The sequence below is a fragment of the Arvicanthis niloticus genome, chromosome 25, assembly GCF_011762505.2.
Source record: "Arvicanthis niloticus isolate mArvNil1 chromosome 25, mArvNil1.pat.X, whole genome shotgun sequence".
Classification (NCBI taxonomy): Eukaryota; Metazoa; Chordata; class Mammalia; order Rodentia; family Muridae; genus Arvicanthis; species Arvicanthis niloticus.
In genome coordinates, this window is record NC_133433.1 from 20071598 (window position 1) to 20143686 (window position 72089).

A 72089-nucleotide genomic window follows, 5' to 3' on the forward strand; every position below is an offset into this window, starting at 1 on the left:
CTCGAAGATTGTGGCTGAACTACCAGTGTTCCTGCAACTTGCAGTTAAATCACAGGTTCGGGATTTTAACTCACACATATTTGTAATTAAGAAAAAATGCGGCAGGTGGAGACTGTTGCATGGTTAGCTGCGGAGGGTTGATGCTGTGGAGGGTTGATGCTGTGGAGGGTTGATGCTGCGGAGGGTTGATACTGCAGAGGGTTGATGAGGATATGGAACTTGAGGGCACAGCAGCCTGGCTCCAGCTGCCATTCCAGGAAATGCACATAGAACTATCATAGATTTGGAGGACTGTTTTTATACTGTTCCTTTACATTCTGGTGACTGTGGGAGGTTAGCATTTAGTGAGATTGCTTGTAATTCTGGAGAATCCATGAAGTGATATCACTGGAAAGTTTTGCCTCAAGAAGTGGCTAATAGCCTTACATTATGTAAGAAATTCTGTTGCTGCTTTGGTACAAGAAGTTAGGAATTTGAATCTTTCAGTGTATATTATTCATTATATGGATATTTTGTTAGCTGATCCCTCCGAAGGAGTTTTACTACAACCCTTTGCTCTCATACAATGAGCTTTAACATCTTGGGGAGTGCTTGTTGCTCCAGAAAAGATTCAAAGGCAGTATCTTTTTCAATATTTGGGACCTCGGTTATATCTGAAGCAGATTGTGGCACAGAAAATTTCAGTAAGAAAAGATAGTTAGGGCTGGAGACATGGCTCAGCAGTTAAAAGCACTGACTGCTGTTTTGGAGGTCCTGAGTTCAATTCCCAGCAACCACATGGTGGCTCACAACCATCTGTAATGGGATCTAGTGCCATCTTCTGGCTTGCAGGTGTACATGCAAAAAGAGATAGTTTGCTTTTAATGATTTTCAAAAGTTGTTAGGAGATATTAATTGGCTAAGACCTCATCTTAAGCTTACCATGGGAGAACTTAAACCTTTGTTTGATACCTTCAAGGGGGATGCAAATCCTAATTCCCCTCGACAGTTAACTGATGAGGGACAGATAGCTTTGCAGAAAGTGGAGGAAGCTATTAGTCAACAACAGACACATTATACAGACTAGTCAATTGTTGGCTGTTTGCATTATTGCTACTCATGTGCCCACAGAAGTTCTTTGGCAAAAGGAACCATTATTGTGGATTCATCTTTCTTCATCTCCAAGTAAAGTTTTAATAGCCTATTATGAAATTATTGCTGTGTTAATACAGAATTGTAGAATAGAATCAAGAAAATATTTTGGGAAAGAACCTGATGAAATATTTATTCCTTATTCCAAACAGCAGTTAAATTGGTTATTGCAAAATACTGATATTTTGACCCATTGCAAGCTTTTCAGGCAAAATTAATAATCATTATCCAAAAGACAAGTTGTTACAGTTTTTCTCTATGCATGCTTTTATATTTCCTGTAAACTTACACATGCAGCCCATAGAAAATGCACTTATTGTAATGCATTTACAGATGGCTCATCTAATGGGAAGGCAGCATATGTGATTGGATCACATGTTCATTCTCTTGAGTATCCCCCTGCTTCAGCACAAATAACTGAACTACGTGCTGTAGCCACTGTTTTTGAAATGTTGAAAAACCAAGCTTTTAATTTGTATACTGATAGCCAACATATAGCTCATGGTTTACAATTGCTTGAAATTGTTCCTTTTTTAGATATTGCTAATTCTCATTTTGCAACTACTTATGCAAATACAACTCAATTTAAGAGAACATATAGTTCCTTAACTTTGTAGGACATTTAAGAGCTCATACTGGACTGCCCAGACCCCTTAGTGAGGGCAATGCCACAGCAGATTTGTATACCAAGAAAATTTGTATATAGGCCTTACACAGGAACAGTTAGCCAAACAATCTCATTCTTTACAACAAAATAGTAATAGCTTGAGACAACATTTTGGTATTTCTAGAGAATGTGTGCACGTCAAATTGTAAAGACTTGTCCTGAATGTCGTCAGTTTCTTCCTGTACCACATAATGGTGTTAACCCTCGAGGACTCATATCTAATCAATTATGGCAAATAGATGTTACTCATATTTCTGATTTTGGAAAATTAAAATATGTACATGTGACTATTGACACCTTTTTAGGCATTCTAGTTGCAACTGCTTTAACAGGAGAAGCAACTAAAAACATAATTAGTCATTGCCTACATTGTTTTTTTTTATGCTGGTTGTTCCAAAACAGATTAAAACAGATAATAGAACTGGCTATTACAGTCAAACATTTGAGATGTTTTGTCAACAATTTAATATTACCCATATTACTGGGATTCCTTTTAATCAAGAACAATATATTAAGAAACAAGTATTGTGAAACTTTAAAACAATATCTTCATAAAATAAAAAAGGGGGAGTTATATCCCTGTACACCACAAATTTATTTAAATCATGTTCTTTTTATTTTAAAAAATTTAAAATTTGGATGCCAAGGAACTTTCTGCCTAAGTGAAATGGAAGGATCCACTTACAGGCATATGGCATGATCCTGATCAGGTATTTAATATAGGGAAAGGGGCACGTTTCTGTTTCTTCCGCAGGATGCTGCAGGAGCATGGTAGCTGCCAGAATGATTGGTGAGACATGCTGATGCTAGGACAAAGAATGATGCTGACCTGTGAGCTTGCTGAGTGCCCTGACAATGGTGACTGGGAAGCTGTATTGGACATATGTTCCCGACCCACCTTTGCTTGCCTATATCGCAGATTGGACAAGCTGCCTTGCTTCAAGCTTTTAGACCTTGTGGGACAGAGAATCAAAAAGAGAAGTTATAATGATTCTTCTACTTCCTTTAATGTGACCAGTTTTTCTGACTCATGGACTGTTCTAGAAATCAATCCAATATTGGAAATGACAGCCTTCATGTGGAAGGCTGATTCTGGACATTTTCAGAGACATATTTGGAAGTTAGCTGCAGTTCTCTATGATGTTAGCAATAGATAAAGTTGGGGCAGGATCTGGATTTCAAACAAGTGTTAATGTATGTGTTAAGGCTCTTTTAATTGTCATGTTAAAATTACTTTTGTTTCTTCTACAGTATTCAATGTAAGTTGTATTGATTGCACAATTTCTAATTGTGTTAGTGTGTTGAAACCTGGCATGTCTTTTATGGTGTTCTATCAACCAGCTTTTGTTTTATTGCCTGTATTACATAACCTTGGTATTCTGAGAAAAAGCTTGCAAGTACTGGAAGAAGTGAGTCAGGCTTTAAGCAGAAGCAAGAAGGTAGTGGGCTTGATTATTGCTGGCATAGCAGCTTTGATTACATTAATAGCTAGCCCCACTGCTTCCGAAATTGCTTTGATACAAGAAGTTAAGACAGCTACATTTGTTAATCATCTAGCAAAAAATGTTACTAATGTTCTGAGTATTCAAGAGTATTTAGATAGACGTTTGGGACAACGAATTGATGCTCTTTATAATACTATGCAAATTATTGGTGAGGAGGTTCAGGGCTTAAATGTAAGGAGACATCTCGAGTGCCATGGCAAATACCAATGGATTTGTGTTGCTTCTAAAATTTACAATGACAGCCACTATAATTGGGGAAAGGTTGGGAGACACTTGCAGGGTATTTGGCATAATTCTAACACCTCTCTAGATGTTTTAGCTTTGCACACTGAGATTGTGAATTTAAAGAATGCTGCTCCACTGAGCTTTGATCCAGCAGATACTGCTGATAAAATTATTTATGGCCTGATGTCAGTATTTCCATCTTGGTCAAGCTTCAAGAATGGCATATATAGCTTGATCATGCTAACCCTTTTGGTCCTGGGAATACTTTTATTCATGCCCATCATTTTAAAGCTTGTCTTAAAAAAGATCAACATGTTGGCAGCCAAAGTACACAGCTTGAAACTAAAAATGGACCCCCAAATTTAACAGGCTGGCAAGCCAAGGACGGACAATCTTCTGCAGCGCCTTACCAACCTAAGACATAAGTGCAATGCTTTTGATAATGCATATTCAATGATGGGTAAGGGGGTCATTCTTGTCAGAATGACCTAAGACAGACTCAGTCTTGTTAAATAAAATAAAGGGGGAAATGTGGAGAGCTTTTGGAGCTGATTGGCAGAAATCTGACATTGGCTAAGGACAAGGAAATGGGCTTTAGGCAGGAATCTGACATTGGGCCATGACAAGGAAGTACGTTCAGGCAGAAAACTAATTTTAGGCTAAAACAGAATTTCAGTCAAGAATCTAAGTCTAAGACTAGAACAAAGAAGTAGGCCTCAGGCATGAATATGACTGTGGGCTAGGACAGGGAAGTAGGCTCCCAATATTTTTATCATACTGATGTGTTGGGGACCGCTCTGCCAAATGTTGGAACCTGCACTGCCCCAAGTTTTGGGGGCTAAATTGTCCCAGCTTGTACTGCTGCTCCGGTCTGCGAGTCAGGGTTCAGCAAGAGAGAGAGTGAGGGCAGACTCGAAGAATACAGACCAGACAGAGTATGATTCTGTCCCCTTTATTCTCAGGTCTCTCTTCTTCTCTCTTTCCAAGTTTTTTGTTCCTAGTCCCTAGTTCCTAGTCTCTGGTGCCTCCAAGTTCCAAGTTTCCAGTCCCCTCTTCTGTTTGCCTCTAGCCTTTTATAAGTCTGATTTCTCAAGTCATGCCTTTAAGTCACACACACCCAAGGGAAAATCCTGGGTATCTAAAACAAGATGTTATCAGAGTGTGCTCAGCTGTTGTAGGCTGTTGTAAACAAGTCTCTTGTCAGGGTATATGGCTCAAGATGGCTGCAAGGATGATAGCTGCCTTCTGTTGGCTCCCCACACTGATGAGCCCTTAGAAACAATGATCATGAAACTGATCACGGGAGTGATTTCGGGACTTTGTTTATTGCCTTGTTTGTTCCTTGACTATTTGCAGCTATTGTATTGCTGGTTCCTCAACCTAGAACTGACCTAAATACTTGCATGTAATTAAAATGGTTTAAAAGAAAATTGAGAAAAAAATAAACCCACCTTAGCCTTCAGCCTCAGAATTGGCTGGGGTCATGCTCCAATATTGTCTAATTGTCTTTTTTCTTTTTAATCCTCACTCCTGTGCTAGAGAACCTGTTGACTGAGCTGGCTTGGCCACTTTTGTTTTTCTCCAGTTTTGGGAATCAAACCTAGACCTTGAGAATGTACTCTACAAGGACCTATATCCCTAACCCAAACATTTTCAAAGCTAATTAATCAGCTCAAGCTGATGTGGCAATTGTACATCTCCTGTCTCCACCTCCCAGCATTGGGATTGCAGGGATGTGCCCTTTTTAAGAGCAGTTCTACAGTAAATTGCACAGACAGTATAGAGAGATCCCATATTTTTTCTTTCCCGACTCCAAGTCCCCTTCTAGTAATAACTTGAAGTAACATTGTATACATATTACAACTGATCAGCCAATATCAATGCATTATAATTACTGAGTGTTGTACAGTTTTAACAAAAACATTGTTATGTATCCACTGATACAATTCCTTACAAAATAATTTGGAAGCCTTTCAACTCTATCTTCTTCCTAAGAGGTAAGTGTGTGTGTGTGTGTGTGTGTGTGTGTGTGTGTGTGTGTGTGTGTGAATGTAATCTCTCATTTCATTAAAGCCCTCATACTTAGGGCAATCACAGGACTATATGATAAAATGACTGTCTTCATAAGAAATTACCAAACCGTCTTCTAAACATCTCATTTTGCATTTTAACCCACATTAAGAGTTACTGATAAACATTTTATGTTGTCAGTGTTTTAGACTTTGTCTATTTTAATATGTATGTAGTATTATCTTCACTATCTAAACTTGCAATTATCTAATGACATATTTATTACTTTGGAAGGGTATTTATGTCTTTGACACCCAGACATATTTAGCAAGGTCTTACTTTTTTTAAATTTGTATTGCACTTATTTTATTGTATAGTGATCAGCTTGGTGTGCCATAGTGGACAGAGGTCAGAGAACAACTTGAAAGACATGATTCTCTCTTTTAGCCATGCAGATGCCAGGTCACCAGGCTCAGTGACAGGCACTTTCACCTGATGAGTGATTTCATCAGTCTTTATCTTTAAAAACATCTGGCATTCTATGTCTTAAATTGGACCATGTACACAACTTGAATTCAATGATGTGGTTGAATTCATCACATTCAGTGATGTAGAGAACATAACTAGACTTCTAAGAAAACAGATGCATTTGTGCCTGGGTCACAGTTTCTCACTATGCATAGCATACCACTTAAGTATTCCAGCCATCCTCAGACGGACTGAGTCCTTAATGCAGTGGTATTTTGCACGCCCGTTCCTTTGCTTACACCAAACTCTTTGCCTTGACCAAGACCTCTTCAAAATGGCTTTCAAGATCATTCAGATCCCCAGTAACATACATCCATACACAACACACACAGAGAGAGAGAGAGAGAGAGAGAGAGAGAGAGAGAGAGAGAGAGAGAGAGAGAGAGAGAGAGTTGGGGGAGTAAAAACTTACTCACAGGTATATAATATCCAAAGGAACAACCTACCCATGTCAACTTTCATTTCTGAGACAAAACTAAAATAAAATTCATGAGATAGTCAACTTACTACACACAGAGCAAAGCTCACTAGGCTTCACCACTTTGGCTCAAAGCGTGGTAGTGGGCACACTTAGAGCAGAAGCAGTCAGATTTATACAAATTCAAAGCTTGCCTTGTGTACATAGCCTAAACAGAGAGTTCCAGGCCGGCTAGAGCTCTACAGTAAAGACCCATTAGCTGGGCCTTTAATCCTAGCACTTGGGAAGCAGAGGCAGGCAGATCTCTGGGTTGTAGGCCAGCCTGGTATACAAAGTAAGTTCCAGAACAGTCAAGGCAACACAGAGAAACAAACCCTGTCTCAAAAGAGAAGAAGAGGAGGAGGAGGAGAAGGAGGAAGAGGAGGAGAAAGAGGAGGGAGGGAGGTCCTGTGGTAGTTTGGATGAGATTAGCCCCCCATAGGCTCATACATTTGAATACATGGTTCCCAATTAATGAAACTGAGAAGGGTTAGAGGGTGCAGCCATGTTGGAGCAGGTGTGTTGCTAGGGGAAGGTTTGAGGGAGATTTCCAAAGCCCTAACATTCCAAGTTTCCCTCTCTGCCTCAAAGTTGTGTCTCAAGACTTGAACTCTCAGCTACTCCGGTACCACCACGCCTACCTGCCTGTCAGCTGTCCTGCTCCCCACCACGATGCTCAGGGACCCACCCTCCAAAATTGTAAGCAAGCCCTCAATTAAATGCTTTCCTTTATGAGTTGCCTAGGTCATGGTGTTTCTTCATAGTGGCTAAGTTCCACAGTCCCTGTCACTTCCCTAATGGCAGTATAAGCCCTAGGCCAAAGTTTCAACACCAAGTTTTGTGAAACACTCTAGATTTAAACCTTTATCTAATAAATAAACTTGACCAATTAAGCAGAGACTTCTACACTGAAACAAAATATTGCTTAAAAATTAAATTTCATGTTTTAATTGCCCATGTTTGAAATTAAGCTCAGGATCTTACACAACATGGTAGAAAAGCACCACTGAGCTGCCTCCCAGTGAAGTATAAAATATATAATTCATATAAGTTAAAAGAAAGTTTGTGTTCACAGACTAGAGAACAATATTGTTAAGATGGCGTAACCAACCAAACTTATTTTCGGTTTCATCTCATGTTGGGAGCGACTTTTAGCAGAAAGCGGCTAGATTATCTTTGCAGCCATTTGGAACCATATAGCCTACAACAGCTGAAGCGCACTCTGATATCCCACATATTTTGTTTTGCTGTTTACTGCCCCCAGCTGCAAGGCGCACGTGGTAGCCACGCCTGCAAGGCATGCGGTTCACGTGCTGTCCACGTGCTATCCAGGCCATACAGGCTTATAAGGCGCACTGGTATCCAAGCCTGCAAGGCGCATGGTGCACGTGCTATCCACGCTATAGACGCCTGTAAGGCTTACGTTATATCAACACCTACAAGGCACGTGGTATCCACGCGCCTACAAGGCACGTGGCAAAAGCGTATAAATACCTCAGAATTCCCTTCAATAAAAGAGACTTGAGAAAAAAGACTTGAGACTTGGTAAGAGACTTGATCACACCCTGTCTTGTCTCCATTCTTTGAGTCTCCTGCCCCAAGAGCCCCTCTTTCTCTCTCTTGACCAGAGCACTTAGCCCCAAAAAGTTGAGGCAGAATACGGGTCACAACAATCTCATGAGCTACCAAAACTCTAAAGGACTGTCAAAGCACGGTGGTACATACTCAAATCTCAGCACATGGGGCAAAATGATCTTGAATTTGATGGCCACCTTAGCAAAAGCCTGCCTCAAGCAAAGAAAAACCGCAGCAATCAGGCCAAGTAAAGCCAAAACAGATGATCTTTCCTGCAGACACGAACAAGCTAAGCTGATCACCAAATCCATAAGTAATTTCAAGGAACCACAAAGGCTCAATACAATCTTGAAAACTAAGAACAAATTTGGACAACTCAAAGTAGCCGACTTCAAAACTTATCTGCATATACTGCAGTGATCAAAACTATGATGGACATGAGTTCAAATCCCAGCACCCACATGGTGGTTTATAGCCATTTACAACCCCAGCCCCAGGATATGTGATAATCTCTTCTGTTCTTCTGTTCTTCTCAGACACCAGACATGCACACAATGTACAAACATACAATACATGCAGACAAAACATCCATACATAGAAAATAAACAAATAAACACAGACATAATAAAAAATAAAACAATGATATAAGAATAGACAGAGTGTGGGGCAGTGCTGGTGCACACCTTTAATCCCAGCACTCAGGAGGGAGAGGCAGGCAGAGCTCTGTGAGTTTGAGGCCAGTATGGTCTACAAAATAAGTTCCGGGACAGTCAGGGCTATTACACAGAGAAACCCTGTCTCAAAAAGAGAAAAAAAAAAAAAAATTTGACATAGAATAGGTACTCTTATTTACAGAAAATGTTCCAAGAGTCCAAGTAGATACATCCTACACATGCAATGTGTTTTTCCATGCATATGCACACAAATATAATGTCTTTTCCATCATAACTATGTTCTTATATTACAATGCATCTCTTGCCATTGTAATAACCATGCAAAACTACCACGAAAGTTTTTGTCTTTACAGTTTGATGGCTAGAAGATTGACTCTTAACCATGTCTTAACTACTGCTCTATTGCTGTGAAGAACCATGAGCAAGTTATCTCTTATAAAAATAAATCATTTGGGGTTGGCTTGCTTACAGTTTCAAAAGGTTAGTGCATAACCATCATGGCAGGAAGCAGACTGGCATGGTGTTGGAGCAGTAGCTGAGGGCTTTATATCCTGATCCACAGGGACCGGGTAGAAAGTGAAAGACTGGGCCTGGGACAAGCTTTTGAAACCTCAAAGCTCAACCTCAGTGACACACCTCCTCCTATAAAGCCACACTTCTGAATCCTTCCCAAACTGTTCCACTAACTGAGGACCAAGCATTCAACTATAGAAACCTATTGGGGGGGGGGGGGACATTCTCAATCAAACCACCACAGCACAGATTTTAGCAACCTCAGCAAAGTTCTTCTCTCCTAACTGCACTCTCCTTTTCAATTAAAGGAAGCAACGTATGACTTAACTTTAAAATGTGCGACCTGCTGGGCGTTACTACTGGTCATAGTTAATCTTCTTGGTCAACTTGACTAGATTTAGAATCACTATGGAAATACAACTCTGGTGTGTCAATGATGGTATTTCTAGAAAGGTTTAACAGGGAGAGAAGACCCATCCTGAATGTAGGAGTCCCAGACTGAATAAGAAGTCAAGCAGAGCACTGGAATCCATCTCTCTGCCCTCTGGTTACAGACATAATGTGGCTGCTGCCATGCCCTTGCTTTCTTGTGGCTTATACACCCTTAAACTATGAGCCAAACTAAATCTTCATTTGAGCTGGATCAGTAAATAAGGGTACTTGTTACGAAGCCTGCTGACCCAATTCGTTCCCTGAGGTAATGGGAGAAGGAGAAAACCAACTCTAAAGTTCTCCTACCTCTAAACACATGCCACATAAGCTGTGGTGTTCATGTACACACACACACACACACACACACACACACACACACACACAATAAATAAATAAACAAATAAATAAATAAATAAATAAGGCTGGAGGAGTGGCTTAGAGGTTAAGAGCTCTTCCAGAGGTCCTGAGTTCACTTCCCAGCAACCACATGGTGGCTCACACCATCTGTAATGGGATCTGATGCCCTCTTCTGGTTTGCAGGCATAAGTGCAGACAGAACACTGTATATAAATAAATAAATAAATAAATAAATAAATAAATAAATCTTGATAAATAAATAAATAAATACACAAATCACACATACATAAATACATAAATAAATACATAAGTAAATAAATATCACATCAACAAGAAAAGTCACTAAAATGAGACTCCTGTGCTTTGGGATGGTTCTTGGGTTTTGTCTATAAGACTTAAATTTTGTTTGCATTTCACCTTTCAAAAGGCAAGCATAACATTCCACTTTCTAGGAAGTTGTCTCAACAGAAGCAGAGGAAGCACACTTAACACCAGAGGATACGCTTCTTGCTTCCTCCTGTGAAATAGACGCGCTCTTGTCAGTCTCCTCAATGCAGGCTTGTGTCAAACTTCCCTCCCAACTTCTACTAAGACAGTAATTCAAAGAGGTCTGAGTAAACCTTTTCCAGAAACAACAATGAAGATTCAGATCTTACTATTGGGCCTTCCCAAGTAATAACACATCAGAAAAAAATATTAAAAAAAAAAAAAAAAAAAAAAAAAAAAAACACTCTTCCTCAAATGGGCCCCACATTGGCTTACTACAATACATCTGAGCGGCTCTTTCCTGGCAGGTCAGAGAGATTCATAGCAGCATATAAAACCTAAAACCACGTCGTGTTTTAGAACTCCAGCAATGGGCCAGAGACATGAGACATGGTTAACTAAGCTGACAGCTCTTAGTCTTTCATTCTCTAGATAAAAAAAAATGTGTTGCTTCAAGCTTCTTGAGCTGTTTATTCAGCTGACATTCAAGGACAGTTTTCTTAGCTGATGGAAGGGGATGAGCTGGGCCTTCCTGGCAGCACAGCTTGTCTAGAGAGGTAACAAAGTGGGCTACCGGTTTTCTTAGACTCTGCTTTAGAAAGGCAGGATTTGTTTTTTCTTCTTCTTTTTTGTTTCATTTTGGTTTTGAGACAGAGTTTCCTAGCTGGCCTGAAATTCGTCCCGTATCCAATGACTGTGAACGACTGATCAACCGCATCAGAATGGATGGGGTTAGAGGTGAATCCGCACATCCAAATTACAAGTTACCGGAGAACCAATTCAGGGCAAACATTCAACTGATCAAGCTCTATCCCTAGCCAAAAGGCAGAGTTTTAAAGTATAGGATTATACATTAAATCAGCATCATAAGGAAATCATGTTTGATAGAAAAACAATGCTCCGCTTAAACTAAGTTACCAAGTAGAAGATAAAGGAACTGGTAGCCAACAGAGCTAGGACCTCGGACAAAGGTGGCTGGAGCTGGTGGTGCTTCGCTGAGGCTAATACTGGCCATTGATAACTGCTCTTGTCCTTTGTAAGAGTAGGAGAGAGAGAGAGAGAGAGAGAGAGAGAGAGAGAGAGAGAGAGAGAGAGAGAGAGAATGCAGACTTGGGAAAGATGGGAAAGTTTAAAACGTCAGCCTAAAACACAGAAGCAGTCCAAGCGAGGAGTTAGATGGTTTTGCTCAGTGAAGGGTCAAATGACTGGAAGCCAAAAGGCATCACCCAGGAAGTAAAAGGCGATCCCAAACAAGGAGAGAAAGCACTGGGGATATCACTTTATATGTGATAAAGATGTGCACTGCACAACATATAAAGACCCCCTACGCTTCAGCCACAGAAAGGTAACCATTCAATTACTATGTGAGCAATGGGTTAGGAAGATGACTTCGCAGTGGCTCTCAACCTCCCTAATGCCGTGTCCCTTTAATACAGCTCCTCATGTTGTGGGGACTCCAACTGCAAAATTATTTTTTTAATTATTTATTAATTATAAATAATTATTTATTATAATTATTTATAATTATATTATTATATAATTATATAATTATTTATAATTATATTATTATATAATTATATAATTATTTATAATTATTTTTAATTATTTATTATTTAATAATAATTTTTTAAATTATTATTTATTTTGTTTATGTATATAAGTACACTGTAGCTCTCTTCAGACACACCAGAAGAGGACTTTGGATCCCATTACAGATGGTTGTGAGCTACCATGTGGTTGCTGGGAATTGGACTCAGGACCTCTAGAAGATCAGTCAGTGCTCTTAACCCCTGAGCCATCTCTTCAGCCTACACAGTTATTTTTGTTGCTATTTCATAACTATAATTTTGCTTCTGTTATGAATAGTAAATATCTGTGCTTTCCAATGATCTAAAGGAATCCCTGTGAAAGGGTCATTCAATCCCCATACACACTGCAAATCTATATGCTTATCCACATAACTTTGGGCCCCAGTTAGGGTTACTATTGCTCCAATGAGACACCACAGCCAAAGAAACTTGGGAAGGAAAGGATTTACTCAGCTTACACTTCTGCAGTCTTGTTCATCATTGAAGAAGTCAGCACAGGATCTCAAGCAGGGCAAAACCTAGAGACAGGAGCTGATGCAGAGGCCATGGAAGAGTGTTGCTTCCTGGCTTGGTCCACATGGCTTGCTCAGCCTGCCTTCTTATAGAACCCAAGACCTTGAGCCTAGGGGTGGCCCCATCTACACTGGTCTGAGCCCTCCTCCATCAATCCCTAATTAAGAAAATGGCCTATGGCCGGGCGGTGGTGGCGCACGCCTTTAATCCCAGCACTTGGGAGGCAGAGGCAGGCAGATTTCTGAGTTCGAGGCCAGCCTGGTCTACAGAGTGAGTTCTAGGACAGTCAGGGCTATACAGAGAAACCCTGTCTCGAAAACCAAAAAACAAAAAACAACAAACAAACAAACAAAATCTAAATTTAACTTTGCTTCATAATGAGGTAATGGCGTCGGCAAAAGACCTCCGGATCCAATTCAGATTACAACTAGCCAAATTTATTAAAGCTGCGGGCAAAGCTGCAGTCAATCACCCAAATGAGAGGCGTGTCACCAAGAAAACCGTGAGGAACCACAATGACTTCATTTCTGAGGCATTTACAGCTACATGAGGCAAATGGCTACTAAAATGGGTGCCTAGCACAAAAGGGGATTTCCTTAGGCATCCCATTCTCCACTGGCTCGAGACCACAGGACTCAATCGCTGACTTGTGTTGAGGTACAAGTTTATACTCAACAGAGTTAACTCTTCTACTGTATGTTAGCAACCAATTTAAAATGCAAGGGCCAACATAGCCTCAAGGAGCAGTAAAAGGACAGGTTCAGCTGAGGCAGACAAAGGGTGGTCTGGTAAGCTGTGGAGCAGGAGAAAGGGGACTGCTGCCAGTTAGAGGCCTCAGGACACTCCTCTAGTCTCGCATCTGTTTTTGAGCCACATTTAATGTATCTCACATCATTCCTGAGTTGTTGGTATAAAAACAGCATTTTTTTAAAAAAATCTGGGGCAGCACAAAGACCTTCTTTCTTTAGGATAACAAATCTAGTCCCTGACACTTTTGCAAAACCAAGTCCGCTAAGGAATTCACTTGTTTTGCAAGCTGTCTCGTGGAGTCCTTGAGGTCCTGTGTGTCCTGGTCTATTCTGGCTCTCAGGGACCTGAAATTCTGAGCCTCAAGAGCTACTGCTAAGGTCTCCTAGAGGCAGCAGGGCCGGCAACCACAGCCCCTATGAAGAGAGGAAGAAAGAGTTGAAACTTCCCTTTTTTTCCGGGTGAGGATTTTATGTGGTAAGAAATGCTTTTTCACTCCTTCTCAAATATAAACATGGAGAAGGAGAGAGGAAAGGAGGGAAGGAGGGATGGAGGGGGAGGGAAAGAGGGAGAGAGAGAGAGAGAATCCATGGGGGGAGGTGCATAGACCAGTGCACAGAAACTTTCCCATCCAAGTCCAGATGTTCAGCGGTTACACATTTGGCGAGAAGCCAAATATGCAGGCTCACCCTGTCCCCAGTGGGACCAGGTTCTGTATTTGATTTACGTCTATTTGTATGAGTTAAGGAACTCAAAGATAGACTGTAGAGGAATTTGGGGAAGGCAAGAGTTGAATAAAGTAAGTACCTTCCCCTTGTAGGTCTCTCAGGCTGAGTCTAGAGTCTCGTGACTACAGTCTGTGTCTTTTGGTAGGACAGAGAGGGAGAAATAGAGATGTTGACCCCCATCCTCCACATAAAATGGGGGTTTGGGATCCAGGCAGAGCCAACAACCCTGCCCTAGACAAGCAATGGTATGGTCTATCCAGTAATAGTCTTAAGGCCTCAGTTTCAGGAATATCATTTGAAGTTGGGGTCATGTTCTGCCAAGAAGGCAGGGTTACAGGAGGGGATGGGATAGTTCAGCTTGGGTCAGAGGGCCTCTATGTTTTTATAAGGGTCTTTATGTTTGCCCTGGCAGATTCAGTCTTGCAGCCTGGGAAGATGCAATGATAACCTGTCTTCCATTTATGATGACAATGGGGTATGCATAAAATTGTAAATACCATAGGGCTGTTTCCCAACTCTTGGTCCCACATCCTGGTGGTTTGGATGATAACTTTTCCACTTGGTTATGACGTCACTGTTATCAAAGAAATCACACGGGTCAAATCAACACAAGTTTGGAGGTAGCATTTCAGAAAACACCTATTATTTTTCTGTCAGAGGTTCAAGAAAATTCCTAATCCCAGATCTCAATATTTCTACTTGGCCATATCTGGGAGTTATGGGCTAAAATTCCCAACATCAGTGTCAGCTTGAGTACAAAGTACAGATAAACTACTTCTGAACAGGTCCACTTCCCCCATATCCTAATAACTTTTCTCTCCCACTACCTCAGCTGGGTGGTGGCTAGAGGAGAGGTTGAACCCTCATTAAAAGTAGGTTGCAAAAAATGTATGCGTACAGGGAGTGGTCCAAACATAGGTTCCAATTCCTATGGCCTCTTAGATGGTGACCTCTCTTTAGTGAGAGGTCCTGGGGATTGGGTCAGCACTGAATGAGCTATACACACAAACACCAGGAACTGGAAAGTTTTGCTCCATACTTTTCCTGTGACCACAGGTCCTTGGGGACTCATTGGTAAGGAGCCCTGGCCCAGTCAATTGACCCTGTAGAACTGAGAATCTGTCTTCTTTTTCCCTGCCTGCATTGTGGCCACTTGTTCTACCAATGTTCTTTATTCTCTACAGAGGACGATTGGTTGCCTAGGGTACTTTTGGTTTTTATTGGGCCTTTCTCTGAACACAGCTGCCATTATTCTGGCCAGCTTCTTGTCTTTCCTCTCTTCTGGATCTCTATTGTTAAAAGTCTGAGCTATTTCTAACAACTGTGACCTATTCGCCCCCTTGAGCCCTTACAATTTCTGTAACTTCCTGTAAATATCTGGCACCAACTGGGTGACAAAAACAACATTAACAGCCTGCTGGTTTTCATCTAGCTGGTTTACCAAGCAGGTAAACCACCCAGAGGTACCCCAGGAATACAGCAGGAAATTCTGATTTCCCTGAATTACCTCAGCTACTTTTGAGAGATTACTTGGCTTTCTAGTTGGTACTCTCATTCTGGTCAGAAGGCCCCAGAGCTAGGTGTCTAATACGCTTTACCTTCATCAGTGTTAGGATCCCAGATCAGTATAGTTGAGGGCAATATTTGCTCATCTTGTTCCTCTAATTCGACACAGTTGCCCCAGTACCCATAACAGGCTTCCTGGCTTCAGTCATGATTCAACCCTCTCCTAAGTAGAAAAAAAAAAAAAAAAATGTACCTAAAAGCTTCTTGCAATCATCCCAGGTGGGTTGATGGATACAGAAAACAGTTTCTAACAGGCTGGTGAGGGCCTAAGGTTCTCAGAGAAGGGAGGATTCTGGGTTTAACAGTTATATAAATTGCTTATTGAAAAAAAAAAAAAAACTAAAAAAGGAGGCCTGGGCCTCTGTTCCCCATTAGCTCTTTGCACCAGTGGCAGTGGGGGCCCACTAGGGGGTGCCTCTCTAAGAAGGAGAATGGCTAGAGTCTGTCAGCTGGGGTGGAGCACAATCCAGTCTGTTTCAGGTATGTGAAGGTGAAACCAGGTCAGAGTAGACTCTTCGGACTGCTGGTACATGGTCTCCTTCCAACATCACATTCTACACTGGCTGGTTGTATGCACTGTAAGATGGAGGGAAATTCTGTTCTTCTTCTTCTTCCCCTTCCCTCTTCCCCTCCTTCTCCCTTCCCCCTCCTCCTCCTCCTCTCCCCCCCTCCTCTTTCTCTTCCTCTTCCTCTTCTTTCTCTTCTTCTTCCTCTTCTTTCTCTTTCTCCTCCTCTACAGGGACCAGAACAGTGAGTTCTGGCATTTTACTTAGGTTTTTTTCTCATTCTCTGATTTGATAACTAAAACAGTGAAGTCTTATTTAAATGCACAATGTTTCCACCAAGGAGGGAGTTCAAGGAGGGAGATCCAGTGGCTGGTGTAAGGAAACTGATCAGAGTGGCCAGCATTCCCTGTGGCCATTTGAAAGATTCACTTGGCAGTTTAGGGGTTAAATAGCCCTGCATCTAGCTATCCCATATTTAGCTCACAGAGAGTGCAGTTTTCTAGATGACATCTTAAATCCATACATAGCTCACCTCATGGAACTCCTGAAGTGCTGCAGTACGCAACTCAAGAGCACCGTGGCTGCTCTCAGTCTGACTCCCATTTCTGCAACAAAACCCATAAGCACACCAGAAAACACAAATTCCCTGGAAATAAGGAAACAACGTAAAAGGACAGAAAGTTTACGGGGCCAGAAGACAAACACAGGCATGTGGTGGAAACCTTCATTTATATGTCAAAACAAAAAAGACAGGAGAATGTATCCTGCTCTGTCTCTGGAGACTGGGTCTGTGATCTTGTCTGATCTCCCCTAATGTCCAGACTCCTAGAACAACTCACCAATTGGTCCTATCTCAAGCATACTTCAGCCAACATTTCTTTTTGTTTTGTTTCCAGTTTGTAAATGTGTAGTAGTCACAGCCTGAGTAATACCCTAGGCCTCCAACTTTATAAATGTACTCACCCCATATATGGTTGCTTGCCTTTGGGCCTGTGAGTTGTGAACTTGCCTGCGTATAGGGCCTGACTCCAATAAGTGAGTCTATGATTTATGGCAGCGATGGCCTCAAACTCTCCTGGGCCTCCAATCCCACCTTGGACTCTTGTTTAGGGTGTATCCTGAAACCCCAACCCTGAGCCTGAGGTCTCCCAGAATCTCACTGGGGCCTCCAAGTGTTACAGAGTTTGAGGCCACCAGGGAAAGACCCCTAGACTCCGTTCAGATTATAATTATCCAAATTTATTAAGACTGCTTAGCAGGGCTAATGGCTCTACCCCAAATCAGAGATGTGCTACCCAGAAAAGGAAGAAGAAAGAGCTTTAAAAGGCAAAAACAAAAAACAACCACAATCACTTTCTGCAGAATTAACACCTTCAGGAGGAACTGCCTTACTCCTCTTGCACCCAGCAATAAGTGACTTTACAGAAACCAGAGCAAGCAGTCAATCACCTCACCACAGTTACACAACTCTGGGGAGTGGGCAAGAAATCAGTTTCCAGGAACTTACCTTTCAGAAATTTATGTCAGAGGTAAATAGCAACTGAAATGACTAAAACAGGAGCCTAACACAAAATGGAGTCTCATACGCCACCATAATGGTATACAACTGTGTAATGCCAACGTTTGGGAGTCTGAGGCAGGAGGATCTCAATTTCAGCCCTAGGACATATAGCCAAATCCTGCCTAATTTTTTTTCTTAAGCCATGCATGGTGTACACACCTGTAATCCCACCATTTAGGAAGCAGAGGCAGGAGGATCATGAGTTTGAGGGCCAGTCTTGGTTAGAAAGTGAGGCTCTGTTAACAAACTAAAATTCCCAGAGAAAGTCCTGTTTCCTAAGCATCATAGGAAAGACCACACACACACCTACTTCCTCTTTGTCTCCAGTTACCCTTTGCCATGATACTTATGTCCCAGTTAAATGCACCTCACTGAGCATTCTGTGCACAAACCATAATAATATTCACCTCCAAATCTTGCTCATGAGCTGACGTGAGCCTGCCATTCTCATGCCTTCCCCCAGCTAAACCTTATCCCTTCTTCATTTTCTTTCATTTTCACATGAAGCCTTCTCATACTTTGCTGGGTAATGTTACTCCACACAGCTTGCCACTAACATTGCACCAAGAATGTCACACTTAACGTACCTGTGTGTGCGCCTTTGTTCTTATCACCAGCTCCTCTGAGAGCAGAGACCACCCTGTGCACTTCTGTACTCTTAGTATGTAACACAGACCGCTATCACCCATCTTCAATTGCTGTTTAATGAATTAAACAGAAGTGAACTGATTTAACTCAGTACAACTACTCCTTTAAATTTCACACATTAGGTAAAATCAATTTTTGCTAATACTTGGTAGATAATACAGACTCCCATATTGTAAAGAAAAACTTAAAATAGTGGAGCATTACACACTATTAACTGTGCTTTTCTTTGGTTAAGAACCAATTCCATAACTGTCTGATTAGTCACGCTTTATTTAGGCTGGTAAGCCGGCTGCCTTTCCCAAAGACAGGATTTCAGAGAGCTCTGCCTTTTGAGGTCCCTTTTATAGGAAAGGGCTAGGGTTGTGATAAAACTGTCGAGATAATTGAATGTTAGCACCTGGATAGAAGAGTGGGGGACTCAGAGTTCAAGGCGGCCTGTGGGGTAGATAAATGCAAGAATACATCATGTAGGCAGGCAGTCATCTAGGAAGACACATTTTTGTAAGGCAAAAGAGCAATCGTTTTTTGCTTTTATACAAGAAAAAGGGGGCATGGGATAGGAGTTTTCTAGGGAGGGGAAATGGGGAAAGGGGATGGTATCTGAAATGTAAATAAAATATAAAATAAAAAAATGAAAAAAAAGAATCCATCCACAGCAAGTAAATAGAAAACATAACATTAGTTTACTTCTCCAGTTTTGGGAGGTTTTGGTGGAAGGTAATAAAGCCAAGGCTATGGAAACTGAAGTTTTTATTATTACTCTTCAGAAGGAATTGAAATTATGACTATTTATAATGAAGATAAAGTGACAGAGACATGGGAAAAGATGTGAACTTATTACTCTGTGCCTCCTTATCATCAAACTCAATACTTTCATCTTATGTAGGTTACTAAGCTCTACTCCTATATGTATTGTGATCATTTGTTGAAAACTTTGAAATCCAACAGCTCACTAATACCTGTTTTCTTTGTACTGTTTTTGCATCATTTAAAGTCTTAATAATTTATTACTAAATCTGATGACCTAGGTAGTTAGCAAGCATATAAATGGATTATAATAAATGAATGCAGCACCAAAAAAAAAAAAAAAAGAGCAATCGTATATCACAGATTCTGGTGTTTAGCCAGATAAAGGAGTGGGGTACATCATAGGGTCGCAAGTTCAGGTTGAAAAACATAGTTTGCAGGATACATTACACTTAGTAATCAGAAACTTATCCTTTAAGGAATGATGATTTAATAACGATGTAAAACAATGTAGCTCCTTAGCAACAATGTGGCTCCTTAGCAACAATGTAGCTCCTTAGCAACAATCTGGCTCCTTAGCAACAATGTAGCTCCTTAGCAACAATCTGGCTCCTTAGCAACAATCTGGCTCCTTAACAACAATCTGGCTCCTTAGCAACAATGTGGCCCCTCTTTTGGTTTCATAATAGGATGTTATTTATATATATATAACTTTAAACACCTTGGGGCTGCATGTCCCACAAGTTTAACCACATGTATATCTGTCCTGTCATGCTTAACACGTGAGCTTGTGGATAGTATTTCCCCTAAAGGTCTCAAGGACAGGTTTCCACAGTTGTGATTGTTCCCAAGACATCAAGTCTTGCTTATCTCTCCTTTACCAGGAAGTGCTGGACCTCAACTTAACAAACAAGAACAGAGGTGCTGGGTAGTATTCTAGTAGAAAAGGACAAAAACATTCTTCTTGTTTTCTTTCCTTTTTTTTTTTTTTTTTAATGATTTCAATTGATTCTTCTTTTTTTACTTAACTTTTTATTGATTTGATTCTTTGTGAATTTCACATCATGCACCTGATTCCCACTCATCCCCCACCCCTTCATACCAGCCCTCCACCCTTGCAACCTCCCCAATGAAGGAAAAAAAAATCTCATTGTTGAAGCTGTAGTATGTCACAGTGTGTCCCACAGTATTCCCTTTGGCTCACACTTCTTTACTTGCAAATGTTCATTGAAGTGAGTCATTGGTCTGGTTCCAGCCCTGCTTCTGCTACAGGGTCCTCACCAGGAATTCCCTAGGATATCCTATTGTTACCCTGTGTCACTGAGATCCCAAACCTTTGAATCTGCAGGACTGGCTCCTTTACATGTTCCAGCAGTTCATAGATGGGGCAGATGTTGGGTAGGCCAACTGAAAATCATGGCTCTGGGCCTGGGTGGTAGCTGAGCTGATCAACCCACCAGCCCTCCCTCACCCACACCACCAGGGTGAGCTCTCTGGAACTGCCCAGCTAGCCCACCCAACACTGAGCTGACAAGACACAGAGCCAGCTCTCCAACTCTCACACCCTTGGGGCTGGCTCACCTGCAATCCCTGCAACCAGGGCCAGCTTTACTGTAATAACCAGGCAAGACCCAGAGTCAGCTCTCCTGAGTGCTGCAGCCAATGAGGGGCAGGGCCAGCTCTCCCACATGCCAAGTAGGTGACAGAGGGCAAGAAAAAGAGCATCTCTTCCTTTCTCACACCACAACATGACAAACAAGTGGCAGGGACATCTCTCCCACTCTGAATCTTAAGGCTATCCCCATGAAAAAGCTTCCTAGGGCAAGGCTGAAGATTCACTATTAAATTCAAATGCCAGATAGTCATGTGGGGGAACATTCTCTATGTTGAGTATGCCAGGCACTATTTGGGTTAGTCAAAGAACAATGGAAAACTGGTGGTCTCTTCTGGGATAGGCTTTCTTTGAGCGTTTCTCAGCCACTTGAGTTTCCTCTTTTGAGAATTCTCTGTTTAGACTGATATCTCATTTTTAATTGTTTTGTTTTTCCTTGATAACCATTTTTTCTATTCTTTATATATTTTGGATATTATACCTCCATAGGATATGGAGTTGGTAAAAATCTTTTCCCATTCTGAAGGTTACCTCTTTGTCTGAGTGACAATGTCCTCTGCCATGCATACACTGCTCAGTTTCATGAGGTGCCATTTTTTAATTGTTATTGTTAGTCTGTGATAACAGTGTTCTGTTCAGAAAGCCTTTTCCTGTGCCAATGAGTTCAAGGATATTCCCCACTTTCTCTGTATCAAGTTCAATGTTTTTATGTTGAAGCCTTTGCTCCATTTGGAGTTGGGCTTTGTTCATCATAATTAGTATGGATCCATGTGGATTCTTCTGCATGCAGCCATCATGTTTGACCAGAACCAGTTTTTTTAGATGCTGTCTTTTTTCCACTGTATATTTCTGGCTTCTTTATCAAAAAATCAAGTGTCCACAGATAGGAGTGTGAATTTATGTTTGGGTCTTCAATTCATTTCCACTGATCAATGGGTCTGTTTTTGTGCCAGTACCATGTGGTTTTTATTACCACAACTCTGTCGTATAGCTTGAAATCACAGATAGTGGTACCTCCCACAGTTCTTTTCTCATTCAGGGTTGCTTTAGCTATCCTGGGTCTTTTGTGCTTCCATATGAAGCTGAAAATTGTCCTTTCAAGATATGTGAAGAATTGTGTTGGAATTTGGATGGAGACTGTATTGAAACTGTAGATTGATTTTGGTCGAATGGCCATTTTACTATGTTAAGCCTACTAATCCATGAGCATGGGAGATCTTTCCATCCTCTTATATCTTCTTCAACTTCTTTCTTCTAAGTTTTATCAAGTCTTTGTCATACAAGTCTTTTCTCTTCCTAGGCTAAAATCGCCCCAAGGTATTTCGTATTATTTGAGGCTACTGTGACTTCTTCCTCAGTCTGTATATAGGAGGGCTCCTGATTTTTGTGAGTTAATTATGTATCCAGCTATTTTTTTTATGTGTTTATCAGCTGTAGGAGTTCCCCGGTGGAATTTTTAGGGCCACTTATGTATACTGTTGTATCATCTGCAAATAAAGATAATTTAACTTATTCTTTTCCAATTTGTATCCCCCTGGTCTCCTTCAGTTGTCTTACTGCCCTAGCTAAGACTTTAAGTATTGTATAGAGTAAGTATGGAGAAAGTGGAAAGCCTTGTCTCTTTCCTTATTTTAATAAAATTACTTTGACTCTCTCCATTTAAGTTCCTGTTGGCTACAAGCTTGCTGTGAATTCCTTTTATTATGCTTATTATGCTTTATTATACTTAGGTATGTCCCTAATCTCTCCAGGACTTTTATCATGAAAGGGTATTGGATTTTGTCAAAAGCCTTTTCTGCATCTAATGAAATGATTATGATCATGTGGTTTTTGTCCTTCAGTTTGTTTGTATAGTGAATTACATCGACAGAGTTTTATATGTTAAATCATCCCTGCAAGTATTTTATTGAGAATTTTTGTATCATATAAATTGGAAAGGAGATATAAATTATTTTTTGTTATTTATTTATTTTTTTAATTTATTTTTTATTGGATATTTTATTTACATTTCAGATGCCATCCCCTTTCCCCATTTCCCCTCCCTAGAAAACCCCTATCCCATGCCCCCTTCTCCTTTTTGCTTTTATACAATTTTTTTTAATGTCAACCAAAGGCTTTATAAGTTTGGTAATGCTCAATATCAATCAGAAGTGTAACCTAATACCCAACCTAGATATATCAACTATCTTTGACTGGCGGAGACATGTGAACATCTGCCTCCATGTCTGGCCCCCCTCTCTCTTTCTCTCTCATCACCTAGCTCCTCCTCTCCTTCTCCTCGTCCTCTCCTCCTCCACTCCTTATTCTTCCTCTTCCTCTCCTTACTCCTCCCACCTTAGCTCCTCCTACATATCACCCTTCCTGTTAAAGTAAAACTTTTCTCTCAAAATACAGTTAGAGCATAACTATACCAATTTATGTCAATAAGGTGCAAGATAAACCTAATTACTTTTGTTTTTAATCTATGTTCATAGGGCAATTGCAACTCTCTTTCTACCTGGAGTCTTTTTATGGTTTGGGTATCAGGGCAACTGTGGCCTCACTGGACAATGTTTCTTCTCTTTCTATTTTGCAAGAGAGCTTGTGAAGAATAATGGCATCACCTCTTCTTTGAAAGTCTGGTAGAATTCTGTGCTAATGTGACCCTGGGCTAGTTTTGGTTGGACATGTGCCGGATAGCTTTATGTTAACTTTACATAAGCTTAAGTCATCAGAGAGGAGGGAACCTCAATTAAGAAAACATTTCCATAAGGGGCTGTACGCAAGCCTGTATGGTATTTTCTTAATTAGCAATTGATGGAGGAGTGCCAAGCCCATTGTGAGTGGTGTCACTCCTGGGCTGGTGGTCCTGGGATGTATAAAAAGCAAGCTTGGCCATGGGGACTAAGCCAGTAAGCAGCACCTTTCCATGCCCTCTGCATCAGCTCCTGCCTCCGGGTCCTGCCCTGTTTGTGTTTTGTGTTCCTGTCCTGACTTCCTTCAGTGAAGGACATGGATGGGGAGTGTAAGCCAATAAAACCCTTTCCTCTTCAACTTGACTTTGGTCATGGGGTTTTATCATGGCAATAGTAACCCAGACTAAGATGGGAGACTTTTAGTTGCTGCATCTACTTCACTAGGGGTTATGGGTCTGCTTAAATTGCTTATTTGAAATTGATATAACCTTGGTAGGTGATATGTATTGAGAAAATTATCCATTTCTTTTATATTTTCCAATTTAGTGGTGTACAGGTGTTTAAATTACGACACACCATGACCATTTGGCCAGGAGACATGCATCCTGAGGAAAGACTGGTGACGCAGCCAGGAAGAGACTCAAACAGCAAGTATTGGAGAAAGCAGCTAGGAGATAGCCAGTCTAGGTGCCTCTTCTGGTCTGCAGCCATACATGGAGGCAGAGCCAGTGTGTGTGTGTGTGTGTCTGTGTGTCTGTGTGTAAGAGAGAGAGAGAGAGAGAGAGAGAGAGAGAGATATCCAGGACAGTCAGGGCTGCTACACAGAGAAACCCTGTCTCAAAAAATAAAAAAGAAATAATACAGAAAAAAAGAAGCTATGAGGCAGAGGTGGTAATTCATAGGTTAAGGCAGCTTTCTCTTTATTTGTAATATATATATATATATATATATATATATATATTATTTCTTTCATTTTTAAGAGTATAATTATTTCCCCCGTCCATTTTCCTCCCTCCAAACCTTCCCACATGTCCCTCCTTGCTCTCTCTCAAATTCATGGCCTCTTTCTTCATTAACTGTTACTATATGCACATGCGTATGTGTAGGTTCGGATATATTCCTAAATGTAACCTGCGCTGTATAACGTTACTTGTATTTTAAGTGTATACTTACATGTGTGTATGTGCTCTAAGTGTGGACCTAGTGACCTCAGATCCCCCAGAACTAGCATTGTAGGCCATTGTGAGCCATCATGCCGGGGTTGGAAATGGAACAGCAGGTTTTCAATCACTGAGCCATCTCCCTAGCTGCAGGAAAGTTCATTTTCTTAGCACCCACTTTCCCATGCACGATCTATCTGTTGTGAGTTGCTCTAGGGAGAGATGACTTTCAGCGGTCCTCTTGGTTATCTTGTATAGCAAATGCTAATTCCAGATTTCATTCTTCCGACTTGTGAGGAAACAGCGTGAACTCACAGAAGAAGACACTGACATGGCCCGCATCCTGTTCTTAGCCTTCCAGGCTCCAGAATGACGAGAAATAAATTTTTATTCTTTATAACCTATCGAGTTTATGGTACTTTGATACAAAAGCTCAAACAGACCATTATGAAAATCAATACATTAAATTAAAAATTAAAAGCCGTGCCAGGCAGTGGTGGCGCACGCCTTTAATCCCAGCACCTGGGAGGCAGAGGCAGGCGGATTTCTGAGTTCGAGGCCAGCCTAGTCTACAGAGTGAGTTCCAGGATAGCCAGGGCTACACAGAGAAACCCTGTCTCGAAAAACAAAACAAACAAACAAACAAAGCCTCAAGGAAGAAAGCAGAGAGAGAATTGGCAGGGTGGTGAAGGACCTACAGATGACAATTACACTAAACGACTTGTGGAGTCAGAAGCCAGTGCTGCATAAACTGGGGAGAGGAGTTGGCAGATGAGCCACGTGCAGGAAGGCTGAGAGAACCCGAAACGGACTAAGCACGAGCATGTATCACCCCTGCCTGCACAGGGCCATAGAGAGAAGGCTGTGGAACGAGTCATCTCCCTGAGGGCTGGTTACAGGCTGTGTGAAGAAAGCACACTCGCTTCTCTACAGGACTTGCCACACAGAGGCTGCAGTCACCTATGGCCGCTTCCTCCTTGTCTCGGATTGGCCACTGCCCAAGCTACGCCCCATTACCAGCTACATCCAACAATGAAACCCTTGCTCGGATTCCTGCCCCCTTACCTCCTCACCGCTGTGATTTGGCACTCGAGTTTGGTCAGGGCCTTCTGACAAACTGCTTTTCAATAGGATGAGAAATCAGGTTCCAGAGCTAGGTGACCAGTATCTAACATTCCAGACTGATAGTGTGAAGGTTAATACTGTCACCTTGAGGGGATCTAGGAATCAAAGCTCTGGGCATATCTTTGGGGGACCGGGGTTTCTAGATTCAGTCCACTGAGCTGGAAAGATTTACTTACTCTACATGTGCGAAGTATCAGTCCGTGGGCTGGTGTCCTGGGTGGGGGTGGAGAAAAAGAAAGACAAGTTGAGCATTAGGTCTTCTCTGGGATTCCTGGCGACGGACACCATGCATTCCATGTCCCTGCTTCCGTGCCTTCCCACCCCTGGTAGACTGTGAGCCTAAATAAACCCTTCTTTCCTTAAGTTGCTTCTGTTACCCAGTGAGAACATTAATATTATTTATATTTATATTATTTTAAAACGACTATGCTACCTAGGCATGATGGCACACACCCGTAATTTCAACAGTGGGAGGGCTGATCGTGAGTTTGATGCCAGCCTGGGCTATTTGTGGAGACTCTGTATCAAGCAAAGTCCTGTATCACGAAGTTTATAGCTTAAAAATCGTTAAGACTAAACAGATATCCTTTAACAAAATACAAATAAACACAGTGTTTTGAAAAGACGGATATGAGCGATTCTTTCCTACCGGAGCTACCATCTCTGCTGGGGTCCTGTCTCCCAGTCCACTGGTTGACACTGACACGTTGCTGTGTGTCTCATTGTCAACTCCATTTCACGCACCCAGACTTTGCCTTCTACTTTTGTCCTTTTGGGATTCAAATCAAAATGCTAACATTGTCCTAAAGTTTAGAACACAATGCTTGATCCAGAAAAACAAAACAAAACAAAACTCTAAACTGAAGCTCTCTGACAGTTAAGACCTTTTCAAAGGAGAACGGTAAGGATTTGCGGCCGCTAAAGCAGCAGTCACGCCGGGAATCACCGCAGTGTACTGCCTTGATCTGGCCACTAGAGGGAAGCAAACTGTAAGACTCTATCAGCAGCGGTGACGCGGCTTCATCTTTAGATATTTGCCTTTGAAGCCCAAATATGTATCTAAACTGCATTGTAGACTCGTTTCTGTCTCTGTCTCTGTCTGTCTGCCTGTCTGTATGTGTCTTTATCTGCCCCCTCCCTCCATCTCACCCTCCTCCCTTCTCAAGTTCTATATGCCTCCTCCACACAAGAACTAGAAGCATGTTCTACCATGCCTATGATTTTTTTCCCTCCCCTCCCCTCCCCTCCCCTCCCCTCCCTCCCTCCTTCCCTCTCTCCCTCCCTCCCTCTTTCTTTCTCTTTCTTTCTTTCTTTCTTTCTTTCTTTCTTTCTTTCTTTCTTTCTTTCTTTCTCTCTTTCTCTCTTTCTCTCTTTCTCTCTTTCTTTCTTATTATTTTCTGAGTTAGGGTTTCTCTGTTATCCTGTCTAGGAACTTGCTCCTTACACCAGGCTGGCCTCAAAGCCAGAGATCTATCTGCCTACCTCTGCCTCTTGGAGTTCCAGGATTAAAGCCCTTTGCCACCATGCCTTTTTGATGTGGTTGCTGGGGTCTGAACTCAGGATCTCATGCTTGCATGGCAAACACTTTGCTGCCAGTCCAGCGGCTCAGTTTTACTTTTCTCAGATACTGTCATGTCGGAAGGCTCTCCAGGACTATTCTCTCAAGTATTCATCAGTATGACAAAACAGGTGTTCTAAACAGAGCTCTTAGGAACCCAGTAGATGCTGCAATAAAAACCCCAAGTGAACTCAGCTTTTCACATAGGTATGTTCCTTGTTTAATCTGAATAGAACATTCTTCCAGGTGCCGAAAAGCTAACATTGCTTCTGTCTTGTTGCAAGCAACATTAAAACCACAAAGGACAAAGTCCAACAGACTCCGAGCGCTGCCTACCCATTTCACAGACGCAGACCTGGGAGGATAATTTCACATGTGGGAGTCCCAGCTACTAGTGCAGACACCTGACAACTGATGGGCAACAGGAGATGTCCCAGCATTTATAACAACAACTATGTAATGACAGAGAAGCCAAAGGTTATTTTATTATGAGCATTCAAGTTCATGGGAATGTGACTCATGTCATACTGCTACTGCAGACGACTAATAGGAATGGGCCTAGAGTTAGTTAGCTCTCGGGAGAGTCCATTGTAGTGATTCCTTGGTTTTATTTCCTTTTATTTTGGGTGCTCATCACTGAGCCTGGGGCTTTTTATTATACTACTAAGTGCATGGTCTCTCTTCAAGCTAAACCTATAGCTCCTCCCCTTTAAAACAAACAAAAACAAACCCAAGTCTACTGGGTATTCCAGGCCAGCCTAGAACTTACTATGTAACCTATACTGGCCTTGAATATATGATCCCCTGCCTCTTTCTTCCAAGATCTAGGTTTACAGGCACATGCTCAGTACCCAGTCTGCTTTTATCTTTAATCGTGTCTTCCAGATTTTTTTTTATAGTGCTCAGAGCATTTCAGGTCCCAGAGAACAAATCTTTCATAGCATAATAAGAGTTTATTGACTAAGCTCCATTTTAAGTAATTTAATTTAATATAGTTACCTTCTAAGCAAAACTGTCCAAAAGCTGTCTCATCCTTCCATCCCACTGACCCACACTCACCAGGACCAAACTGGTCATCTTCATTGATTTCATTACTAGTTTTCTTTCTCAGTTTAATAATACCCTGGTACCCTGTTTTCCTTAAGGCACAGCTTTCAGTTTCATTAATTCACTCATTCATTCATTCATTAAACATTACTAAAGGCTTGCGAGTCTACCTGCTACTGTCTTAATTTGTTAGGAAACATAGACATTAGAGAAGGCTGTTCCATTGATAGCACACAGGAATACCATTATGGGAACATTCTTAGAACTAACAATCTATTATAAAATTCCAGAATCACATCTTAAACAGACATCAGAAGCAAACACCACAATAAATATCCTACATGTGATGGTATTTAGTATTTAGATCAAACGTGTAATTCATGATTGACTGGCTGGTGTACAATTGGGGGAGGGCCCAGTCCATCGTGGGTGGTGCCATCCCTGGGCTGGTCGTCCTAGATTCTGTAAGAAAGCAGGCTGAGCAAGCCATGGGGACCAGGCCAGTAAGTAGCACCCCTACATGGCCTCTGCATAGGCTCCTGCCTCCAGGTCCCTGCCCTGCTTGAGTTCCTATGCTGACTTCCTTTAATAATGGACTGTGATCTGAAAGGATTAGACAAATAAGTCCTTTGCTCCCCAACTTGCTTTTTGGTCACAGTGTTTCATCACAGCAATAGAAACCCTACCTAAGACAATGATTATGTGTATCTTATCTCTACATTTGCATAATTAAGACAATTATGTGTTTGTCGATGTATTCCTCTTTTTCCCTTCAGTCAATGAATTGGGGAGGGAATCATAAGAAAAGAGAAGGGGAGTCAGGCATGGCAGCATGAGACAGAAATTCCACAATTGGGAAACTGAGGCAGGAGGATAAAAAATTCAAGTCAGCCCAAGCTACATAGAGAGACCCTGTCTCAAAATAAATAAGTCAGGTATGGTGGTACAGTGGTGGCTAACACAAAAGAATTGTTATAGTTTAAGATCAGGCCGGATATGTGTACCAAGCCACGTTGGGCTTCATAACAAGACCCCATCTCAATAAAACAAAACAAATATTAGTCCAAAAAACTAATGAGGCAAGGGATTTGTGTTTTTTAATATATATGTGTAATTTGCTTATTATGTTTATTGATTGATTTAGCACACAGGAGAGAACAGTAATGCTGCCGGTTACACATGGAGGTCAGAGACAGCTGTCAGGAGTTTGTCATCTCTTCCCAGCATATAGACCCTGGGGATCCAATTCAGGTCATCAGGCTTAGCAGCTGGTTCTTCTACCCGCTGAGCCATCTTTACTGGCCCAAAATTTGGTGCTTATTATTTCTTCTTGTTAAGTAGTTACATAGTAACTACTGCTCCGAGGTGACTTAGAACAGATTAGTGTTAAACCCTCAAGTCTCAAATACTCACTTTGTTAATGTATATTTTCACAAATATTTCTTCCAATATTTATGTAGTTCTACATACTGAATGTACATCAGACTCCTTTATCTTTAAGCTTGTTTATGTGCTGTATGTGCACGTGTGTTCTTCCGACTCCATGAGTGTCTTCTGACTTCCATATGTGCTCTCCACTCTGCATAACTAAGGCTTATCATTTCTAGAGTAATGTATTAATTATATGTTAATGTATTTGTTGTTATATGCCAATTATATATGAATTATTCTATAAATTATATTATTGTGTTACTGTTAATATATTGATATTAATATGTATATATGTATATGTTTATGTATGTAGTTATACATATATGTATATACATATATACATGTATGTGTATATATATATGTGTGTGTATATATGCATATAAACATATGTATCCCAGTGGTGGTGTCACAGTCACACATATCTTTAATCCTAGCATTCAAGATCTCTGTGGCAGGAGGATCTCTGAGTTTGAGAGCAGCCTGGTCTACAGAGTAGATTTCAGGACAATCAAAACTACACAGAGAAACTCTTTCTCAAAAAATCAAAAATGAGAGCAAAAAATTGTGTGTGTGTGTGTGTGTGTGTGTGTGTGTGTGTGTGTAGGTGTGTGTGTGTAGGTATACGCTTATCCAAGGAGACCAGAGGCCTGGATTCCCCCTTGGAGTTGGAGATACAGGTTATTTTGAGTTGACTGATATGGTGCTGGGTACAAAACACCAGTCCTCTGCAAGATCAGTCCATATGTATTCTTAACAGCGAAACCATCTCTCCAGCCCTGGGGCTTACATCCTGTATTATCTAAATCAGTAGACTGAGACCCCTTCGAACAACTTCTTTTCTCCAACTCTCTGATGCAGATTCTTTATTCATGCATTCTCTACAATAGCCTGAAAGCATTAGGTGGCAAAATAAAACCCAAAATAATTTTGTCTTAAATGTTCTATAAAGTCCTAAACTGGATCACTGAACCTAAAACAGAAAAAGAGGAGGAGTTTCAGTGTCCAGTCAGGAGCACATAAATGAGCATTTCTGTCCATGGTGAAAGGCAAAGTATAGGTTCAGGACCCCCAAGGCCAGGTACTCAGGACAAAGGAGATGTATTCGTCCCAGAGAGACAGAAGACAGAGATAAGGGACAAAGACAGGAGATACAGGAAGAGGGAACAAGGGAGAGGGAGAAAAGGAGCTGGAAGAGGGGGAAGGAGTATTGTCCCAGGGTAGGGGACAGAAAACTGAGTCTGGTTACAGAGGAGACAGGCATGGCCCACAGGCAAATGTCGGGTTATAAAGATAAAGAGGAAACCCTGAGGTAGGATGAGGTGTGTAATTTTTTTTTGCTATTTTTATTTTTTATTGGATATTTTATTTACATTTAAGATGTTATCCCCTTTCCCCATTTCCCCCCACCCACCCAGGAACCCCCTATCCCATCCCCTCTCCTCCTGCTTCTATGAGGATGTGTCCCCACCCTTGAATTCCACCCTTGAATTCCCCCACACTGGGGCATCCAGCCTTCATGGGACCAAGGACTTCCTCTCCCACCTATGCCCAACAAGGCCATCCTCCCCTACATATACAGCTGGAGCCATGGGTCCCTCCCTGTGTGCTCCCAGGCTGGTGGTTTACACACTGGGAGCTCTGGTTGGTTGGTATTGTTGCTCCCCCCATGGGGCCTCAAACCCTTTCAGCTCCTTACTGAAAGCTGCTTCTCTCTAACTTCTCCATTGGGAACCCCATGATCAGATCAGTGGTTAGCTGTGAGCATCCACTCTGTATATGTCAGACTCTGGCAGATCTCTAAGGAGACAGCTATATCAGGCTCCTGTCAGCATGCACTTCCTGGCATCCACATCAGCATCTACTTTTGGTGACTGCACATGGGATGGATACCCAGTCAGAATGGCTAAGATCAAAAACTCAGGTGATAGCAGATGCTGGTGAGGATGTGGAGAAAGAGGAACACTCCTGTGGGAATGTTCATCCTTGCAGCCATCCTGAGCCATATACCTGGCAAGAGACTTGATTATAATGGCCTACAACACCTGAGTACACTCTGATAACATCTTGTTTTAGATACCCAGGATTTTCCCTTGGGTGTGTGAGACTTAAAGGTGTGTGACTTAAGGTCGTGACTTAGAGATCAGATTTAGAGACAAGACCTAAGGGCATGACTTAAAGGCGTGACTTAGAAGTGAGACATATAAAAGGCAAGAGGCAGACAGAAGAAATTATTATTAAGTATTAGGCACTTGGAGTAGGCACTTGAGACTCGAGGCAGGAACCAGGAATTAGACACTTGTACTTGGATGAGACTAGAACTCGAGACTAGAACTTGGAACTTGGAACTTGGAGGCACTAGGGACTAGGAACTCAAGACTTGGGACTTAGACTAGGAAGAGAGACTGAAGAATAAACATGATTGAATCACACTCTGTCTGGTCTCCATTCTTCACGTCCATCCTCACTCTCTCTCTCTCTTGCTGAACCCCAACCCTCGGACTGGAGCAACTTGGGACAGTGCGGGCTCTAACAATTTAGCCCCCAAGGCTTTTGGCAGTGCGGGTTCCAACATTGACAAAGCTGTCCGCAACATTTGTGACGCCCAACGTGGGGCAGCTCGTGCCGCAACACACTCCACCATTGTTGGTGGGATTGCAAGCTGGTACAACCACTCTGGAAATCAGTCTGGCAGTTTCTCAGAAAATTGGACATAACATTACCTGAGCTATACCATTCCTGGGCATATACCCAGAAGATGCTCCAACATATAACAAGGACATATGCTCCACTATGTTCATAGCAGCCTTATTTATAATAGCCAGAAGCAGGAAAAAAAAAAAAAAAGATGTCCTACAGGAATGGATACAGAAAATGTGGTACATTTACACAATGGAGTGTTTACTCAGCTATTAAAAACAATGAATTCGTGAAATTCTTAGGCAAATGGATGGAACTAGAAAATATCATCCTGAGTGAGGTAACCCAATCACAAAAGAACACACATGGTATGCACTCACTGATAATTGGATATTAGCCCAAAAGCTTGAAATACCCAAGATACAACTCACAAACCACATGAAGCTCATGAAGAAGGAAGACCAAAGTGTGGGTACTTCAGTCCTTCTTAGAAGGAGTAACAAAATACTCATGGGAGCAAATATGGAGACAAAGTGTGGGACAGAAACTGAAGGAGGGCCATCTGGAGAGGTGTGTAATTTTAATTTGGTATCCTAATTGGGTGAATCAGAGGAGGCTTTTGATTGCTAGACTTCAATTCTTTGATAGCTGAAACTTGGTACTCAGCCTCAGAAGGAAGTGGCCAAATAAGGGAATAGACCGCGGTGGCCAGCTTCAGGAATACAATCTAAAGGTTTTTAGCAAGGCAGACAGAACTGGAGAGAAGGGCAAGGCCTGCCAGAGCCACGTTTGCCACTCTCTTGCCATGAGATGGCCAGAGTCCCTTCCCGTGACTGCTGGAGATTAAAGTCAGGTCCTCACACTTGTAGGCCTTAGTGACTGAGCCATTTCCCTAGTCCTTGAATGTCTTACTGTAAATGTGTCATGGTGTTGTAACATGGTAACATTAGGAGATACTGGGCAAAGGGACACAGGCATCCCCGTAAGCACATCCAGCCTTTTGGCATTGCAACTTTGTTGTTTGCAAAGTGTATACAACTAAGTTACTTAAACAGACATTCTCCTGATGTAAATTTAAGTAAATTTACAGTTTTGTATTGGGTTATGTTCATAGCTGTCCTGGGGGCACATGTAATCCAGGGCTACAGGTTGGATACACCTGCATGATGCTATCAAGACAACTCTTTTTTAAATTTTTTGTCTCGTCCATCCCCCTCTAGTGTGTGGGGGTGTGTGACGAGAGTGACTAAACATCTGACTCTTCTGGCTCCACCTTCTGAGCGTTGGTATTACAGACCCGCACCACCACTGCATTTGTACAGAGCTGGTGATCATGCATGCTGGCTTCCCTACCAGCTGGCTATATCATTAGTCTTCTGTAAATCAAAGTTTACAAAATAAAAAAATGTAAGCCAGGTGCAGTGATACATATCTGTGGCTACAGCTAATAAGGAGACTGATGCAGGAGGATTATTTAAACCCAGGTATTAGCAACAAGCCTAGGTCATATAGAAAAGTCTCACTACTTACATATCTAAAAATAAAATAAAACAGGATGAACAGTGGCTCAATCTCAATCAATCAGTCAATCACTCACAAATAAAAGGCTCTGAGTGTAACAGTGTTTCACTAGCATACAAGATCCGAGCAGAGAGGAGGGACCAGTGCCAGGGAGGCTACTGTTATGCAATAGTTTCCTCTGAGACTGAAACGGTCCATTCTGCCAGAAAGCTCCTTTAACAGGAAGGTAAACAACTCAAAGTTGCTTTAGGAAGTCCCTGAAACTGACCAGATGCCCTGGGCCCCTCCTACCTTCATAAACCATAAGGGGTAAGCATACCTCTCAGACTAACAGAGCTAAATTGCAAAGAAAGATCTTAAGATCAGACCAGCCACCTGCAAGTTTAGACCTAGAGAGGCAGCTGGAAAGGACATTCCAAAGTTGCCTGCAGCCTGTGCAGGTTCCCAGCTTTGTGAGCTGTCACACATGCGGGGTGGGATTGGTCACGCAGCTGTCCCTGAGTCATTTCTGCTCCTGTAAGCAACCCTTTACCCATACCCCTGTAAGTAACTTGGATAAAGGTCATTGGTTCACCACATCGGATTTTGGTGGTGTTGGCACTTTGTTCTGTCATGGACTCCCTATTTGAGGTGAGTAGACATGTACATTTTTCTCCCCGGAGAAAGTTTTGTCACATAATGACCAGGGGGAAAAGAAATGTTTCTGAGAGTAAGACCATTTGCTGGGCCTGCAAAGGAGCCACCTAACTACCATTTGTAACTCCAGTTCTGTTTTCCAGGACTCTGCATGCACGTGGTGTGCAGAAATGCATGCAGGCAAAACATCTACCATAAAAATTAAAAAATTAAAAACCTTTTAAAAGGGAAAGAGAAGCTGTGTGGTGGTGACACACACCTTTAATCTCAGAACTCAGGAGGCAGAGGCCAGCAAATCTCTGAGTGTGAGGCAGAAATCCTGTCTCAAAAAAGGAAAGAGAAGGGAGAGAGAAGGAGGAGAAGGAGACAGAGATGGAGACAGAGATGAAGAAGAAAGGAAGGAAAGAAAGAAAGGAAGAAAGGAAGGGAGGGAGGGAGGGAGGGAGGGAGGGAGGGAGGGAGGGAGGGAGGAAGAGGCCAGGCATGCTTTCCCCCACCCCCTTTGGTAACTGGTAGTTATTATCAAAGAGAGGTGGCTCAGCGGTTAAAAGCACTGACTGCTCTTCCAGAGGTCCTGAGTTCAATTCCCAGCAACCACATAGTGGCTCCTAACCACCTGTAATGGGATCAGATGCCCTCTTCTGATGTGTCTAAAGAGAGTGATAGTGTACTCACGTAAAATAAATAAATAAATCTTAAAAAAAAAAGACTAATAAAAATAGAAAGTAAAAAATTAAAAAAAAAGAAAAATACAAATTCAAAGGTTTGTTATTGATAATTTCAAAAGGCAACTGTTCAAACTATTTTTATTGATTCAAACATCAATCTCTCAGCTGCTCAGCTTCCTGCCATTCGTCAGCACCTGGCTCTCTCAGCCACCTCTGGGGACTCAAACTTAACCACACCACCCCTGGACTGTGCACCCTCCATTTTGATCTTGGCATATAGCACACGGCCACACTCGCTGAGTCTGTCCTTTAGTAAGTTCCAGCTTTCAAAGTATTATAGTTCAGGAATCAAAAGCTCTCTTTTGGCTCACCTAATTAACCTGTGCAATCAAAATTAAAAACCTCATCCTATCACAGGGTTCCCCGTTTACCTTTATAAACTGCCTACTGCCTATGGGCCACGTCTGTCTATTCAGAGGCAGACCTTTGTCCCCCTGGGGCACATATCCTTCCCTCCTCTCTTGTTCCTTTTCCCTTCTCCCTTATCCTCTGTCTCCTGTCTTTATCTCTTATCCCTTTCTCTTTGTCCCTCTGGGAAAAATAAGCATCCTTTGCTAAGAATTTGATCGTGGAGTGTTTTGTACTGATACTGGTATTTTACAGAGCCTACGAGGCTTCCTCCAAAGTCGCACGGCTTCACCTCAATGACTGTCAACATTAGTCCATTCACTCAATGCCAGCATCCAGTGCCAGACACAGAGCAGGAAGCATACACTCCAGGTTGTTGATGCCCATGCAATCAACTGTAATTCCCATGTGCTCAAGGGCCATGCATGTAACCATGAGTTTTCCCACCTGTGCCCCAGTTCCTGAAATATCAACTCTGAGATTTAATTATATCTGAATAAATTCCTACACCATAACCTTGGGCTTATTCCCCAACTAGCTCATAACTTGATTAACTCATTTGTTCTATTTGATGAGTGCTACATGGCTGACTACCTCGTCTTAGCTTCATGTATTTGTTTCCTGAGAGTTCAGGATGAATCTCATCCCACACTGGACTCTATCCCAGAGTTCCTCTCTCCCTACTGGAACTCCCACCTCCTGGTTCTTGCCTCAGCTCATTGGCCAATCAGCTTTTTATTGACAGGTAATGCTTCCATACAGTACACAAGAGATTCTCTCTACATTTCCACCCTTAGTCCAACAAAAGATACTTTCTCTTTCAATAATAAACTATATACAATAATAACAATTATAAAAACTATCAGGTAAGATTTACATTCATAATGTCCAGTCCATATGTATTTGGTAATCTTGGAGAAAATATTCTACTGTCTGTCTTATCTTGGTGAGTTTAGAGTTCTGTACCTAAATCAATTTCTATCATAACTTGTATTACCAACCTAAAGCATCTTATATATAGTTTGTTTGCTTGTTTGTTTGTTTTCAAGACAGGGTTTCTCTGTATAGCCTTGGCTGTCCTGGAACTCACTCTGTAGACCAGGCTGGCCTCGAACTCAGAAATCCGCCTGCCTCTGCCTCCCAAGTGCTGGGATTAAAGGCGTGCGCCACCACTGCCCGGCGCATCTTATATTTAAAAAACATTTTCTAAGATTCTAAACAACTTAAGTTTAATTATGAGATTATGACTATCTAGTCTTCAATCCCATCAGAGACCTGAGAAGGAGTAAATATCTGGAGTATGCAGGAAGTACAGGCAAGCAGCTCACAGAACTATAGAAATGACAGAGAAAACTGTTGGCTTGGACAGCCCCGGCCCCTGTCCCATGCAGGTTTCTCTGTGTTGTTGACGCATCATCTTCTGCCTTCTGACCCAGAGTACCTGACAAACTATTCTATGAAGCAAGAGTTATGAAGAATTTGCATAGCTTGTCCCTGTAAAGCTGGGCATTCAACTTCCCTACATCTTGTTTGTCTAGTTTGGACAGCATATTGTCATTAGTTGAAGCAAGGGCAATTTCTTGCCCACCCCCCAGAGGCTAGCTTGCCACACATGAAGCAAAGTCCATAAGGAGGTTCTCTGCATCTTCTCTGAAGTAGAATAGGGATGCTGTGAGGAGCAGACCTGTCTCACTGTCGAAAAAGCCTTTTGTTAATAAAGCTTCCTTAAATGCCATATTCTGTAGATTTCCAAGGTTTTTGAAGACCATCTGTCTGTCTATGGTATATCTAATTTGTTTCTAGCTACTTATTATCTGTTCAACTTTGAAAACACCTTGCTGTAATTAACTAGACTAGTATCTAACATGACCGTGAGTTTGCTTGTCTAACTGCTAACTTGCAGTTTGTATTAATCCGAAACAGTTTGCAGTAGCAGCTTTGAAGGACTAGAACTTCACACCACATAGGTACAACACCTTAAACAAGAGTTGAGACATATATACATAGTGTTTGCTGTAGCAAAATATGATCCTGAATCTATCAATAACCAAATCCGTACCAATGTCAAAATGTGTGTCTTGATGTGCTAATAGTAAATCCATTAATCTACCCTTGTATCCTGTTATTCCTCTGTTCCCCCCTTTTTTCTTTCATCCCTTCTCCCACTTTTCTCCTTAACACTAGACGAGAGAGAAGGAATAAGGAAAGAAAAAGCAAGAAGAAAAGAAACTCCTGGATCTAACCTCCCTTATTTGTTTTCTCCCTGCCCAAGACCATAACAACTTGTAATTGCCCCCTTAAATAATGACAAACATCCACCGTCCATTGAATGACCAAAACCCACCCACCCCACCTCTTGGGAATGGGGGTCATCACCTTCTTAAAATTGCTTCCCACTGTCTGGGGGCATCATTTCCTTTTGGTGCTCATAAAAATTGAGATAGTGGCCTGTCTTAAGAAAGCTAGCTATATCCAGTCTTTGTGTGTTGAGAAAGGTCAGGCTTAAATGAAGCCCTGACTGGAACAGTCTGAGAGGCTGGACCAGTAGGGGTCATCTGGGGTCAGCAGCTTTCTTTGAAGCTGTCCTGGAATAAGTTTTTTGATGAAATGGCTATTAAGGCGATCTGAGTTTGCATCAAGCAGGAGGCCAGATACAAGGCTTCACTATATAGTTCAGGATCAGTCACACTCAAACTTGTTTGTCAACACAGGCTGGCTGGACTTGCAATCCCGCCTCCTCAACTGGGACAAAAGGCACGTGCTGCCACCACCTCCATTTAACGTAATGTTTTTAAGGTTCATCCACATTGCAGCCTGTGTCAGGATTGATTCACTTTCAAGATGAATAATGTTTTAGTCTCTGTATACCTCACATTCAGTTCATCCAGTTGTCTGTATATAAACACATACTGAGTGTTTATGGGCTCAGTACTGAGCTGAGTAAATGGCTTAGTTGGTAAACATCACTTATTGTGCAAGCCTACAGACCTGTGTTTGATTCCCTACAACCTATATTTACAAAGCCAGAGATGGTGCAATGCATCGCTAATCCCATCACTCCTAAGGTGAGGCTTGAGGGCCAGCTAGTCTGGACTGCCTAGCTCAGTGGCCAGAGCAAGAAGAGAGCCTACCTCAAAACAACGGAGGAGGAAAGAACCGACTTCTGAAATGTTCTCTGACCCTCACAGGTACACTGTGGCACATGTGTGTCACACACACACACACACACACACACACACACACACACACACATACACATACACACGTCTTTTTTATGTAGGCTGTTTCCACTGTTTAGCTATTACAAATAGTTTCCGTATCCTGTGTATCCTTAAGAATTACACTTCTTTGGTAATATCATGACTATCTCACCCAGGGCAGTTGAAATGCAAAGTTTGCTCCTCTGTTTCATCCCTACTCCAGGTCACCTCCTAAACACTTTGCCTAGAAAAACAGGCACAGAATTCTGCCTTGGGAGAGCAGGGCAAGATCGAGAAGACAGAGGTACCAGAGAGATGCCACAGAGCACAGAGCCCAACAGAAACTGAGCCAAGACTGGCTGGGGGGGTGATTAAAGAGTTAAAGAATGGGGATTAGATCTCAAATAGTCAAAGGAGATTTTGCCCAAACAGATGTGTCAACAACTGTCACTCATCTGAACAAAGCCTGCCACCAGAAAAGCCAGTTTGGCAGCTTAGAAGGAGGAGAGGAGAGAAGTCAAAAAAGTTTTTGACTTGAATATTGCAAACTCACAGTTTGAACTTTCTTGTTTCTGTGTTTGTTTGTTTTGTTACTCTGCTAATCTCTACTCTGCTGTAAGTAATTTCTGAAATTAATCTGAGCGTTACAGATGCATAAGTCATTCATGGAGCCGCAGTTAAAGTCTTTCATCAGCCTTTGAAATGCTTGCCTGGGTGTGCAGGAGCAGGGAATTGCCAAATGTGCATGTCTCATGCTTTCATTTAAAAAACAAAACAAAACAAACTTTCCATTTCTTTCTCTTTTTTTTCTGTATTTCAGTTAGAAATGTTAATTTGTGGTGTGTCTGTGTGTGTGTCTGTGTGTGTGCATGCACACATACATGTGTGAGTGTGTATATAATATTGCACAGGAGCTGTCCACCTAGCGTTTTTTGAGACAGAGTCTCTCATGATCCTGAATCTCATCAAGAAGTCTGGGCTAGCTGGCCACTGATCCCTGGAAACCTCCTGTATCTGACCCTGAGCCTGGCACAGGGTCACCTGCACAGGCCACTGCAAGGATGTTTTTAAAAGAGATCAAACTCAGGTCTTCAGGTTTATGTAACTGGCACTTTTCCAACTGACCTATCTCCCCAGGACCCCAGATCCCCTATACCCAAATATTAGATTTTTTTTTTTTTAGACAGGTTCTTAATGTGTAAACTCTGACTGGCCTAGAACTTGCTATGCTATCATGCCCAGCCCCAAACATATCCATATTCTTCTCCAACCCCCTCCCTTTCTCATCTTGAAAGTGATTTTTGCTATGTATGCCATACTGGCCTACAGTTCATAGTAATCCTCCTGCCTCAGCCTCATTTGTGCTAGGATTACTTGCATCATCTTACCTAGGATGTACTTAAGTGCTAGATTATTTATCTGGTATGTGCAAGCCATGAGTTTTACACACACACACAGACACACACACACACACACACACACACACAATTAACTTCTGTGAGTCTGAAGTATTGGCCCCCTCCTGTAATTTCAGTGCCCTGGAGCTTAAGTTTAAGACCAACCTGTGCTACATAGTGAATTCCAGGATAGCTTGAGCTACATGGTAGTAAGGCCCTGTATCAAATAAACAAACAAAATCAAATGTCTAAGTGTAAAATAAAAATTTAGCACAATTCTATTTTATTTATTTTAAATGAAGCCTAAAAATAAAATATCAGAAGTCTTATATTTGTAGTTGCCAAAATTAACTTGTATTTTCAACGATGCCTGATCTTTGTGGTCTAAAAGAGATTTCCGTTGTGCTGGGTATGGGATCCAGGGCCTTGTGCAAGCTTGACTCTACCACTGAACTATATCCTCATCTCCCTAAAGAGGTTTGAAGAAGAAAAGGAGAAGAAAGGAGTACGAATAATGGCTTTAGACATGTGTGAGGCCCTGGGGTGGGATCCCTACCTTACACCATAAAACCAAAACCAATGCTTATGTGGGCTAATGAGGGCTACATGTATAGTATCCTTAATTGGATGTGTTGTCAAATCTGTATCTGGGGTGAGTAGATGTTTGCTCATCTCTCCCCAGGAATAGAGTCACACAGAAGAGAAAAGTCATTGGCTCAGAGAAAACACACACACACACACACACACACACACACACACACAAAGCCCTAAGATGAGAGAGACCATAAGTATCAACTCCGAAAGGGGGAGGACCAATTCCAGAGATATTAAAAGCTAATCACAGGCTTGGTACCCACTGGCTGTGGGAACCATGGAGACAGTAGCGTGGTCTAAGGTCAGGGGCAAATCACTAGGTAATTCGTGATGACTAATTAGAGACAGGTGAGCAAGGATCAGGGCTGGGAAAGATAATGTGGCATCTTCAGGGAAGTACTTCTGCCCAACAAGTCCAGGGCTCAGGAGCTGTCTATGTAAGAGTCACTGTACACCAGTAATTACAGGTCTGGCAAGAGCTGAAACTGCATGGGAGAATACAAAATGGGGATGAACACATGTAGTAAGTCTCACCTTCAGGTCCCTGTGCCTCTCACCTCACAGCAGGGCTGAACTGGTTTTGTCTGTGGTTCTGGCTATAGAGGACTAGCCACGTCAAAAAGCAAATCAAATTGTGCACTTAAAAAGATATGGAGCCAGGCAGGAGAGGCACACATCTTTAATCTCAGCACTCAGGAGGCAGAAGCAGACAGATGTTTGTGAATTTGAAGCCAGCCAGATCTACAGAGCAAGTTCCAGGACAGCCAGGATCACACAGAGAAATCCTGTATCCAAACCCCACTTCCTCCAAAAGAAGCTATAGTTTGGGAAGCTGAGAGATGGTACAGTTAGTTAGAAGCACATGTTGCTCTCCAGAGGACCGAGTTCAGATCCCAACACTTACATGGTGGCTCACAACTGTCTATACGCCCAGTTTCTGGAGATATGATGCCCTCTTCTGACTTTCAAGGGCACCAGCATTACATGGGATGCACATACATACAGGTAGATAAACATTCATATGCAAAAAATTTAAGATGACACAATTTGAGTATCTTTGAAAATTAAAACATGGGGTAGTGGGAAGAAGGTTCTGGGACAGCTGACATGGTAGTGTTCAGTAGAATAATTTATAAAAGGGAAGCTTTTTCATGTGTCCTTTCCACTAGAAACAGCCAGACTGGCATCCTCTCTCTTGGGGGTTTGCTCTTTGTTGAGAGTTATCAATCTGAAAGCCCTTTTAACAGCAGTGCCATTGGGTTATGATGAATCTCAGATGGCTACTGTACCTCCATACATGCTCATACACACACACACACACACACACACACACACACACCACCTATTTTCTTATCCTCTTCCACTATCCCCCAAGTCCCCATCCCATTGTCTTATCTTCGTCTTTTCCCTTTGTGACCCATTGGGTTTAACCAGGGCCTCTCCAGTGGGCATGGGCGTGGAACTATCCACTGAGGCATGAGTCACTTATCAGTGACTACATCACTGAAGACAATAACTTTCTCCCTAGCAGTTGCCAGCAGCTCTGCTGGGTGAGGCTGAGAACCATGAGCCTTCCCGTGTCTGAATGTCTTTAGACTCCCGTGTCAGCCTTCTGCAGGACCCATGCATGTAGCCACTGTTACTACAAGTTCTTGAGTGACATGGCCATGTCATGCCCATAAAAACACACACACACACACACACACATTACAAATCTTCCCCATCCTCCTAACCTTATATTGTATTTTTCCTTTTCTTCTAAAAGTCTTTCCTCAGCCTTGGATGGAGTAACACGGAGGCCACAGTTAAGGCTGAGCACTCAGTTCTCACAGCACAATGACCAACCACGTGTCTCAGCACTTACCCGCTATTCAACGCAAAGAGGAGCATCTTTACTGAAGGCTGAGGACAGTCTATGTCTGGACAACGTGTTCATTCAGTAAAACAAAAAATTAGGTTCATACCTGGGGCCTTTAACCTCCTCAGACCAGTCCACAGTACTGGGCTTGAAGAAAGGGCCTCAGAGTCAATCAAAAATCAATTGGCTACAGCCATAGCAGTCATAACAGAACACACCTCTTGCTTGGCGAGTTGGCATTGTAACATTCGAGATCCAAAGCTGAGAAAGCCCACTACAGACTTTTCTCCTCTAGCAGCCTACAGACAGCAGCTCCTGTGAGGACTAGGAAGAAGCAATATATATATATATATACATTATATATATGTATATATATATATATATATATATATATATATATACATATATATATGTATATATATATATGTATATATATATATATTGGCTATATATATGTATGTATATGGTTTTGGTGGGGTGCTAAGGGGGGGAAAAAACCTCTGGAGTTGTTTTGGCTACCAGCTCTTTTTTTGTTGTTGTTGTTGTTGTTTTTTGTTTTTTGTTTTTTTTGAGACAGGGTTTCTCTGTGTAGCCCTGGCTGTCCTGGAACTCACTCTGTAGACCAGGCTGGCCTCGAACTCAGAAATCCGCCTGCCTCTGCCTCCCAAGTGCTGGGATTAAAGGCGTGCGCCACCACCGCCCGGCTCTGGCTACCAGCTCTTAAGGAGGTGTACTACACCTGACACTTGGATTTTTCATTAATAACCTATAGCTTCTGGGATCATTACATGTGGTGTATCTGTTTAAACTCTTCTAAAATTAGAAACACGATTTTTGTTTTTATTTTATTCTAAGGGTCTCACTATATAGCCTTCTGTCCTAAGAACCCACCACGTAGACCAAGTTGACCTCAAACTCACAGAGATCTGCCTGCCTTTGCCTCCCATGTGCTAGAATTAGAGGAGTGTGACCCCATATTTGGCTTTCTTTTTTATTTTTATGTACTTACTTGAGGGAGGAGTACACAGGCCACCATGAACGTGGGAGATTAAAGGAGAACTTCTTTTTGTTTGTTTGTTTTTTGTTTTGTTTTTTGGTTTTCCGAGACAGGGTTTCTCTGTGTAGCCCTGGCTGTCCTGGAACTCACTCGGTAGACCAGGCTGGCCTCGAACTCAGAAATCCGCCTGCCACTTAAAGGAGGATTTCTAATCCATATTCTTCTTTCACCCTATGGATCCTAGGTTCAAACTCAGGTCGTCAGGCTCCACAGCCAATGTTCTTAGCTGCTGAGCCATCTCACCAGCCCAAGAACATAGGTTTTGATGTCTCACCTCAACAGAACTGCTTCAAGAAAGGAGAGCCAAGTTGAAAAAACTTGGCAGAAAGTTTATCCACCACTCACAAACTGTGAGTTCCTAATGGCATGGCCTGTGTGACTGAATTACACGGTAATTCTGAAGCACCTGTAGAGCAAGACATTAACAGAGGGCTTGGAGAGACAGCTCCATGGATAAAGCACCTGCCAGCAACTGTACCGGCCTGGATCAAGATTCCCAGAAGCCACACAAGAGCTGGGCAGACAGGCAGCCACCTGTAAACTGAACATTCAGGAAGCAGAGACAGAGAGGGGGATCCCCAGAGCAAACTGGTTAGCTTCATCAGCTAGAATTAGCAAGCTCTGGGTTCAACAAGAAACCCTGCCTTATTAAGTAAAATAAAGAATGATCAAGAAAGATATCAGCCTTGGGCCTCGAATGTACACATATGTGTACACCTCCTCCCACCCCACTCCCCATACACACAAGAAAGAAAGAGAAGTTAACAGGGAAGAATAGTGTTCTGAAAGAGCCAGCGTTGAAAATGCAATCCAAACAGGGCAAGAATTGTAGAGAGATCTGGAATCTCTCCTTCCAGAAGTGATTGGCAGCAAATTAACAATGCTACTTGACCTGTTTGTTTGTTTGTTTGTTATTTGTTTTTTAAAGACAGGGTTTCTCTGTGCAGCCATGGCTATCCTGGAACTCCCTCTGAAGACCAAAACCCAGAGATCTTGCCTGCCTCTGCCCCCTGAATGCTGGCATTAAAGGCATGTGCTACCACCACCTAGCTAATTTTAATTTTTGTTATTGTGTTGTTTTGTTTTTGAGGCAGTCTCATATAGACCAGGTTAGCCTGAAACTCACTATGTAACTCAGGCTGGCCCTGGCTCCTTTGCCAGCCTCCTTTGTAGTGTGTTTACAGGAGTGCACCACCAAACCAAACACAAACTAATGGTTCTGAGGGTAACAGAGCAGGAGGAGGACCCTCCTTAGAAGAGCTCACTAACGCTGCTAAACACATTTGTTATGACCTTCGAGCTTGAGGCCAGCTACTCAATTTACTGTCCATCATCTGGTTTGAGTTTTGTTGTTGTTTTTGGTTTTTGTTTCTACTATTGAACATGCTTTTTGAAGCACATGAATAATCCAGACATTAGGATTTTCAGTTGACGATCTTGGCTTCTGGAAAGTGGCCACCTGTGAGGAGAGTTTTCATAACACTAGACAGCCACAGTGTGAAGAAATTAAGAGAAAGATAGGTAATCATGTCATTTCATGTATCTGTATGTGATGGATTGCTCTGATTCCACACTGTCAAAGACTTCAGATTTAAAATATACATAAAAGCATGGGGCTTTTCTATGCTGGCACTTGTTCTGAATAGTGACATAGAGCCCTTTATATGTAGTAAAAGCTTCAGGCACTTTACCTGGGCAGATAGTTAGCTATTCTAACCTGACAATGCTGGCTGACCTATTTCCCAGACATGTGGCCCATTACCTGCCATCTTAGACTCACCCTGGTTACCTCCTTCTTCATCCACCATTGATGGTGCCTTCCTCCTTCACCACCTGAGACCCTCTCTCACTCTCTCTCTCTGAGCTTTTTCTTCTCCTGCCCAGCTATAGGTTGTTCAGCTCTTCATTTAACCAATCAGAAGGTGATGGAGAACTATGTTTGACCAAATACTGAGTCATATTGAATCCCGGATGCAACCAGATCTCTGGGCACAGAAATGGACATTTGATGCAGTAGACAAAAACACCCTCTGTTGGGAGCCACAGTGAGCGTGTCAGCATTTGCCATTCCAAGATGGCGCGGGCATCCTGTCCTCCCACTAGTAAACAACTGACTGCGCAGGTACAAAAGGCAAAAAGCTCGCCAAAGTCACTGCCCATCCGGGGCGTATTATGGGTAATGAGTGAACAGCCAATCAGAAGTGAACACGTCACTCTAGGGTGTATATAAGCAGTGCCTTTTCCGGTCTTTCCGTCTTTCCGCTTCTGCTTATACAAGAAGTAAAGCCTCGTTGTAGTAACCACCCGAACACTGCCTCACGTGTCTCTTTTCGTGGGCGAAGGGGACACGGAGGGGCTCGGAACAACCCTCCAACAATACACTTATTTCTGAGTATTTATTTAAATTTGGGAAGGCAATATTAGCAAAGCACTTGGTATTTTAAGGTTGCAAATGTTATTTAGACTATTGAACACATGTAGATTCTCCTGAGTGTGGTAAGCAACGTGCAACCAGGATATGGTCATTTGTTGTTAATTCTTTTATTGGAAAAAAAAACTTGGCTTTAAATTTTTTTCCCCAAAGCTAAATTGCATATTTGGTTTTGATAAATTGTTCATTATCATATAATGAGTAACTTATTCATTACTATATATGCCTATATTATATATGAATATAAATTTTAAAAAATATATTAGGTCTTACCTTAGCTAGCCTGGAACTCAATATATAGGCCAGGATGGCTTCAAGCCAGAAGCAGTCACTCTGCCTTTACCTCCCAAGCCCTAAGGTTACAGATGTACACTACAGTGCCCAAATTCAACTGCAGTATTTTAACATTGTAGTGTGTGTGTGTGTGTGTGTGTGTGTGTGTGTGTGTGTGTGTGTTTATGCACCTATGCATTTATGTGGAGGTCAAAGGTTAACCCCTAGTGTTACTTTTGAAGAGCAACACACCTTGTTTTTTGAGACAGAATCCCCCAGTGGCAAGTCTGGAGCTCACCAACTAATCAGACTTGCTGGCCAGAAAACTCTCAGGATCCATTTCTCTCCAAATCTGCAGCATTGGGATAACAAGTGTTCACAACACATTTGGCATTTTTATGTGGTTACTGGAGATCAAACTTGGGCTCCCACAGTTGGATGGGAAGCACTTGACTGAGCTGTCTCTCCAGCCTCTAAAAATACAGTTTTAAAATATGTTAAAGAATCAATAGCTGGGCAGTGGTGGTTCACACCTCTAATCCAGCACTCAGGAGGCAAAAGCAGGTATATCTCTGTGAGATCAAGTCTAGCCTGGTCTACAAGGAGAGTTCTAGGACAACCAGGGCAATTACACAGAGAAACACTGTCTAAAAGAACAACCAACCAAACAAACATAATATATATATTTTTAATTCAGACAGATCTCATGCAGCTCTGGCTGCTATCAAGCTCAACATGTGTCCAAGGATGACTTTGAGTTAGTGACCCCTCCTGCCACCAGCCTTCTGAGTGTTAGGACTACAGGTATGCACCGCCATGCCCAGTTTGTGTGGTGCTGGAGATTAAATCCAGCTTCATATAGTCTAGGCAAGCACTTTAAAATGAGTTAGATTTCCAGTGCCAGTTCTTATTTTTATAACACTCTAAGCATTTAAAAAAAAAAAAAAAAAAAAAAGCTATAGGCCGGGCAGTGGTGGCGCGTGCCTTTAATCCAGCACTTGGGAGGCAGAGGCAGGCGGATTTCTGAGTTCGAGGCCAGCCTGGTCTACAGAGTGAGTTGTTCCAGGACAGCCAAGGCTACACAGAGAAACCCTGTCTCAAAAACAAACAAACAAAAAAAAAAAAACAAAAAAAGCTAACTTTCTTTTGCCAACAAATAAATAAATACTTCCCCCAAATAGACAAAAATAAAAAGAAACTGCTGTCAAATGACATTATTAAAGTGGACTTTTTCTTCTTTAATGATATGCTTGTTTTTAAAATATTATATAGAGGATCCAGAGCGATGGCGTAGCTATTAAGAGTACCGACTGCGTCTGCAGAGGACTGTGTTCAGTTCCCAGCACTGACTGGTTGCTTACAACCAACTTAACTCCAGTACCCAAGGATCTGAAACTTTCTTCTGGTCTCCATAGACACTAGACGTGCACATAGCATACAGATATACAGACACACAGAATACACTCAAACATAAAGTAAATAAATACTTTTAATTACAGAGAGATGGCCAACTTTTTAATCACAACTTCATTTAGGCTTCTGCTTAATACATTAAATACCTTGGTTGTTGCTGTGGCAACATATCTGCCAGAGGCAGCTTATGGGAGGAAGGTTTTACTTTGGCTCACAGTTTAAGGGAAAACAGTGTTGGGCAGACAGGTGAGGCAGAAGCATAAGGTCACACTGTGCCCACAGTCGGGAAACCTCAGGGACAAACCCTGGCACCCAGCTTGCTTTCTCCTTTTCCATTTCTGTTCAGCCTAGCATCTCAGTTTATGGGACAGTGACAGTTACATTCAAGGTGGATACTTCCCTGTCAGTCAAGTGCCTCAGACAGAAGTGTGCCAAACATTAAGGACACGAAGTTTTTATCAGGAAAAATCCCAGCTTCTCTTGGATGTATACAGTGTGAATGCTTCTATTAGAAGTTACCATTTTCCCCTGGGAAATATATGGGGCCGAGGATTGATATGACTGTTTGATACCACAGAAGGCACAACTAAATGGCCGCCAAAAAGATCAATGAATTAAATAGATACCTCCACAAACCAGGCCCAGTTATAAATAAGATGAATAACAATTGACATCCAGGGAAGAGAAATTTCCCTGAGAATTCCTTTCTTCTTTCTCTTCCAGGTAAAAATTAATCACCTGTGATGTCTGCTATTAGGAGTTCTAATCCTGATGCTGGCCTCCGAGCTTACACTACTCAGACATCCGATGGGCCTTTGACAAGGACATCAAACAGCTATAGATTGACATCACTAATCTGAAGAAATCCCTTGTTTCGCTGTCTGATGTGATCCCCCAAAATTGCAAAGGACTTTATTGGACTTGATTTTCTCTTTTACAATAGAAAAGACTGTGTACAGCTCTAGACTGTGTACAGCCCTTAAAGAAGAATGCTGCTTTTATATAGACCAGACAGGGATGGTTAAAGAGAGCATGAAAAGGTCAGAGAAGGTCTTGAGAAAAGACAGAGACAGAAAGAGAAAAAGGAGAGCTTGTACAAGAATTGGTCTTCAACTTCTCCATGATTGTTAACCCTACTTCCTTCCATTTTGGGATCATTAATTGGGTTATTTTTGCTTATTTCCTTTGGTCCCTGGGCCTTAAATAGGCTAACTTTGTGAAACAACAGATAGATGATCTGATAGCAAAATCTATTCAGATACATTATCATAAGTTAGCTATGGAGGATCATGAGACTCTAGATGAGGATGTTACTCTATCCAGGGTGCTCCCAAGTCCTATCTCCACCCAACCTAAAAAAGGAGACTTCTGCCCCTAGACCAAGCAGAGAGGGGCCACCCAGAACCCCCTCTGCCTGGCGAGCTGAATTCTTGCTAAGGCTGAGAGGCTAAGCACTGCAAGGGAATATAAATAAAAGTTAAAAATATGTTTCTGGGTTCCCTGAGGGACAAGCCTGACTGCATAGGGGTTGATGTCAAAAGTATCCCCTCTCCAGGAAAAAGACATCAGGACGGGTATGGCCCTCATGCCTCACTGAACAACGACAGGAGGACTAGAGCCATTACAAGGTCCCCTTTAATTACTGGAGGTCAGGCCTCTATCCTCGCCTTGGCAAGATTAGAATCTCCACAGCCCTTCTATACTTGGAGAAGGGAGGAGATGTCAGGGGCAGCCCTGCTTATACACTGAAGGCCTAAAATCAGCAATAGGCCTGACATACATGCCTGCTAACACAAAGTCTTGGGTCTCTATGGAAAAAACACTGAAACAGAGGGCTATGGACTATTGTAAACAGGCAGCTTTTGTTGAAATCTACCAGCCTGAGTAGTCATAGACCTTGTAAATAGGCAGCCTTCGGCAGATAGTACCAAATTAGATAAGGACAAGTGAATCATAGGCAGAGTCATAGTGACCTGACCCCTGAACCTTCACCCAGCTGATACCCTCTTCTGAAACATAGCTGTACTCCCCCTGAACACCTATGCTCCTGTGTCATCCCCTTCCCCACATCTTGCATTTTTGTGTTTATAACCCCCATGTTAAAAAGTAAAAATTATGATTTGATTAAAAAAAAAAAAACACAGTGTACCCCTGGTTCTGCTGACTTAGCTCCTGACAATCTATTTTCTTGTTCTCAGAAACACTTTGAATTATAAAACGTTATTGTGGTTTTTGTTCGTATGCTGGGTAAAATGATTTTTATTGATCTCGTTTTAAACTTCAAAGTCTGTACTGAGTTAAAATGTCCTTTAACATAATTATAGGTCATATTTATTTTCATATTGTAAAATGCTAGTTGATCTATTGAACATTTTTAAAAACTGGATTCCTTTTTGAGAATTTCATATATGAACACTGTATTTGTGTAATTTTCCCCTTTCTCTCCTTCCTCCCACGTTTCCCAACCCCCCATACTTTTAAAATGCATCTTATTATTTAATTATTGTTTATATATGTATACATGTATAAGTATATATGTTTATACAAATATTGATAAATAAAGTATTTTGAAAAAAAAAAAAAGAAGTTACCATTCTTGCTCTTTCTCTCAGGCCCGTGGCGCTGGCAAAGTGGACAACTGTTATCACCTCTGTAACTACCAGGAATCTCCGAGGTCACTGACAGGACCAGAAGTGGCATGGTAAACAGTACAAGAAAGCCCACTTAGGCACAACCCTGAAGGCCAATCCTTTTGGGGGTACCTCTCATGCAAAGGGAATTGTGCTGGAAAAAGTAGGGGTTGAAGCCAAAAAGCCAAATTCTGCCATCAGGAAGTGCGTCAGGATGCCGCTCATTAAGTACGGCAAGATCACAGCATCTGGGCCCAGTGATGGCTGCTGGAACGTCATGGGAAAATGATGAAGTTCTGGTTGCTGGATTTGGTTGAAAAGGTCATACTGTAGGTGCTATTCCTGGAGTCCATGTTGAGGTGGTTAAAGTAGCCAGTGTGTCTTTTCTTTTTTTTTTTCCTCTATACAAAGGCAAGAAGGAAAGACCAAGATCATAAAATTTTGCGATAGAAACACAGTAATAGATTTTCATATTCTGAAAAGAAGAGGAAGAGGAGGAAGAGGAAGAAGCAGCAGCACCATTCTCAGCCCAGCCCTTGGAATAGCTCATTCTGTTATGAGCAAGGCTGCAGGGAAAGGAAGACATAGCAGAGAGGCAGAGAGAGACTTGAATATGAAACCAATGTGATCTGGCCTTCATGGCACCACAGAGAGAGCTGGGTTCCAGAGAGACAGCAAGCTTCTTCGGTCCTTCAAAGGGTAGACAGACCATAAGGAGGCAGGTACTAGGAAAAGACAGGGCTGTCTTTCCAGTGGCAGCTATGTTTCCAGTTTCAGCTACTAGAGGGCAGAATTGCAGCACTAGCAAAGGTGAAGTGTTTCCAGCCCTGAAGAAGCCGGTGGCCGAATTAGGCACACATCCAGGTTATTTTTTTCTTTTTCCCTTAAAAAAAAAAAAAAAAAAAAAAAAAAAAAAAAAAGGTAAAGGTAAAGGTAAGGTGCAGGCCAGGAAAGGTTCCGGAAATGAGGGCAGGGCAGGGCAGAGCTGGTGGGTGTAACCAGGGTGTGGACTGAGCAGGAGCTGAGGTGGCACCTAACAACTGCTGATGGGACTCAGGCTGACCTCCAGGTCCTGGCGTCGCCTCAGTTGAGTGTCTAAGGTGTGGCCACCAAAAACAAGAATGTCTGATCCAGAAAGCTCCATCTTCTTTCAGAGCTGGGGGATGGGGAGTCCACCTAGGGAAGAAAGTTTTCCAAGGGAAACTCCCAGGAAAGTTGGAGGGGATCCAGAAGCAAGTAGAGACAGAGTATGGGGGTGGCTTGTCAGAAGCAAGGGATGACTTTTCAGGGGAGTGGTGAAGAAGTTCTCTTCAGTCAGTAAGCTGATAATTAAAATCCTACCAGCCTGCTTCTTCCTGGTCCTAAACCTCTGATCCCAGATCCAAACCAAGGCCCAAGAAAGACAGAGTCCTTGGGGTACCTGCCAGTCATCTAAGGTACGGTGTAAATTAGTGACTGACCAGAACACTAATTGATATCATGCACAGTGAATATGTACAATAATAAAAGGGTTTTAATTTATAAGAAGAAGACATCTTAATTGAAACTAAGCATGATGCACAGGACAGCAATCTCTGATACTCAGGAAACTGAGTATTATTAGTTCAAGGCTTACCTGAGTGAGTTCAAAGCCAGCCTGGGTAACTTTTTGAGAACCAGTCTCAAAATGAAAAACTATAAAAGAGCAGAGAACATAGCTTTCTGAAAGAATACTTGCCTAGCATGTCCGAGGTCCTAGGTTTGAGCCCCAGTACCATTTTAAAGGTGGAGGGGGCAAGGTAGGACAATTAGCCAAATATGCCAGTGGAAACCTGTAATTCCAGCCCTTAGGAGAAAACTTACAAGTCCTTCAAGGCTATATCAGCATTTGAAGTCAGCCTGGGCTATCTGGAACCTTGTCTCAAAATTAGTTCCAACCCCAGAATCTTGGGCAGGGGAGCTTGATTCAAAAGCTAACTGAGCACATGGTTTCTGGAGCTGGAGTGTCATCTGGGCTACCTGCAATAGCTGTAAACGAGAAACAAGTATATAAATAAAATGTTCAGATCGAAAGAGCAAAGAGGAGAAAGGAAAGCCAGGCAGGTTGGCGAGTCCCTAGGAACGCGTGGTGACAAGGCATCTCCCCAGGATGATGTATGAGCCAAGGCTAAATGCTAAGGAGGACGGAGTGCAAAGACCTGTGAGGGGAACCTTGCAGGCATAGGGGGAGCACTGTGCACGCTTAGGGCTTTCGTATTTATTACTTAGGCTTTGTGGGCTCTAAAAAAGGAGTTGGGTTTTATTGTGTCACAAAGCAGAGTCCATAAGAGATTTTAATAAAGGTGCCAGTTTGAATTTACTTTTATTTAGTATTGGGATTAAATTTAGTTTCAAACATGCCAGAACCCCCAACCCCCACATTCACATCCCCCTCCTTTCCCTCACATTTTTAATAGTGTTCATGGTGTCTTGTGCCTGTAATTCCAGCACTCAGAAAGCTGAGGCAGGAGGATTATAGCAAGTTCTAGGCCAGCCAAGGTTATATAAAGCAACCTTGTATAAAAAAAGCAAAACAGAACTGGTGAGATTGCTCAGGGGGCAGAGGTACTCACTGGCAAGATGATCTGAGTTCAGTACTGAGAATCCAGATGTGGGAAGGAGAGAACTGACTCCCACGAATTTTCCTTTGACCTCGACACAATGCTACGACACATAGAAAATACACTTATGTACATGTAGGCAATATATAAATAAATAAAAACAAATAGCGACCGGTGGGATGGTAACTCTAAGGAGACAAGAATGGGAGCCAAGCAGAATGGCACACACCTTTAATCTCAGCACTAGGAAGGCAGAGGTAGGTTGTTCTTTGTGAGTTCAAGGCTAGCCTGGTCTACATAGATAGTCCAAGACAGCCAGGGCTACCTAGAGAGTCCCTGTCTTAGAGGGCAGGGGGAAGAAGAAGGGGGAGGAAGAAGAGGGAGAGAAAGAGAAGGGAAAAGAAGAGGATGAGGAAGAAGAGGTGGAGGAAGAGGAAGACGAGAAGGAAGAAGAAGAGGGGGAGGAAGAGGAAGAAAAGAGTGGAGGCAAAAAGAGTCAGGCTCTGTAGCAGAGCACTTGCTTAGCAAGTAGGTGGTTTTATTTCTAGCCCTGAGTTAATATGGAGCAAAGACTAGTTAAGAGCCGTGACCAGAGTTTGAATGAAAGCTGATGATACCGTGAAAGAGGGAAGAAGCAGAGAGACACGGAGAACTTTCACAAATACGTGAGAAAATGAGAATGAATACAGACTATTGCTAGAAGTTTCTCTTGAACCATCACACAGATGGTGCGACAGCTAGGCCTGTTCAATCTCAGTCTGGACTGGATTGATGGTTCAGTGGTTAAGAGCACTAACTGCTCTAGCAGAGGTCCTGAGTTCAATTCCCAGCAACCATATGATGGTTCACAACCATTAGGCATTGGATGCCTCTTCTGGGGTGTCTGAAGACAGCTACAGCACACACACACACACACACACACACACAAATTCTTTAAAAGAAAAATCTTGAACAGCCATGCAGATGGCGAAACAGTTGGCCCTGTTCAGTCTTGAGCCGCCACAAGCCTTCAATGGAATTCATCTAAGGACAGCATATAGATAAGGCAGGGAAAAACCTGGAGTCCAGAACTGGAGAGACAGCTTGTGGGTGGATCCTTGGCATTCACATTGTACAAAAAGAGAAACAACCCTGACAATTGACCTCTGAGCTCTACAGGCATGCTGTGGCACCTGCATGGCCCATACACCATTTAAACCAGAGATCCTAGATGAAAAAAAAAAAAAAAAAAAAAAAAGGTATAGGTTCAGGGCCCCCAAGATCAAGTTCTCAGCACAAAAGAGATTTATTTGCCCCAGAGCGACAGAGAACAGGAAATTAGAGACAAAGACCGGAGATAGAGCATGAGGGAGAATGGGAAAAGAACAGGGAAGAGGGGAAAGGGGTATTTGTCCCGGAGGACAAAGGACTGCCTCTGGATAAAGAGAAGACAGACATGACCCATAGACAAATAGCAATTTATAAAAGCAAAGGGAAATCCCGTGTTAAGATAGGTGTTTTATTTTAATTGGGCATCTTAATTAGGTGAGCCAAAAGGAGATTTTGATTGCTGGAGTTCAATATTTTGATAGCTGGACTTTGGTGGTCAGCCTCAGAAGGAGGAAGTGGCCATATAAGAGAACAGACCTTGGTGTCCAGCTTTAGGAATGTAATCTAAAGGTTTTTAGCAAGGAGAGGGGATGGGGAGAAGGACAAGGCCTGTCAGAGCCATGCTTGCCACACTTGAGCTGGCAAGAGTGCTTTCACTGGACAAAGGACTTGGTGGAGGGAGGGAGAGAGAAGCAGAGAAAGATTAGACTGTCAGGGAAAGGGCATTAGAGAGTATTTCAGGTAAGAAGTGCAGCCCACCATACCATGTATTTGTCAGTCTACTGCTTCAGAACTGTTGGGATGAGGATATGAGGGTCACCAGGACAAAGCATAATTCCATGAATATGAGGAAGCAGAACCATCCATGGAACTTGCAGATTCCCTTTCTGGCTATAGTGTGGCTCAGTGATAGAGAGACATGAAGTGGAAACTTAAGCGTTCTTTGGGAAGTCAGTTGTGTCAGACAGTGTTTCACTGGGGCAATCACATGAAGGAGTGTTTTCCTGAAGCAGACACATGTGAATGGATGTTTTTGCTAAAGCAAGCATGTGAAAAGACGCTTGATGAAGGATTCTTTGCTAACAATACGCATGTATTGGTCCACCTTACACTGCATAGTAGAGCTCCAAGCTCCATTTGTTGGGATTCCATAGAAAGAAACCCACCAAAAAAACTTCTGCTGGTGTGCTGTGGCTTCTTGCCACTTCTGTGGACTCAGGCCAATTGGCAGAGTGATGTCAACTGAGACAGATTCATGTGGAGTTTTGCTAAGTCAGACTCACGTGTTAAGGCGAGCCATGTGATAAGGCAAGACCCACGGAGTACATGTCATGTTTGGAGAAAGTATAAATAAGACTCTGCCGATTGAGAGAGGCGCTTGCTTGTGCAGCTAGCTCTGCAATGATTGTTGGTCTCAACTCTTCGCTGATCTTTGATTCCCTGAGCGAGGCATAGGCGAGAACTTCTGGCATTTCCGTTGGTCCTGGTTCCTCCTGCTGACTCATGCTCGTTTGGCTGAGGTCTGGCTGTTCTTGCTGGGTTATGGCACAGCTGCTGCTATCCCAACACTACAGAGCTGGATTGGTGGCTTATCCGTAAAGTGTTGTGAGTAGATCGAGCAGCTGCTGACCTGTGAACTGATCTGCTGATTTCCTGAAAACAAATATAGGAGTGGCTGTAAAGAACCATTTCTAAACATGTCCATGTCCCCCCTCCCCCAAAATCCTTTCTTTTCTACTAGCTCTGGTGAGTGGTGGGCTAGAAGAGAGGTTAAAGGGTTCAAGAACCATCATTAAAAGTAGGATTTTAACGATTAAAGTTACAGTGACATCTATGGTGCTCTGAGTTCAATCCCCAACATTGCTCATAAAAGAAAAAACAACCCATTTTTATCTATGGTACTGGGAACAAACCCAGGTTCTCATCCACATTAGAGAAATAGGAGCTTCTGTGACAAGGGCGTTATAGCAACCTGGGGTGTTTCTGACCTGGGGTGTTCTGTTTATACCCCAACCTTAAGAGGAAAACTGTGAAAGAAATCTTACCGCAAAGAGATGTCAGACTCAAGACATGTTAGACCAAGCTAACCTAAGAACCAGAGACAAATCCTAAGTAGGAGAGGGTCCCAGCTTGCTTGACTACTATAATCTTCCAAGGAAGTTAAAACAAAACAAAATGAAAAGAAAAACACATGGGAGGATGGAAAGGTTCCCGTGGGCAAGCCTGATGACAAAGGTTCCTGTGGGCAAGCCTGATGACAAAGGTTCCCGTGGGCAAGCCTGATGACATGAGTTTGATCCTTAGGACCTGTCATGTAGAAAGTTGTACACACACACTTTCTAGTTCCATCCCAATAAGAGAGAGCATTTGTGTCTGTACCAGCATCCTGAGGCAGCTGTAATTTAGCCCATTTAGAGCAGAAGGCCAGGCAGAGGTATTCCTTCTGCAGCAGAGCAGCACCCTGACCCTCTGACTGAGAAGTACACAGGCATAATGCTCAGATTTCAAGTTCATCCCCTCTAAGTGCTTTCTTTAACCTTTAGGTCTTCCTATCACTGGTCTTTGATGAACTCTAGTGGAAGCCAAACTCAGTGTTTACAGAAAACTCAGAACCAATTCACCCTCAACTCGACTTTCTCTCTTTTTCGTGCATGCGTGCTGTGTGGTGCTGAGATGCAGTATGCATGGAATTAGAAGGCTTTTCTTTATTCACTTGTGAAACTGATTGGTTGTAAAGTTTCGTTGGTTCTTCATATTGCACAGACACTGTCAGGACTCTGCCACAACATCTTGGAGAATAATTGAAAAGAGACTTACTATTTTCACCATGTTTTATAATGTCTCCCAACTCTTTGCTCAGGGAAGCCATTTCTTCAAAGGAGATTCAAGAGTTTAACTCCTGCTCTTCTCGAGTTCAGAAAATTCCCAAGTAGGAGCAGTTTGATACACCTGGAAGTGCAAAGCAGGAAGGACAGGAGTGAAACTGGAAGCTTCCCTGGGCACGGTGGGGTTTATCTGGTCTGTTTTCTAAGATTTTTTTTTTCAAATGGGTTTGCTTGTTTGTTTGTTTGTTTGTTGTTGTTACTATTATTGATATAGGGTTTCTCTATATAGCCCTGACTATCCTGGAACTCACTCTATAGACCAGGCTCACCCTGAACTCAGAGATTTAGCTGCCTCTGCCTCCTGAGTGCTGGGATTAAAGACATGCACCACCATGCCTGCCTTCCTACCTTCCTTCTTTCCTTCCTTCCTACCTTCCTTCTTTCCTTCCTTCCTTCCTTCCTTCCTCCCTCCCTCCTTCCCTCTCTCCCTCCCTCCCTCCCTCCCTTCCTTCCTTCCTTTTTAAAAACAAAAAATAACAACAAAATCTAGGTCTCACTCTTTAGCCCAGGCTGGTCTGAAACTCATTATGTAGCCTAGGCTGGCCTCAACCTTGTGACAATCCAGCAATTCTTTTATCCTCGAAGCTTCCCAAGTGCTGGGATTACAGGTCAGGACAGGGTCTGTTTTTATTGTTGCTCCTTTCAGACAGTCTCACTAAGTAGGTGGATTAGAATTCTTCATCCTCTTGCCTTGGTCTTCTGAGTGTTGGCATTACAGACACACAGTGAAGCAGCTCTATACCTGGTTCACTTAGTCATTATATCAGCCCTGAAATGATGCTACCATCAGCTTCCTTTCATTTAATACTAGTTAAAACAAACTAACAAACAAACCAGACCCGCAAATGGAAGCTCGGAAGAGTTGTGACAGTCCATTTCTTCAGATGGGAAAGCACAGCTCCCAAGTGACTGGTTCACAATCACAGAATTTCAGAGCAGGCAACAGTGGTTGCCGAGAATGGGTTGGAATCATGGGGCGAGGTGGCACAGGAGAAATGGGTACACTTATTTTAGGGCGGTGCAAAGGATGCTGATGGAAGTGTTCAGTATTTAAGCTGCACAGACCTTCCCACATGACCACGGTGTACAGATCTAAACACTCACCTAAGCAATACTGGGGACCTTTGAACAGTGCATTTTATTAATAACCTCATTGTACAAATGCTGCTGTTTGGGAATACAATATAGGTGCAGAGAATAATTTCTCAGTATAATTTCTTAGAACTTTGTATGAAACCACAATCATCTCAATATAGTCTTCCATTAAACTAATGAAGAGTCAGGTTGTGTCGCTGGTGGCTGGGTCTTGCCAGTTGTACTATATACCACCCTCAAGTGTTGCAGAGGGAGATATGATCTGAACCTTACAACCCCCCAGATTGACTCACTGAATTCTCAGCAGGCTGGAGAGTGGGCATCTCCAAGCCTTACCCTGGGAGGTATAATTAAAGACAGAAAAGTGGATTTCTCAGAACAGACTTCCTAAAATGTTCCCATCTTTAAAGCTAGGAATACCTAAACTCTACCAAACATTGGCACTTTTTTTGTTTGTTTTTTCCAAACAGGGTTTTGCTCTGTTTTGGGGGTTTTTGTTTTGTTTTGTTTTTTGTATACCTCTGATTGTTCTAAGACTCACTCTGTAGACTAGGCTGTCCTCCGTCTGAGAGATCTACCTGCCTCTGCCTCCTGAGTGCTGGGACTAAAGGACAGAGTGCCACCACTGCCTGACAGACATTTTCACTTGTCTGAGTCAGTTACTCTGATGCGTCTTCTCTGAGTTCCTCTTGCCTCCTGCACTCAGATACTGACTGGATTAGTAGTAAAGGGAGGAGAAGGTTCGAGAGGTAGCTCAGAGGTTAAGAGCTCTGATTGCTCTTTTAGAGGATGGAGGTCAGGTCCCAGCACCTACATTGGGTGCTCACAACTGCCTGTGACACGAGATCCAGAGGATCTGACTCATTGCCCTCTGGACTCTGAGGGCACCTGGTTGTGTGTACACACTTTTTTTTAAGGTAAGAAAGGAGGAAACTGACATTGAACTTTAAATTTGTGGAGTGAGGCAGTTGGTGTTGACAGAAGGAACAATGATATTCTCCAAGTGGTAACGTGTGCAGAGTCAGAAGTAAGGCTGCTCCTACCCTGGAACTCACTCTGTAGACCGGGCTAGCCTCTAACTCAGAAATCCACCTGCCTCTGCCTCCCAAGTGCTGGGATTAAAGGCATGTGCCACCACTGCCCGGCCTAGCCCAGTTTTCTTTAAGACTCAATGACCTCCATGTAAGAGGTGTGCAACTCTTGGGAGTGCTGCAGTGTGCCACAGCTTGCCTTTGCTGGTGACTGGAAAGCCTGACTTGTTGTCTGGGCCCCCCTTCCAACTTGCCACTTGGCCTACAGTGTGTCTGTCTCCTCACTGTTACAGGGCCCCAGCCCTTAGCACAACTGACTCCATGATGGAAGTGCCATTCAGACTGTTAAAACAGCACGTAGACAGCACTACCTGCCAAAACTAAGACAAAGGCCTAATCCATCAAGTTCCATAGTTCTGGGAAAGTCTCTAAATGTACTAACCTTGCCTTTTGGGTTCTGTAGTTCCGCTTTTGACTAACTGTTGTTGTTAACTGAAGTATGTCAACCCAGGGCATGGGTTTTGTGCTTCAAAGCTCACCTTGAGAAAGGCTTGGGGCCTCACTGGGATTCTGAATACCCAGTGTAGTTGCTGGCCAGCTAATAAAGACTTTCTATTGGCTTATGCCTGTGTCTGAGCAGTTTTCTTTGATGGATACCCATAATTCCCATCCTATAATACAAAAGAGAGCCACAATTCTGTCTGAAGCTACTTTCAGTTTTATCTGAGTCTAGGAAATCATGTCTTCCTAGCAAGGAATACTGGGTAATCTATGTCAAAAAGGAGCTTGGAGGGCCACTTTATTCAGACTCTTGCAGGCATGGTAGGATTTTTTTTTTTTCTTTTTTCTTTTGGTTTGGGGGGTTTGTTTTGTTTTTGAGACAGGGTTTCTCTGTGTAGCCCTGGCTGTCCAGAACTTGCTCTGTAGACCAGACTGCCCTCAAATTCATATAGATCCGCCTGCCTCTTCCTCCCAAGTGCTGGGATTAAAGGTGTGCACCACCACTACCTGGCCAGGCTTGGTGTTTTCAGTAAGCATGATCTAGGAATTATGAGCAAAGATTATGAAGCCCAATGTGTAACCACGTGTGGATATGACCTGTGAATGGCAGTGAGAGTGGAGGTGGCTCATCAGAAGAGGTGGGGTGATGAGACAAAATTAGGGGAGAAGAGGGGATTTGGCAGAATGACTGTCAGTGGAAAAGGAAGAGATTCATGTTATGCACCCAGTAAAGTTAGAAGAAGAGGTGGTTCAAACAGTGGAAGGAGAATGAAAACCACCACTGAAGCATATTGCCTGATACTAGAAGACTAAGTTAAACCTGCTTTTATCATTTGTCTAAATAGATTGACAGAAAAAAATACCCACCACTAAAATGTCCTCTGGCAGCAGCAACCCCACTGCAGGCCCATCAGGAGTCATGACTTCCCTGTCAGTTCCTGGATGGGTGTTGTAGTAGCAGCATGGCTCTCACTGTTCTACAGATGTCTTAGCTGGAGTGAAAACAGTCAGACCTTAGCTACACGACTTCTGAACACTGGAACCCAAGGTATTGGAATTTCTCCATGAATCTCATGCTGCGGGGAGGGAAAGGCTGAAGGCTGGAGCCACCAGGAGGAGGAGCTTGTCTTGCCGGGAGACACTTCACACCCTACTCATCACATTAGTTACCTTTCTTTTGCTGTGATAAAACGTGACAGAAGGCAACTCACTTGAGGAAGGGAGAGCTGCTTTTGGCTTACAATTCCAGAGAGCCTCCTAGGTCAAGGAAGCCAGACAACGGGCAGCAGGAACAGGATGCTGAGATCACAACTTCTACTCTAAACACAAAGCAGAGTGTGAACTAAATGTGAGACGCTCTAGGAACTCTCAAGGTAACCCATCCAGTGAGGTACGTCTGACACCAAGGTAACTCCTTAAAGTTCTGTGTCATCCCCCAAGCAGCACCACCAATCTGGAGGACCAAGCATTCAAATCCCTGAGCCTGCGAGGACATTTTCATTCCAACCACCACCACACACTTTTCAGGAGAGGCCAAAGCAGACACAGTAATGGAGCTGTTGTTGGTCAGGACTATAATTACGCATACCTCTTGCCCTTAGTTTAAACATAAACCTGTGGCAGGGTTATAAAGGTGGATTGGGGGTGGGGTGGGTCCCTGGACCCCTTTATTTGTTCCTTTTCTGAGTGTAGCAACACTGAATGAAGCTCATCTCTCTGATTTTCCCATTACATGTCTCTTTAATTGTCCTCTTAAGGACTGGTGGCCAAGTCTGCCTTGTGGCTGGCAGGGAGCAGACTTTGACCTTAACAATTCTGGAAACAATGTATGGGACAAGTGGGTTTTTGCTGTGTTGTTTTCTTCCTCTTTTAGCCTTTACCTTTAAACTTTAGTGGTAGTATTGTAGGTCATGGGCATGACGGGCAATAAACAAGTGACTATCCAGGGGAAAGTGTGAACTCACAGGCTTCTGGATGCATTACTGTGCTGCACGGAGAAAGTTGGGGAAGGTAGCAAGAAGCAAAACTGGTGTCTCTATGGATTTTATATTTTTTTCTGATTAAACCAAACAAACAAATAACAGGGGAGTGTTGGACATAGTAGATCATGCGTAGAATCACAGTACTTGGGAACTAAGTCAGAAGGACTGCTGTGAGTTTGGGGCCAGCCTGAGCTACATGGTGGATTCCAAACAAGCTTGGGCTATGGGTATCCTAGACTACAGTGTGAGTGAGATCTTGCCTCAAAAAGAAAAGGTTGCCCAACCCAATCTTCAGTCTTTCTGCTTTCTCACTGTCTGGGGGATGGGGCTGAAACAGCCAACCTTCTAGTGTTTCTTTGGCCTTTCTAGTGACCAACCCCAGGAGCTACTAGGGATGCCAACCATCAGTCAGTCCAAAATTTTAGGACTTGATAGATTTCATGACCTTTATGAGCTATTTGTTGAGAAATGGATCCAAAGACCAAACAAATATATGTCATGTATTTATCTCACAGTATCCCAAAAGCTCAGCAAGAAGCCACCAAACTGTAGTCCCAGACAGAAGTGAAAGAGCAAATATAAGATCAAGGAGAAGGGAGGAGAGAGATGGGTGAGTTGTAGCCACTGGGCATGGCAGAGTTGTTGTACTCTTGGACCCAGAGCAGCTGTAATGACATACACAAGCTCTATACATTATTAGGCCCATCAACGCCCTGTCATGGAAGGGAAGGGGTGGCGGGGCCCTGCCCCCACATGAGGACTTACACATAATTAACGGTTGATGGAAGAGGGAGAGACATTTTTCTCAGTGGTGTACCCACTAGTAGGGTGCCCATGCTCTTCGAACAAACCCTCACTCCAGTGTCTGTAAACAACCGTGCTGACAGTCCTTGGGATATACACATAGGACATGAATGTAGAAGTGGTGGTAGCTGGAAGGAGGAAAGAGATTAGCAGGAATGGGGGCAGGTAACAACTCGTGTGGGAAGAATATAATCACGATACATTATATGCATATATGCAAATACCATAATGAAACCCAGTACTATGTATAATAAAAATATCCTAAAAGGAATTACAAGACTTTGTTCTTTCTGTAATACACTGAATGAATGAAAGACAAGGAAAAGAGTCTTGCATTAATCAGGATTCTAGTGTGGCCCAGAAGGGAATTTACAAAGGTAAACAGGATCGCAGGCAGAGAAAATAGTACATTTGAGATCATGTGGGAGTTAAGTTAGTTATGTTGTTGTTGTTACTATTTACTTGTTTCATTTTATGTATGTGAGTTACTTGTATGTATGTATGTATGTACATTCATATTTATGACTTTCCATTATGCAAATGCCTGGTGCCTGCTAATGTCAAAAGAATGTGTCATCAGATGCCCTGGGACGGTAGTTACAGATAGTTGTAAAGTATGTTGTGGGTGCTGAGTCGAACCCGGCTCCTCTGCCAGACCAACGTGTGCTTTCTATTTGTGTCTGTGTCTGTATGTGCTCGTGAGTCATGTTTTTCCTGTGAAGGTCAAAGGACAATCTGTGGGAGTTCGTTCTCCCCTTCCACTGTGTGGGGCCTAGGAATCAGACTTAGGTTATCAGGCTTAGTAGGCACTACATCATCCAGAACACCTTTAAAAAAAAGATTTATTCTTATTTTTATTAATATTTACATGTCTGGTTTATGAGATGCTATGGGCCTGCAGAGGCCAGAAGAAGGATTCCCCTGGAGCAGAAGGACCAATCTGGTTCTGGGACTCAAATTCAGGTCCTTTGGAAGAGTATCAAGCCCTCTTAGCCACTGAACAATTTCTCCATCTTGCTAAGGTCACCTTTTCAGTAGGTGGTAAAATCAGGACCGAAGTCAAAACTGAAGAGCTGGGTGAATGGTGCACACTCCTAAACCCTAGCACCCAGAAGGCTGAGGCAGGAGGTTAGAGAGTTTGAGGCCAGGATGGACTACAGAGAAAGACACAATCATTTATAAATGAATAAACAAATCCAAATCGATAAAATTAGGAGTGAAGCCCAGGCTCTGAACTAGGATATACTAGCACAGGAACAGGAAGTCTGCATCAAAGACCAGGCTCCAGAGCTCATAACAAGTGAAGGTCAGTTGGCATCAGGAGAGAAGGTGAGAAAAGGGACAGAGGGAGATGGGCCTTTAATGAAAGCTACTAAGAAAGTCTTGCCAAAGGGCAGAAGAAAGATTAAGACAGGACAGTTGGTTCCCTTAAAACCTAAGAGAAGGAAGAGCCACTACATGTGGAACTCTGTGGAAGGAGGGTTAATGGCGCAGCTTTGTGACTTAGCCTCTTCCGGTTCTCCAGACTGTCCCAGCAGCTCGTAGGACCCTCAATCTGGAAGCCTGCTAGACTGAAAGATGGACTGGGAAAACAGGTTTTTGATGGTTTGAGGATGCTGTCTAGTGGCAAGAGTCCAAGATCCTAGGTTGATGACCAACATTGCAAAAACCAAAGGAGTGGAAGGAGATGTGTGGGCGAGCATGGGCAACTGTGTGCAGAAGTCAGGACTGTGTCTGCCTCCTCCCATATGCCGATATTAAAGGTGTGGTGTTGTGTAACAGCTTCCTACGGGATTCAAACAAACCACCCTGCAGGGACACTCCTTAAGCAGGAAGGCAAACAACTCGATGTGGATTCAGGAAATCCCCAAAACTAACCAGGTTCACTATGCCCCTCCCTGCCAGAGTAAGCAATAAGAAGGCACCCCTCAGAAACTAGCCTACCAGAACAGAGCTGCCAAGAAAACTTTCAGACAAGTTGAGCTGCAGAGAGGATTCTGCCACCAGATCAGCTGCCTGGAAGAAGCAGAAACTAGCCAGCAGTTTGGAAGAGGGTTAGACCAAGTAAGGCGGCTGGAAAAGGCACTCTCCAAACCTGCTGAGCGGCCTGCAGGCTGCGCAGTGTGCTCCAGGTTCCCAGATTTTGTGAGCACATATGCTGGGCTGGGTTTTGGTAAGATACAGCTGTCTGAAAGTCATTTCTGCTCCTATAAGGAACCCCAATAAAACTCATGGTTCACCAAGTTGGACTTGGTGGTATCTGTACTTTGTTCTGTGGGGGACTCCCTATTTGGGATGAATAGATGTGCCTGTTGCATCTCCCCCAGGAAATGTTTTATCACACAACAGTATGTATTACACGGTGTATGTTGCACACAACAGACAGCTTTTTTTTTTTTTTTTAAATGTGTGTGTGCATTTTAATTTTTTGTTTCTCTAATGTAGATTCTAAGTTCTGAAACCTTGAGTAGGAATTCATTCTTGTTTATGTTTCAATGGTCCAGGCATTTTGCAGGTTAAGTTGGGTTTAGAAAAATTCATTCACAGAGAAGTGATCCTTGGAATGAATGACAAGTTCCTCTGTTGCCAGCTGTGTGTGATCTACACTGGTTGATTGGGAACTGTACACTGTGCTACTGAGGGCCTGCAGATCAACTTCAGTTCTCATTAACTGTGCACTTCCAAGTTTCACGGAAACCTATTTTCTCATCCCCATCTGCTGATTCCCTGACTTTGCTCCTTGATGTTTGCTTGCCTATAAAATTGATAGTGCATGCAGTATCAGTTGATTGAAAGTTTTAAAAGAGAACCTAACAGTTCTCTGATTCATTACTGTTTACACATAGAGACCTCTGGGCTCTAAGAAGTCAGAGTTTCCTGTCTGAGAAAGAGTGGTAGGAAAAGCAGCCTGTTAGCCGCCTTAGCAGGGCTCCAAGCAGGCTTTGTTTACTAGCTGTGTGGATGTGTGTGTGGGGGGGGGGGGCGGGGGGACACTTCAAACTCAGCATGAATGAAGACAGTACCTGCCTCCATCATTTTAATAGATTTGAGTATCAAGTGAAATAGTGCACATGAAACCTGTGTGTGTGTGTGAGTGACAGAGAGAGAGAGAGAGAGAGAGAGAGAGAGAGAGAGAGAGAGAGAGAGAGAGAGATGCTGCACCTGTTTGCCAAGGGGTTTACTACTATGATGCACCCCCACTCCCCCAAAATCCCTGAATAGTACTATTCAAATGCAAGGGGTGTTCTCAAGAAGTTCTCAGAGAAATTTCCTGAACACTGGTGCTAAATCAAATAGAAATACTTCACCTAACAAGGAACACTATGACATCTGTCAAGAGCATAGATTATTTATTTACAGACACAGCCAGCACTGGGCATAACCCCTGGACAGAAAGTAAGTACTGAATTAACAAAGGAAGAAATCTGGGTAGCTAGATGCACATAGGAGGTTTCTGGCTTTATTGTTTACTATTCATTTGTTTATTTGTTCATTCATTCATTCTCTCTCCAAAGGGAGAGCATGCCACGGAACCTGTGCAGCAATCAGAGGAAAACTAACAGTTCTCTCCTTTTTTGTTTTGTTTTTTTCTAGACAGGTTTCTCTATGTAGCTCTGTCCTGGGTCTCACTATGTAGACCAGACTGGCCTCAACCTCAGCTCTACCTGCCTCTGCCTCCTGAGAGCAGTGAACAAAGGTGTGGTTAGTCCTCTAACACGTGGGACGCAGAGATGAAACTCAGGGTTTCAGGCTTGGAGCTTCTACTTGCTGAGCCACTTCACTGGCCCAACCTGGAGAATCCTGACTTTAGGTCTGTGGGAAAGTAGGACATAGTAGCTACATGAATAGAGCATACCATTCTTTGTATATCAGAAACATAGATGAGCAGATCTGTGTCTTTCTACACCACCAGAAATTATCAGATGACAATAACTTCAGTCTATTCAGCTCTGTTGGCTGCAGTTTGTCATGTAGCCTCTGTCTCCCTTGATTGTTTGTCATTGGCAATCAGTGTCTTCTATTCCAGTCTTAATTACTAAGATTAACTTCAGGGTCATACATTATACTTCACATAATAATACCTGGCAGGTAACAGAATGTCAGAGAAAGGGTTAAAAGCTTCAAGAGTTCAGAGTGCTTGTCCTGAAGTTGGAGCCAGGAGCTGGGACAGACGATGCAAGGAAGTCTTTAGCTGACCAGAGAATTGCTGTTCAGGTGTGAGATGTCAGGTGTAGCCTGGGCAGCCGACTGTCGGAAGGTCAGCTAGATGTTCCTCAGAGGAGAAACTGAGTTCGAGCTGGATGAAGCATGGGAACAGAGGTTCCCTTACTGTGAGGTTTTCCTAGGTGAGGTCGTTGGCAAGTGTCTGGGTGACTAGTTAGTGTCCGTGCTGCACTGCAGTCTCAGAGTGCTTCTCTTCCATAGTGCCAGGTAAGGGGCAACATCAGGTGTGACAGATAAGCTTGTGTCAGTCATTTCCCATGACTTGATAGATTTGCAGGGGTGATTCTTCTGTGGCACAAATCAATGATCAGTGTGTGCCTCCTGGCGTACAGAGGGCTGCTTGCTTGTGTAAGCAAGATATGGTGTCATCATTACTTGGCACTTACACTCAAAATGGAGCAACTCAGGTTGCTGCTGTTGCTTCATAAAGGAGTCATTCAAGGCCAGGCACAGGCTGAAAGCTGCTCTTCCACACCACGTGAGTGTAATCCAGAGGAGCCCTGCCACGTGAGGACCCAGAGTAGTTACCCTCATGTGGTAACTACTATAGGCTTTGTGTGTCTGTGTGTACGTGTGTACATGTGCATACAGGTGACTGAATCCAGGGCTGACATTTGATAAACTTGTGCCTCACTGTCTAGCCACACCCCTATACCCCACTCTGAGGTTTTAAATCAAAGTGGCCCGAGTGGGCAGGGATGACTGTGGGCTGTCAAAGAGAGCTGTAGGGCTGGCAAGATGGCTTCTTGGGTAAAGGTGTTTGTGGCCAAACCTGATTATTTGAGCTCAGTCCCTGTGACCTGCATGGGGGATGGGGAGAACCAACTCCGGAGAGCTGTCCTTTGACTCCACACACATGCTGTGCCACAGATATAAATAAATATAACACATTCTTAAGCATCTTCTGTTTTATTCTCATTAGATCAGACTTAGAACTTTTGACTGAATTAACTAAGGAGGCGGAAAAGTAGAGGAGAAAGACAGAAGCGGCATTTTTGTCTGAACGTAATCTTAGCTCAACTCCATTGGTTAAACTCCATCAGTTAGTATCAGTGAAAGTCATGGACACTTAGCAGGCCGTTCCACACTCCTATCTCCTCTTCTGCTACTCAGAGGAGGACGGAAGGCTGCTGGGGTCCAGGGCTGGGACTCTCTGAGCGTCTGCTCAGTCACAGCCTCTGTAAGAAATAATCACCCTTCCCAACTGCCTCAGCTGTTTAACTCTTTCAAAGATTACATCAGTGCATCAATTACAGGTCGTCATGTCTTGTTTTTGCAGTAGGGAGGGTTTGAACTCAAGGCATCTCACATGCAAATCAGCACTCTACTGCAGCCTAACATCGACACCTTCATCAGGGTTACTACAGGGCCTGAATATACACAACAAGTAACGATGAAGGGGTGAGCACACGGCTGTACACACGGCCGTATTGTACTTGGGCAGGATCATGGGGAACAGGTTTAATGCTATACAGTAGGTTCTGGAGTCTGGGTCAGCTTTATTGACACAGTTTGCACATGATAAAATGTGTTCTTTCACTGCGCTGGTCAGGATTTAGTATATCACAGAGTCTAAAAATCAACTTTACTATCTAATTCTAGAACATTCCATCACCCCCCTAAAGAAACCTGGGATCTAATGATTTTCTGCTCTTTGCTCTTTTCTTCTAAACTCATGGTAAGACTTATTTACTTCCTGTCTCTACAAATATTCTTGCTGGGTGGTGGTGGCAGCACACAACTTTAATCCCAGCACTTGGGAGGCAGAGGCAGGCAGATCTCTGAGTCTGAGGCCAGCCTGATCTATAGAGTGAGTTCCAGGACATCCAGGCCTACACAGAGAAACCCTGTCTTGAAAAACCAGAAAAAAATATCTATTTCTTGGCATTTCATACACGTGGAGTCATACAGTAAACAGCTCCTCAGGTTGGCATATTTCATATTTTCAAAGTTGATGTGTGATAGCATGGATCAGTAATGCACTGCTTTAACAAAGTCTTTTTCCTTTCCCCAATACTGGGGGTCAAACCTAGGGCCTCTGAACATACACCTGTACTAGGCAAACAGTACCCCCAGGCTCTGTCACTACTGTTCTGTAGCTGAGTAATGCTGTTGTAGGGATGACACATCTTAACAGCCCCTTAGCTAGAGGCCATCTGGGTTGTGTGTGTGAGAGCGCTGCTTTGAAGATCTGTACACAAACCCTGCATAGACGTGAGTGTTTACATTTCTATTTTCTCCCTCTCCTTCCCTCCCTCCTTCCCTTCCATTCTTCTTTCTTCCTTCCTCCTTCCTCCTTCCCTCCCTCCCTCCCTTCTTCTTTCCTTGTTTGTTTCTGTCTTACTATTTTGCCGTAGCTAGCCCAGAACTTACTATGTAGGCTAGGCTAAGCTCCAACTTGTGGTGCATGTTCAGCCTTGCAGGATTGTAGGCAACCATCAACTGTGCCATCTGTTTCCATGTTTCTTTTTTTTTTTTTTGGTTTTTCAAGACAGGATTTCTCTGTGTAGCCCTGGCTGTCCAGGAACTCACTCTGTAGACCAGGCTGGCCTCGAACTCAGAAATCCGCCTGCCTCTGCCTCCCAAGTGCGCCACCACCACCCGGCTTGTTTCCATGTTTCTTAGGAGGTATGTACCTGGGAGTGCAGTTGCCAGAGCATATGTTAATTCTATGTTTAACCCTTTGTAAAACTGTCTGAGTGTTTCTCAGTCTGGCTATCCCACTGAACAATCCTTTCAACAATGTATAAGGGTTTTAATAGTCTTCATATTTTACTGCTTGCCTCTTAGCCAACCTATTGTGCTTAAATAGTACTTGTTTTTTAATTTGAATTTTCATGATGACCAATAACATAAAATATTTTTATGTGCTTATTGTCTAGATGCACATACACTTATACACATCAACACAAACATATCAGCCTCTCAATACTGGGATTACAAGGTGTGTGCTACTATTCCTTTGTTCATATATATTTCTCCCTGAAACACTCCTTGACCTGTTTTTTCTTCAAATGCCAGGGACCACACCCAATACTTGGCTCATAGAAGGCAAGGTCTCTCCCACTAAGTTCACACCCCTACCTCCCAGTCCATCTGTATACATTCTGTAAGAAAGTATTTACTGATGCCCATTGTGTGGTATATGTCTATAATGCCATCATTCAGGGGAATGAGGCAGGAGGCTTGAGGGTATAAGGCTAGCTTGGGCTACATATTGAGATCTTATCTCAAAATAAAATGAAGAGGAAGGTGGAGGAGGAAGCAGAAAGAGTTTTCTTTGTACTGGGGCTGTGTTGTGGGAATGTAGAGAAGAGAGGGCTAGATAGGCAGTCTCCATAAATGAGTCAGCAGCAGACAGTCAGCTACTTCTCTCGAGGGGTTGTTGTTACTGATTTAAAGGCTTTACGCAAAAGCATGGAGCCTGTGACCAAGCCAGAGGAGGAATTCTACAAGCACACTGCCAGTCAGCAGGAACCATGCCTTGGGGTGAAGTGTGCAGCCCCACTGACTAATTATAGTAGGTAGAACCAGTTGGAGGAGGTAATGAAGTGAGGACACACAATAAATAGTCATGCTGGACACCAAAGGATCAGAAGAACCTTCCTAGTCAGGTGTGGCAGCATGTGGCAGACTAGTCTTACTAGTCTGAAAGTCGAGGCAGGAGAATGTCTTCAGCTCAGGACCTAAGGCCATCCCGGCAAGACCTCATTTCTAATAAAAAGAGGAGTTTAGGAATGTTTGGCTAGAATGCACAAGGCCCCAGGTTTAGCCTCTGTCACTGAAAAATGGACAAACAAATCTCAGCTGTGTGTGGTGGTGCCTGCCTTTAATCCCAGCACTCAGGGTGTTTGCTTTTGCATGTAGTTGTATATTGTTTCCCAGTTTCATGTATTCATATAATGAATCTTAGTAATTTTCATGTCCTATTATTTGTCCCTGGGCTTGACCTTAAGAGAACTAATTTTAAGCAAAATCAGCTACACAGATATCTCAAAGGCCTGTCATGAAAACTTAGCACATCTTCAGAGGGACCTGTCAGACACCAACAGAAAACGAACACTGGCCTGGGAGCCGAGAGCTGAGCACTGCATGCAGGAGTGCTACCAGCTAGCTGTGTCATCTTGCCTGAGCAAATAAATCACTTTGCTTCTTTGGCCTATTGCAAAACAAGGGCGTTGGGATAAGACAGACGCTTGACTATTCCTAGTATGCAAGGTTTAAGATTTGATGACATACTTACTGCTTATTTTAGCGTAGTTTTGTAAAGTTATTCTAGAATGCAACTTAATGTGTCTCAAATGCTCTTCAGGATTCACAACTATAATAAATGATACACAATGTCAGTACTTTATAAAATTTAAGATGTGATATTACTACAATAACAAATAGGCTTACTGTAGCTTTTTGTTATGGCTTAGCATCAGCCACATGTAAGCTGACACAGATAAATATTTTTATGTATTCACTTTGATTTTTGAGGCAGGGTAGCTCTGGGTAGCCTTGGCTGTCCTGGAACTCACTCTGTAGACCAGGCTGGCCTCAAATTCACAGAAATCCCCCTGCCTTTGCCTCCTGATTGCCGGGATCAAAGGCATGTACCACCACTGTCCAGCTGGGAAATATTTGTATTAATCATTTATTTATGTGTACAGGTATCTTGAGTATATGCATTTGTGTAAGGGTAACTTGCTTTTGTGCACACGGAGGCACAAAGAATGCATCAGATGTTCACTTCCACCAGCCTGCCTATTCTTTTGAGGTAGGGCCTCTCCTTAAACCTAGGACCAGGACTTTCTTGGTGAGGCTAGCAAGCAACAAACCCCAATCTCTGCCTCCCTCAGAGCTGGGATTACAATCACACACAAGGGATGAATGGCTTATTACATGGGTGCTTGGATCTGAACTCAGGTCTTTATTATTGTTCAGTAAGCATTTTCTTAGCCATACACCCTTCTCTCTAGCCCTGTATGGCCAGTGAGCCACCTTCCTAGCAGTGTGGATGCTGGGGCTCCAAACCCAGGTCTTCATGCTTGCATTTTAATGACTGACCTATCTCCAGCCCCAGAACAGTGTTTTAATTTGCTTCTAGAGGTTCTCATTCAGTACGGCATAGCAGTGATAAAGACAGCCATTGAAATTAGAATCCCTAAGTACAGATCTCGGTTTTAGCCATATCACCCATGTTACATTGACGTTTTAAAATTTAAAAAAAAAAAAAGTATTGGTACTTTTGGCGGGGGCGGGGTTGGGATGTGAATGAAATAGTGTAAGTCAAAGGACAACTTGTGAGAGTCAGTTCTCTCCTTCCATTATGTGGGTTCCAAAACTCTGTTTTCTGGCTTAGTGGCAAGCACCTTTTCCTGATGAGCCATCTCAGTGACGCCCTTTTTTGAGACAGGT

At 42.8% G+C, this 72089-nt stretch overlaps 1 pseudogene; it reads left to right on the plus strand.

Annotated features, from left to right (window-relative positions):
- Positions 1-13047: 13047 nt before the first annotated feature.
- On the plus strand, positions 13048-50933 carry LOC143438339 (small ribosomal subunit protein uS12-like; annotated as a pseudogene).
- Positions 50934-72089: the final 21156 nt, after the last annotated feature.